The sequence below is a fragment of the Aegilops tauschii genome, chromosome 4 (assembly GCF_002575655.3).
Source record: "Aegilops tauschii subsp. strangulata cultivar AL8/78 chromosome 4, Aet v6.0, whole genome shotgun sequence".
In the NCBI taxonomy this organism is placed as follows: Eukaryota; Viridiplantae; Streptophyta; class Magnoliopsida; order Poales; family Poaceae; genus Aegilops; species Aegilops tauschii.
The window spans coordinates 495,120,711-495,192,799 of record NC_053038.3 but is presented as its reverse complement, the minus strand read 5'-3'; the positions used below and the strand labels follow the sequence as shown (position 1 = coordinate 495,192,799).

The 72,089-nt window shown below is 43.7% G+C and overlaps 2 protein-coding genes across 2 annotated transcripts; both read right to left on the bottom strand.

Moving 5' to 3' along the window:
• Positions 1–17,814: 17,814 nt before the first annotated feature.
• On the bottom strand, positions 17,815–27,637 carry LOC109776014 (protein ZINC INDUCED FACILITATOR-LIKE 1). The gene is made up of 17 exons (XM_020334708.4): positions 27,399–27,637; positions 27,151–27,191; positions 22,696–22,756; positions 22,416–22,518; positions 22,232–22,334; positions 22,070–22,123; positions 21,797–21,859; positions 21,655–21,704; positions 21,499–21,574; positions 20,700–20,879; positions 20,540–20,627; positions 19,619–19,704; positions 19,428–19,535; positions 18,929–18,973; positions 18,759–18,847; positions 18,348–18,391; positions 17,815–18,199 (listed from the first exon to the last, which is right to left on the bottom strand). The coding sequence occupies exons 1-17, from the start codon at positions 27,580–27,582 to the stop codon at positions 18,096–18,098; spliced, it is 1,479 nt and encodes a 492-aa protein (XP_020190297.1). The 5' UTR covers positions 27,583–27,637; the 3' UTR covers positions 17,815–18,095.
• Positions 27,638–33,795: 6,158 nt separating this feature from the next.
• On the bottom strand, positions 33,796–36,320 carry LOC109776010 (uncharacterized). Its single transcript, XM_020334704.1, has 3 exons — positions 36,070–36,320; positions 34,605–35,208; positions 33,796–34,470 (listed from the first exon to the last, which is right to left on the bottom strand). Exons 1-3 carry the CDS (start codon positions 36,318–36,320, stop codon positions 33,796–33,798), a joined length of 1,530 nt encoding a protein of 509 aa, XP_020190293.1.
• Between the last annotated feature and the right edge of the window lie 35,769 nt (positions 36,321–72,089).

Here is a 72,089-nt window from a genome sequence, read left to right as displayed (position 1 = left end):
TCATCAACATGACTCGCATATCACATCATCATATCTCAAAATTATTACAAAGAATCAAGTTTATTTTATCAAATGACCTTCATGAAAGTTTTTATTATATCCTCCTTGGATATCTATCACTTTGGGACTAATTTTCATATGTCGCTTTTGATAAGCTCAAACAAATATGAGTGAAGATCATGAGCATAATATTTCTTTCTGTCAAATTAATTTAAGTGAAGCAAGAGAGAATTTCTTAAAAAATTAATAACTGTCAAATAAATCTAAGCGAAGCAAGTGAGCACTTCTTCAGAAATACCAAAGCACACCGTGCTCAAAAAGATATAAGTGAAGCACTAGAGCAATTCCATGGCTCATAAAGATTTAAGTCAGGCGTAGAGAGCAATTCTAACAAGTCATGGCATAATTTTGGCTCTCTCAAATAAGTGTATCCAGCAAGGATTCAAGACTTAAAACAAAAAGCAAAACAAGCAAAGACGTATATCATACAAGACGCTCCAAGCAAAACTCATAGTATGTGACGAATAAAAATATAGCTTCGAGTAAAATACCGATGGTCGTTGGAAGAAAGAGGGGATGCCACTCAGGCATCTGATCCGTCCATTTTGCATCATGTTTTCTTACTGTTATTTATAATGTTTTTATCCATAATAATGCTTTTTGGAGTAATTCTAATGCCTTTTCTCTCATAATTTGCAAGGTATACGCCAAGAGGGAGAATTCCGGCAGCTGGAAATCTGGACCTGCAAAAGCTACGTCAGGCCACCTATTCTGCACAACTCCAAACAAGCTGAAACTTCACAGAGATTTTTATGGAATATTTAAGAATTATTGGAGCAAATAACTACCAGAGGGGGCCCACCAGGTGGGCACAACCCACCTGGGCGCGCCCTGGTGGGTTGTGCTCACCCAGACCCACCTCCGGTACCCATCTTCTGGTATATAAGTCATTTTGACCTAAAAAAAATAAGGGGATGACTTTCGGGACGGAGCGCCTCCGTCTCGAGGCGGAACTTGGGCAGAAGCACTTTTGCCCTCCGGCAAAGCGATTCCGCCAGGGGACCTTCCCTCCCGGAGGGGGAAATCATCGTCATCACCATCACCAACAACTCTCCCATCTTGGGGAGGGCAATCTCCATCAACATCTTCAACAACACCATATCATCTCAAACCCTAGTTCATCTCTTGTGTTCAATCTTGTTACCGGAACTATAGATTGGTGCTTGTGGGTGACTAGTAGTGTTGATTACATCTTGTAGTTGATTACTATATGGTTTATTTGGTGGAAGATTATATGTTCAGATCCATTATGCTATTTAATACCCCTCTGATCTTGAGCATGATTATCATTTGTGAGTAGTTCCTTTTGTTCTTGAGGTCACGGGAGAAATCATGTTGCAAGTAATCATGTGAACTTGATGTGTGTTCGATATTTTGATAGTATGTACGTTATGATTCCCTTAGTGGTGTCATGTGAACGTGGACTACATGACACTTCACAATATTTGGGCCTAAGGGAATGCATTGTGGAGTAACAATTAGATGATGGGTTGCGAGAGTGACAGAAGCTTAAACCCCAGTTTATGCTCTATTCCGTAAGGGACCGATTGGATCCAAAGGTTTAATGCTATGGTTAGAATTTATTCTTAATACTTTTATCGTAGTTGTGGATGCTTGTGGGAGGGTTAATCATAAGTAGGAGGTTTTTTCAAGTAAGAACAGCACCTAAGAACCGGTCCACCCACATATCAAGTTATCAAAGTAGCGAACACAAATTGAACCAACATGATGAAAGTGACTAGATGAAATTCCCGTGTACCCTCAAGAACGCTTTGCTTATCATAAGAGATCGTTTTTACCTGTCCTTTGCCTCAAAAGGATTGGGCTACCTTACTGCACTTTTGTTACTACTATTGTTACTTGCTCGTTACAAATCTTGCTATCAAACTACTCCGCTACTTACAATTTCAGCACTTGCAGACATTACCTTACTGAAAACTACTTGTCATTTCCTTCTGCTCCTCGTTGGGTTCGACACTCTTACTTACTGAAAAGAACTACAATTGACCCCCTATACTTGTGGGTCATCAAGGCTATTTTCTGGCGCCGTTGCCAGGGAGTGAAGCGCTTTTGGTAAGTGGAATTTGGTAAGGAAACATTTATATAGTGTGCTGAAATTTATTGTCACTTGTTACTATGGAAAACAATCCTTTGAGGGGTTTGTTCGGGGTATCTTCACCTTGTCCGGAACCACAATTAGCTACCCCTCAGCCGAATGCACCTACTAAAAATATTGAATATGAAATTCCTTCAGGTATGATAGAACAACTGCTAGCTAATCCTTATGCAGGAGATGGAACCGAACATCCTGATATGCACTTGAAATATGTAGAACAAATTTGTGGATTGTTTAAGCTTGCAGGTTTACCCTGGGATGAAGTTATGAAAAAGGTTTTCCCTTTATCTTTGAAGGGAAAAGCATTGGCATGGTATAGGCTATGTGATGATATTGGATCATGGAATTGGAATCGTTTGAAATTGGAGTTTCATCAAAAAAAGTCTATGCATCTAGTTCATCATGATCGGAATTATATATATAATTTTTTGCCTCGTGAAGGAGAAAGTATCGCTCTAGCTTGGTGGAGGCTTAAGTCAATGTTATATTCATGCCCCAATCATGAGCTCTCAAGAGAAATTATTATCCAAAAAATTTATGCTCGGCTTTCTCGTAATGATCAAACCATGCTTGATACTTCTTGTGCTGGTTCTTTTATGAAGAAGACTATTGAATTCCGGTGGGATCTTTTGGAAAGAATTAAATGCAACTCTGAAGATTGGGAACTCGGTGAAGGTAAAGAGTCAGGTATTAAACTTAAGTATGATTGTGTTAAATCTTTTATGCATACTGATGCTTTTCAAAAGTTTAGAACTAAATATGGACTTGACTCTGAAATAGTAGCCTCCTTTTGTGAATCATTTGCTACTCATGTTGAACTCCCTAAAGAGAAGTGGTTTAAATATCACCCACCTATTAAAGAAGAAATTAAAGAACTGGTACCAGTTAAAGAAGAAACTATACTTTATAATGTTGATCCAGTTGTCCCTTGTGCTTATATTGAGAAACCGTTTCCTGTTAGGATAAAGGAACATGCTTAAGTTTCAACTGTGGTTAACAAAAGCTATATTAGAACACCTAAACCTGATGAACCAATCAAAGTAGAACCTAGCATTGCTATGGTTAAAGATCTCTTGGAAGAAGATATGGATGGGCATGTTATTTACTTCTGTGAAGAAGCTGCTAGAATTGCTAAACCTGATAAAAGGGATAAACATAGACCTTTTGTGGGCATGCCTGTCATCTCAGTTAAAATAGGAGATCACTGTTATCATGGCTTATGTGACATGGGTGCTAGTGTGAGTGCTATTCCTTACACCTTATATCAAGAAATTATGAAAGACATAGCACCTGCAGATTTAGAAGACATGGATGTTACTATTAAACTTGATAATAGAGACACCATATCACCATTTGGGATTATTAGAGATGTTGAAGTCTTGTGTGGGAAAATAAAATACCCTACTGATTTTCTTGTTCTTGGCTCCCCACAAGATGAATTCTGTCCCATTATCTTTGGTAGACCTTTCTTGAACACAGTTAATGCTAAGATAGATTGTAAGAAACAAACTGTCGGTGTTAGCTTTGGTGATGAGTCTCATGAGTTTTATTTTTCCAAGTTTAGTAGAAATCTTCATGAAAAAGAATTGCCTAGTAAGGATGAATTAATTGGTCTTGCTTCTATTTTTGTGCCACCTACTGATCCTTTAGAACAACATTTGCTAGACCATGAAAATGATTTACGTATGCATGAAAGAAATGAAATAGCTAAGATTTTCTTTGAACAACGTCCTCTACTTAAACACAATTTGCCTATTGAAACTCTGGGAGGTCCTCCTCCACCTAAAGGTGATCCTGTGTTTGAATTAAAACAATTGCCAGACACTTTGAAATATGCTTATCTTGATGAAAAGAAAATATATCCTATTATTATTAGTGCTAACCTTTCAGAACATGAAGAAGAAAGATTGTTGAATGTTCTAAGGAAGCACCGAGCTGCTATTGGATATACTCTTGATGATTTAAAGGGCATTAGTCCCACTCTATGTCAGCACAAAATTAATATGGAACCTGATGCTAAACCCGTTGTTGATCACCAACGTCGGTTAAATCCGAAGATGAAAGAGGTAGTAAGAACGGAAATATTAAAACTTCTGGAAGCAGGTATAATCTATCCTATAGCTGATAGTAGATGGGTAAGTCCTGTTCATTGTGTCCCTAAGAAAGGAGGTATAACTGTTGTTCCTAATGATAAGAATGAACTAATTCCACAAAGAATTGTTACAGGCTATAGAATGGTAATTGATTTTAGAAAATTAAATAAAGCAACTAGAAAAGATCATTACCCTTTGCCTTTTATTGATCAAATGCTTGAAACATTATCTAAGCACACACACTTTTGCTTCCTTGATGGATATTCTGGCTTTTCACAAATACCTGTTTCTCAACCTGGTCAAGAAAAGACCATTTTTACTTGTCCTTTTGGAACCTATGCTTATAGACGTATGCCTTTTGGTTTATGTAATGCACCTACTACCTTTCAAAGATGTTTGACTGCTATATTCTCTGACTTTTGTGAGAAGATTGTTGAGGTTTTCATGGATGACTTTTCTCTTTATGGGAAGTCTTTTGATGATTTTTTAAGCGATCTTGAGCGAGTTTTGCAGAGATGTGAACAAACAAATCTTGTCTTGAATTGGGAGAAATGCCACTTTATGGTAAATGAAGCCATTGTCTTGGGTCATAAAATTTCTGAAAGAGGTATTGAAGTGGACAAAGCTAAGGTTGATGCAATTGAGAAAATGCCATGTCCTAAAGATATAAAAGGTATTCGTAGTTTCCTAGGTCATGCTCGTTTCTATAGGAGATTTCTCAAGGATTTTTCTAAAATTTCTAGGCCTCTCACTAATCTTTTGCAGAAGGATATTCCTTTTGTTTTTTATGATGATTTTTTAGAAGCCTTTGAAACACTCAAGAAAGCCTTAATTTCTGCACCTATTGTTCAACCACCTGATTGGAACTTGCCTTTTGAAATTATGTGTGATGCTAGTGATTATGCTGTTGGTGCTGTTCTAGGACAAAGAATTGATAAAGAATTGAATGTTATTCATTATGCTAGTAAAACTCTAGACAGTGCTCAAGGAAATTATGCTACTACTGAAAAAGAATTCTTAGCAGTGGTGTTTGCTTGTGATAAATTTAGACCTTATATTGTTGATTCCAAAGTAACTGTTCACACAGACCATGCTGCTATTAAATATCTGATGGAAAAGAAAGATGCTAAACCTAGACTTATTCATTGGGTTCTTTTGCTACAAGAATTTGATTTACATATCATTGATAGAAAAGAAGCTGAGAACCCCGTAGCTGATAATTTGTCTAGGCTTGAAAATGTGCTTGATGACCCACTTCCTATTGATGATAGTTTTCCTGATGAGCAGTTAGCTGCAATAAATGTTTCTCATGTACTCCTTGGTATGCTAACTATGCTAATTACATTGTCGCTAAATATTTACCACCTAGCTTTACATACCAACAAAAGGAAAAATTCTTCTATGATTTAAGACGTTACTTTTGGGATGACGCACATCTTTATAAGGAAGGAGTAGATGGTATTATTAGACGTTGTGTACCTGAGCATGAACAGGGACAAATCCTATGGAAATGTCACTCCGAAGCTTATGGAGGGCATCATGCTGGAGATAGAACTGCTCATAAGGTATTGCAGTCTGGATTTTATTGGCCTACTCTCTTCAAGGATGCCCGTAAGTTTGTCTCATCTTGTGATGAATGCCAAAGAATAGGTAATATCGGTAAGCATCAAGAAATGCCTATGAATTATTCACTTTCTGTTGAACCATTTGATGTTTGGGGATTTGATTACATGGGACCTTTTCCTTCCTTTAATGGGTATACACATATTTTGGTTGCTTTTGAGTGTGGTACTAAATGGGTAGAAGCTATTCCAACTAGTAGTGCTGATCACAATACCTCTATTAAAATGATTAAGGAAGTTATTTTCCCAAGGTTTGGAGTCCCTAGATATTTAATGACTGATGGTGTTTCACACTTTATTCATGGTGCTTTCCGTAAGATGCTTGCCAAGTACAATGTTAACCATAGAATTGCATCACCCTATCATCCTTAGTCTAGTGGTCAAGTTGAGCTTAGCAATAGAGAAATAAAATTAATTTTGCAAAATACTGTCAATAGGTCCAGGAAGAATTGGTCTAAGAAATTAGATGATGCACTTTGGGCTTATAGAACAGCATATAAAAATCCTATGGGTATGTCTCCTTATCAAATGGTTTATGGAAAAGCTTGTCATTTGCCTTTTGAGTTAGAACATAAAGCATATTGGGCAGTTAAAGAACTCAATTACTATTTCAAACTTGCTGGTGAAAAGAGGTTATTTGATATAAGCTCATTAGATGAATGGAGAACCCAAGCTTATGAAAATGCAAAATTATTCAAGAAAATTTAAAAGATGGCATGACAAAAGAATCCAAAAGCGTGAGTTTAAAGTCGCAGAATATGTTCTTTTGTACAACTCTCGTTTTAGATTCTTTGCAGGGAAACTCATCTCAAAATGGGAATGCCCCTATGTTATCGAGGAGGTTTACAGGTCTGGAGCCATCAAAATAAATAATTCTGAAGGTACTAACCCGAAGGTTGTCAATGGATAACGAATAGAGAATTATATCTCAGGTACGCCCATTAATGTTGAAAGTAATATTATCCAAACTTTGACATAGGAAGAACACATAAAAGAGTCCTTCCGAAACACTCAAGAATCGTGAAAATAAGGAGGTACGTGATATGGTAAGTAAACGGACTCCAAAAAATCCGCAAAAATATTTTTTATCAGTTTTGGAATATTTAAGAATTTTGGAAATAAAGAAACTTCCAGGAAGCGTCCCCTGGTGGGCACAAGACACCAGGGCGCGCCAGTTGTGCCCACCTGGGACACCTTCCGTACTCCGTTTTTCTTCTGTATGCTTGTCCCCCAAGATAAAAAAAATCTATATATACTTCCCGAACCTGTTGACCATCGTCTGGCGAAGAAATCCTCTGTTCTCCTTTCTTGCTATTTCCAGTTAGATTTATCAAGCCAGGCATCATGTCTTCCTGCTCCTCCAACAACATGGAAGAAGATGCTTGGCTGATGAAGATCAAGACGAAGAGGGAGGAGCCTACGGACGTTGTCAAGGGAGACAAGGGCTAGGAAGCTACCGTGGATCCGTCCCCGGTGGCTGCACAAGCACTGTTGGCCGAGGAGGAGGAGGAAGATATCCTTAAGCCCTACCTTACTCAGCTTGCTCCTGCTGAGATTGAAAGCTTTTCACGTCATTGAAATAGTTCACATACAAAATAAGTATCTCACTCACGAAAATATTTTGCATCAAGAGCATATCATCTATCTTCGGAGCATCATCCGTCGGTTGGAGAATCTCTTGATCCTTAAGGATAGGATCGCTTCATCACCACCACCATCTTCTTCACCACTAAAAGAGAATTGAGTAACGGGCATGGGCACTCCCCTTGGCTTCGCCAAGCTTGGGGGAGGTGCCCCGGTATCGTATCATCCCACTATCCTTTTGCTTTTACTTATCTTAGTTCGATCTTTTTGCTTTAGATGAATAAAAGTTTAGTTCGATCCCTTAATCGTGTGGAAGTTATATAATAAAGTTTAGTTTGAGTTTTCTGTACTTTCATGTTGCAAATAAAGAAAAGAAATAAGAAAGAAAGGAAATAAATAAAAGAAAGGAAATAAATCAATAAGATCATATACTAATCCTATGGTAGGTGATGGCACCACATAAGGAAAAGTATAAGTAGGAAATTTTATTAGAGATTGACAAACATAGCATTAGTCAAGGATGCAACTCATGAAAGAATTAATAAGGGAAGAGAAGATTCACATATAAATATACTATCCTAGAAATCTTTTGTGATTGTGAGCCCTCATCAAAATATTATATGCCAAAATTGTTGACGTTGGACAAGGAAGACAACTTAATGGTTTATGTTTGTTTATATTCACATAGAAGTCATATTGTCATAGATCCTTCAACATGTGGTGCTTGCCCCTATCTTTGCTAGCTAAAAATTCCGCGCTAAGTAGAGATACTACTTGTGCATCCAAAAACCCTTGAACCCAAATCTTATTTTCAAGTGTCCACCATACCTACCTAGGGATTGAGCAAGATCCCTCAAGTAAGTTGTCATCGGTGCAAAAAGGCAATAAAAATTGCTTCTAAAAATATGAGATCATTTAGTGTAAGAGAAAATTCAGCGTTGAAAGAACTTCGATGACAAAGTTCTTAAAAGCGACAGACTGCATAATAAAGATTGTCATCTTAAGGGGCAATACAACGTGATGTTCTTTTGCACTAAGGGATTGAGCATAAAAACAAATAAGCGCATGGCGACCGCTGCTTCCGTCTGCGAAGGGCCTATCTTTTACTTTTTATGTATTTACTTCTATGCAAAGATTCAAAGTTTTTCTTCTATTCCCTTTTATTTTTCTCCTTTGGCAAGCATCATGTGGTGAGGAAAGATCTAGGCACATATGTCCAGTTGAATATAGATAGCATAAGTTATTATTGTTGACATCACCCATGAGGTGAGTACGTTGGGAGGCGAAACTATAAGCCCATGTCTTTCTATGTGTCTGGTTGAAACGTTTTGCTCATGTGTACACGGTGAGTGTTAGCAATCATAGAAGACTATATGATGGTTGAGTATGTGGACTTGCCTAAAGGCTCCGACACATGACCCTTCCTGAAAAGATGATGAATTGTAGTTGCAAAGTTGACTGAGAACATAGTTTGTTGGTTTCTAATAGAGTTTTTGCTTTGTACTTCGATTGTGTGATGAACTTTTACTTATTCATAAGAAGTATATCATAAAAGTTCTATTATAAAATTCCTATGTTTAAATTTGTTGCTGTTATAATAATCAACATGATGCTTCTATGTCCGTTTTTTTTTATCGACACCTCTCTCTCAAAGCATGTGGACATGTTATTCGATTTCGGTCACAAGCGAGGTCTAAGATTGCGGGAGTTGATACGTCCATTTTGCATCATGTTTTCTTACTGTTATTTATAATGTTTTTATCCATAATAATGCTTTTTGGAGTAATTCTAATACCTTTTCTCTCATAATTTGCAAGGTATACACCAAGAGGGAGAATTCCGGTAGCTGGAAATCTGGACCTGGAAAAGCTATGTCAGACCACCTATTCTGCACAACTCCAAACAAGCTGAAAATTCATGGAGATTTTTATGGAATATTTAAGAATTATTGGAGTAAATAACTACAAAAGGGGGCCCACCAGGTGGGCACACGCCCTGGTGGGTTGTGCTCACCCAGGCCCACCTCAAGTACCCATCTTCTGGTATATAAGTCATTTTGACCTAGAAAAAATAAGGGGAGGAATTTCGGGACGGAGCGCCGCCGTCTCGAGTCAGAACTTGGGCAGGAGCACTTTTTCCCTCCGGCAGAGCAATTCCGCCGGGGGAACTTCCCTCCCGGAGGGGGAAATCATCGTCATCATCATCACCAACAACTCTCCCATCTTGGGGAGGGCAATCTCCATCAACATCTTCAACAGTACCATCTCATCTCAAACCCTAGTTCATCTCTTGTGTTCAATCTTGTTACCGGAACTATAGATTAGTGCTTGTGGGTGACTAGTAGTGTTGATTACATCTTGTAGTTGATTACTTGGTTTATTTGGTGGAAGATTATATGTTCAGATCCATTATGCTATTTAATACCCCTCTGATCTTGAGCATGATTATCATTTGTGAGTATTTACTTTTTTTCTTGAGGTCACGGGAGAAATCATGTTGCAAGTAATCATGTGAACTTGATATGTGCTCGATATTTTGATAGTATGTATGTTGTGATTCCCTTAGTGGTGTCATGTGAACGGGGACTACATGACACTTCACCATATTTGGGCCTAAGGGAATGAATTGTGGAGTAGCAATTAGATGATGGGTTGCGAGAGTGACAGAAGCTTAAACCCCGGTTTATGCGCTATTCCGTAAGGGACCGATTGGATCCAAAAGTTTAATGCTATGGTTAGAATTTATTCTTAATACTATTCCCGTAGTTGCGGATGCTTGCGGGAGGGTTAATCATAAGTAGGAGGTTTGTTCAAGTAAGAACAGAACCTAAGCACCGGTCCACCCACATATCAGATTATCAAAATAGCGAACACAAATCAAACCAACATGATGAAAGTGACTAGATGAAATTCCCATGTACCCTCAAGAATGCTTTGCTTATCATAAGAGACCGTTTTGGCCTGTCCTTTGGCTCAAAAGGATTGGGCTACCTTGCTGCACTTTTTTACTACTATCGTTACTTGCTCGTTACAAATTATCTTGCTATCAAGCTACTCCGCTACTTACAATTTCAGAACTTGCAGACATTACCTTACTGAAAACTACATGTCATTTCCTTCTGCTCCTCGTTGGGTTCAACACTCTTACTTATCGAAAAGAGCTACAACGGATCCCCTATACCTGTGGGTCATCAGCATCCCCAAGCTTAGTTGCTTGCTTCTTTTTGGATAATAGCTTGGGATGCCATGGGCATCCCCAAGCTTAGTTGCTTGCTTCTTTTTGGATAATAGCTTGGGATGCCATGGGCATCCCCAAGCTTAGGCTCTTCTTACTCCGTATTCCTTCATCCATTGTAATATCACCCAAAACTTGAAAACTTCAATCACACAAAACACAACAAAACCTTCATGAGATCCGTTAGTATAAGAAAACAAATCACTACTATAAGTACTGTTGCAAACCCATTCATATTTTATTTTTGCATTATATCTACTGTATTCCAACTTTTATATGGCAAAAACTCTTCAAAGAAAACCATAGAATCATCAAACCAAGCACACAACACAAGGAAAACAGAATCTGTCAAAAACAGAACAGTCTGTAGCAATCTGGATATTTCGAATACTTCTGTAACTCCAAAAATTCTGAAAAATTAGGACCACGTGAGAAATTTGTATATTAATCTTCTGCAAAAAGAATTTGTATTTTATCACGCTTTTGTTAAAAACGAGAATTATTTTCGTGAGAGCGAAATTTTCTGTTTTTCAGCAAGATCAAATTAACTATCACCCAACATGATCCTAAAGGCTTTGGTTAGCACAAACACTAATTAAAACACAAAAAACACAATCATAAAAGTAGCATAATTTTGCAAACACTCAAGGACAGAAAGCAAAAGACAAAAATAAATTTTATTCATTGGGTTGCCTCCCAACAAGCACTATCGTTTTATGCCCCTAGCTAGGCATAAAGCAAGGATCTAAGTATTGTCATCTTTAGTTTCCAACTCTTCAATCAAACACTTGGAATTCTTCAAGGATTTAGCATACAAATTTTCAATGACAATACTCCTAGGAACAAGTTTAAGGAATTCATTCTTGCAAAAAGGATCTCTTATAACTTCAACAAAATCCGGGTGAATACTAATCATCTTAAGATCTTCTTTACTGTTATTGCTAGAAGTTGCACCCTTGTTCTTAGTAACTTGAGTAGTCTTGCCGATCTTTATGGGAGTTTTTTCAATAGTTTTAGCGGAGGAAAAATCCGTGCTTAGATTACTAAAGATTTCTTCCAGTTTATCAATCTGAGACGGGCTTTCTTCAATTCTTTCATGAATTACGGTCCCCTTTCTTTTAACAACTTAAAAACTTCTCCCGCTTTTGACCCAATTTTAGTAGCAAAATTATGCATCTTTTTATCCATGTTTTCAATATGTTCTTCGGTGAGCATTTTCTTTTCAATAGCATCTAGTCTTTCCATAACATGCTCAAGAATCAAGGTTGTTTCATTCACCATAAGCGGCGGTGAACCCACTAAATTTCCCATAGCATTAAAAGCATCAAGAGAGGGACACATCAAGAAATTTCCACCGGTAATCATATCAAGGACGAATCTATACCAAGTGATGATGCCCACCTAAAAACAGCAAAGAAGAACAACTGTAGATTACTTGCGGGTAGATCTATTATGAGCATTGCAAATCCTATACCAAGCATCTTAATTCTCCCCTCCCCTTTGTTTAAAGTTAAGAACCTCGTTCTCAGGGGTGTACGCAATAGCGTAAGAACTATCCATATTGAAAAAAGTGGCAAACAAGATTGCACACAAAAACAGATCTGACAAGAAAACAACGAATGAAAAAGAGGGCGAATAAAACGGCAAATTTTTGTGAAGTGGGGAGAGGAAAACGAGAGGCAAATGGAAAATAATGTAAATGGCAAGGCGATGAGATTTGTGATTAGGAACCTGTTAGATGTTGATGATGTCTGCCGGCAACGGCACCAGAAATTCCTTTTGATGTTTGCTTGAACTACGTCGGTATTTCCCCAAAGAGGAAGGGATGATGCAGCACATCAATGGTAGGTATTTCCCTCAATGATGAGACCAATGTTATCGAACCAGTAGGAGAACCACGCAACACTATATGAACGGCACCTGCACACAAATAACAAATACTTACAACCCGACGTATTGAAGGGGTTGTCAATCCCTTTTGGGCAACGGCACCAGAAATTGGCAAGTAGACGGGGTAAAAATAGGATAGATTGGATAAATAGATCTCGAACAAAAGCAAATTAAAATAAAGTGTAGCAAGGTATTTTTGTATTTTTGGTTTAATAGATCTGAACATAAAAGCAAATAAAAAAGATCGCAAAGGCAAATATAATAAAGAAGATACCCGGGGGCCGTAGATTTCACTAGTGGCTTCTCTCGAGAAAAACAGCAAATGGTGGGTAGACGAAATGTTGGGCAATTGATAGAACTTCAAATAATCATGACGATATCCAGGCAATGATCATTATATAGGCATCACCTCCAAGATTGGTAGACCGGCTCCTGCGTGCATCTACTACTATTACTCCACACATCGACCGCTATCCAGCATGCATCTAGTGTATTAAGTTCATGGAGAAACGGAGTAATGCAATAAGAACGATGACATGATGTAGACAATATCTATTTATGTAGAAATAGACCCCATCTTGTTATCCTTAATAGCAACGATACATACGTGTCGGTTCCCCTTTTGTCAGTGGGATCAAGCACCGTAAGATCAAATCCATCACAAAGCACCTCTTCCCATTGCAAGATAAATAGATCAAGTTGGCCAAACAAAACTCAAATATCAGAGAAGAAATATGAGGCTATAAGCAATTATGCATATAAGAGATCAAAGAGGACTCAAATAACTTTCATGGATAAAAAGATAGATCTGGTCATAAACTCAAAGTTCATCAAATCCCAACAAACACACCGCAAAAAGAATTACATCATATGGATCTCCAAGCGAACATTGTATTGAGAATCAGAAGAGAGAGAGGAAGCCATCTAGCTACTAACTACGGACCCGTAGGTCTACAAAGACTACTCACGCATCATCGAAGAGGCACCAATGGACATGATGAACCCCTCCGTGATGGTGTCTAGATTGGATCTGGTGGTTCAGGAACTTGCGGCGGCTGGAATTGATTTTCGTCGACTCTCCTAGGGTTTCTGGAATATTGGGGTATTTATAGAGCAAAGAGGCAGTGCGGGAGGCCACCGAGGTGGGCACAACCAACCAGGGCGCGCCTGGGCCTCCAGGCGCGCCCTAGTGTCTTGTGCTCACCTCGGGCTCCCTCTTCGATACTTCTTTGGCCCACTGGATGTCTTCTGGTCCAAAAAAATTCAAAAAAAGTTTCGCTACGTTTGGACTCCGTTTGGTATTGATTACTTGTGATGTAAAAAATATGCAGAAAACAGCAACTGGCACTTGGCACTATGTCAATAGGTTAGTACTAAAAAATGATATAAAATGACTATAAAAAGATTGTAAAACATCCAAGAATGATAATATAATAGCATGGAACAATCAAAAAATATAGATACGTTGGAGACGTATCATCATCCATCGTTTTTGACCGTTTGATCTGCATCCGATGGATAGAGGCAACCCCACTTCACATTTACAAAGAAACCCTCATTCTCTTTATTCATGTCCATCCAGTCCCACCTTATCCACTTAGCCAAGCAATGGATCCCTTTGGAAAAAAATAGAACCGAACTAGCAGCGGCCGTTGCAGCTCTCCACGGCGTCGTCCGCTCCGAACTCCTCTCTGTTGCAGCAAACTCACCGCCCACTGCCACACCCACGCCGACACCCACCCCCTCCCCCCCTCCCCCCCTCCTCCCAACCCCGTCTCCTAGGACGCCGAATTGGCAAGTATGCCGCTAGCACCGTCCGTACGCCGAGTCTGCAATGCCTCTCCTGCCTACTCCTCCGATGCTGCAGCAGACCCGCTGCCTAGCATCTCTCCCTCCTCACCTCCACACCCATCAAGAGCTTTTGACAATAATTCGGGGTCCAAATCTGGGCTTGCAATGCTTCAACTCTTGGGGTTCTCATTGTTTTAGATTTTTCTTCTTGAGCACTTGGCGAAGCTTAACCTTCCAGAACACCATCGATGCGTCCACGAACTTCTCCTTCAGGATGTGCTTCAAGGATGTCCGGGGGTGCTCCATGCAGCCCCTGAACCCCAAATGAATTGGATGTTCATGAAATCAGTGTGGTCTAATCGCCAAAACATTGCTACTAGGTATTTCATCTGGTGTGCTTTTGGTGATTTTTGGAGCGGACAACGAGGTGCAAGTCTAATTCAGAATCACATTCTCAGTTTCTTCCACACTTCTCTACATATGTAGTACTGCACAGTCATTCTCTCATTGCATAGAGTGCAGGTAGCCAAGTAGTGATTGTAAAACATCATTGTTACATATCTATGTAGTTTGTTTATTTTGGCCAAGGCAATCATAAGTTTTTGAGCATATTCTTCATAGAGCCATGCCCATGGTTTTAATGGCGGATGTTACAAGCTACAGATTTAAGTTCACTTCCAATAGAAAATGTGCAATCATGTTTATCTGCTCAACTTATGTCCGATCATGCATGAATCTATGTTGATAATTAACCTATGATGTCTGCTTTCAATTACCAGTTGAACATATTGGGTTACATTTGCTCCTTTTAAGCAAGCAGGAAATATAAAAGAGATCATACTAAAAATTCCTGCTTCATCTTGCTATTATATATCTTTGAAAATACTATTATGCTTGTTGTTCTTCCATGAACAGCTATATTTTTTTATTGATCCTTTGGTAACACAATAGCTTGCCTTAATTCATTGCTTGGCACCCTCACACTAGATTACATGCAGGGAACTGTTGGGCACCATGGGACTTCCAGCATAGATGGAATGAGACATTCATGTCCATGTCTTTCCAAATGGCGACATAAATACGCCAGAATGTGCTTACCTTAAATAGCTGTGCAACACGTTGTTATTTTAAGAGTCTCCTCTTTCATACTATGTTGCGCTTTTGTTCACCTATTCTATTGATCCCTTCTACTAGACTTGGGGAATCTGCATCCTTTAGCTACACATCACCACTATGAAACTACCCATCTACACCCTATGTTGGAGATATGCCCTAGAGGCAACCATGTATGATGATATTTCTCATGCGTTTATGAATAAAGATAGTCCTTGGACATTATCAATGATGTATATCAGCAAGTACGTGACTTGTTTGTGGGACTATGCATTGTATGATGACTGTCCTAATAGGTCCCTAGTCGAAAGGGTTGTGTGGACGCACAGCCGACTAGACTAGCATATGACACGGGTGGATGGATTGGTCTCACTGGCCATGGAGCATTGGATGCTAGCCGGATAATATGGAATCAGAAGGATCTAGTCGGATTCAACGTAGTCGGATCCGAGTCGAGATAAGGTCCAAGTCGGACAGACCCAACTATGAGAAGTAGTGATAGGTCATGTGTGAGTCTCTAGTACAACATACGTTCTATGTCCTAAGACTTGAGTTGGTGCATGTACCCGGGATGGTGACAGACCTGCTTTGGGCCGACCAAACGCTATTCCGTGACTTGGTAGTTACAAAGGTAGGTTTCGGGCTTGTCCAGACCCATGCTGCGAGACATGGTCGAGCAAGATGGGATTTGCCCCTCCGACCAGGAGAGATATACTCTGGACCCCTCGTGTGATCCAACCAAGATAAGCATGGCCATGCACAAGTATGAGATAATCCGGATTATGGTCGACATCACTGGAATGAGAAAGAGGTCCTGCTAGCACAAGGATGACAAACTCGCCTTGAGCCCCACAACATATATGGTGTGACAAATGAAACATAAGTGTGACATGTTGTACAGGTTCGCCAACCGGCTTCATTGTCCACCTGGTGGTTGGCACACCTTGCTAGAGGCCGCTACCAGCTGAGCTTGTCAGAGGTGATCCGACCTACGATCAAAACGACTTGAACCTAAGGGGTCGCGCGCTTAAGGGAAGGAACCTACGAGGTCGGATTCAAGGACACTAGTCGGATGTGATCCGAGCTAGACTTCGGTCGTAACTGAGTAGACTTGTGGGCTTTAGGGTCTGTGCGGGGCCCAAGTGTTGAGCCCGCGATGGATGCCTATATATAGTGGAGGTGCGGCACACTCATTTGGTTGATCGCTTCAGCGCCGTCACTAGGGCTTTGTCTGTGTTGCAACTAGCCACCTCCACTCGCCACCTATTGTGTGATCAAACCTAGCAGTCCGCCGCACGGCGTTTCTCCTGCACGCGTGGATACCATTACAGGCGTGCACTTGTGCCTCTCCGGCGAACGTGTTCGCGGAATCCGATCGGCTACGTGGGAGATAAACGAGGAAGAGACGACTCCGGAGATGCGCTGCTCCAACTCTTCTTCCACTGCACGACACTGGGTGTCTAGTGGTAACGATCAGTGATCCATCTTTGTTAGCATGTTCCTGGATGTTTTGCGGATAGGAAATTTTAATTTGCAATCGACGCACCCTACCATAGATCCCAACACCGTATTATTTTCAACCAAAGTTGTAAGTTAATTATTGGTTTTACTATGAACTAAAGAGGAGGTGGTTTCGATAATTATTCCAGAGAAAGTATTATCAGTCTAGACAGCTAGATATTAGCATATGCCACAGATTTAGACATGTAAATAGTTAATTAACTAATCACGCACCAAATGTCATATGCATATGGGTATCGTACGTTTATCCAATATATACGGAACAATATATTTTAGCAAGTGAGAACAAGACACAAAAAGTAACTTACATCGCTACAAATGCATATGGTACACAAAATCGATGACTGTGGCGAACATATTGAAAAGGTATTTAGATGTTTATTGGTGAAATTGAGATTGTATATCACATGTATATTATGTTGCATTTGTTCTATTTATTTCTTGAAGACAGAAGAACAAAACTACTAAAAACATTCTATTAATAAAAATCTGAAAAAGGAGACACATTTTTTAATTAAGCATCCAATAAAAATGTGGATCTCCTTTTGATGTTATACAGACAAAGCAATATATATATATATATATATATATATATATATATATATATTGGAATAATAAAATCAATTTTCCAATTCACAATAGGAGGACACAAGAAGAGTCAAGTAATGCCAATTATTTCAATGAAAAATACAAGGTGTGATGAGTCAAGTAATGAAATTCTAGCCCGCACATCGGGCGGGCCACTGTGTTAGTAAAAGAAGATAAGTATGTAGCATTTCAGTTTCACGTATTTACTTAGGACGGACAGTGTGAGTAATTTATGTTTAGTGGGAGAAAATAAAATAATGGTTGCATGAGGACAAATAAAATAGTCCTCTCCATCGGAAAAATTTACACACTATCTCATAGTTCAAGTATTACATTAAGGATCGATAGTGATGTATTCCTTATATTTAATATTGTACATGGATTAAGGATTGTATAGGACTTGTGCACACTTTTTTGCAAACTAAAACATTGTTCTAACTTTTCACATCATCCATTCTTCCACTCTTTTGGGGGTACCAGCAGCTACTTGAAATCATACTGTTTTGGAATTGCCAGGAATGGCTTGAAGGTTAGCACAAGCCCAATTACTTCGACTATATTCAAAATCAGAAATATCATTTGATCCCCTGCATAATTAAAATAAATCATACTTAGTTTTGCTATTGCGCATAGCCATACTGATTAATTGCACGTGTACTGCATCGGGCAAGTTTTTTTTTAACAAATAGCGGATGTTGCTGAAATAAAAATCTAACTAATAAATTAATAACATACCTGGAAAGAAAGCAGCATGTTGGCGCTTTTGGGCCCATGAGAACCTACATTTGAAATTTCCAAAATGTTATGTTATAGATGATATATATGCATACATTACGTGCATATGAACCTAATACCAAGTAATGGTATAAAAGAAGGTGCTGGTAGGCGTATTAGTGACCATATTTTTATAATTTAGCTTTGGGCTTTGTTTATTTTTACCAGAAATAGCTCTAGACTTTATCATTCTTAGTATTAATTGCGCACGTGTTAATATATTTTAGAGTGGACTACTGTGTTCGGTCTTATCAAGGAACTAGTTCTTTGATAAGCTTCTGACTAAGTGGGTTTCACATGCTATATGTTTTTTACATGTTACCACATTGATTATGTTCAAAAGATATTTGGACGGTTCACAACGATACTCACAGAACACCTGCTCCTGCTGGAGCAATGGCCTTGAAGAGGGACATTGCAGTCGTAGATATTCCATTTGCGGCACCTCTTTGATTTTGTGGCTGCCGTTGCAGTATACTGAGTTAGCTATCTTCGGAGCCAATTGAGAATACAAATGTCACACAAGTTGACTTGATACTTACCACAGCACTGTTTTGCAAAATACAAGTGCCCGTTAAGATAGTCGTCTGATCAAAAATTTCAAAGTTGTAATGTTAGAAACAATGTTATTGTTGTATAAAAATGCGAGAAAATAACTTCTATGTTGGTATTTGTTTTATTAGGCCAATTATATATATATATCCTGGACCATAATCTAAACCTTATGGAATTTCTCAATCTGTATAATCCCACTGCTCAAAATCAATACTCCCTCCATTCCATAATGTAGTGCGTAAAATTTTTTTGTTAAGTCAAACTTTGACCAAGTTTATAGAGAAAACTATTTATATCTACAATAACGAATATATAAAATATGAAACTACATCTTATCCACAAATTTGGTAAAAGTTTGTGAGGCCTGACTTTTCAAAAAAATCTATATGCATTACATTATGGAACGGAGGGAGTACAACATGTATGGTGTTATGTTTGAAAGAAATAAAGTCATGTTTGAGATGAGATGGAATTGTTGGCACTTACAGCAAAAGCACCCTTCATAACGGCAGCACAATAAATAGCTAGTCCGAGTTTGGTCCCTGATAGGTGTGTCATGAATGGGTAAGTAGCAAGAAGTGGTATTGATAGAACCTGTAATGTGCATGTGGAATTGTTAGAATAAAAGGATACGTATAATAAATGTGAGATCCATAGGAAATAGCTGAACTACTCACAGCTGCAATACGGGATGAAATGATAGACCCAAGATATTTGTGGACATGTCTATACACAAATATTTGATACAAAAGAAGTCCAGCACCTGACATCAAATGTGATATTAATATTCAATGTTTGTATAATCATAATACACCACAAGAATTTAACCAGTACAACAATAAGACAGGATGGTCCAAAATGTGTAGCGTGTAGTAGTAGAACTAGTTTACATTAGAAGGAAGTCTGCATTTTGGACCCTTAACTTTGCCCCAAGTGCATTTTGGTCCTGCAACTTTTAAACAGTCGAAAACAAATCCTGAAGTTACAAAATACTAGTTCACTTATGAAACCTTGTCTGGTTTCCGAGTGGTTCTAGTTACCAAAACGGATCTTATGCACATTTTTTTCCTACATGCCATATATGGCTCTGTCGCATTCAAGTTCTAAAATAAGAAAATTAAATTAAAAAGAAAATGGGCTTGGGCCTATATTTCCTACCAACAATTTTTCTTCTCTCTTCTCCCCTCTATGTCATCCTTTCACCCTCACCTCATACTATTATCGAACTTGCTTGTCGTCTCTATGTGGCAGCCACTTCAGTATAACCGGCTTACATGGACACCGCATCAGCGAAAACCACATTGAAGTCAATGTAGGTCCAAAAGTGAATTGTTCTATGAACTTAGGTCTCCCTTTGGATTGTTTGAAAGTTTTAGGGTCAAAAGTAATCTTTTTTTCTTTTCCATTGATTATAATATCTAGTTTCAAAGTGATACATGGCAGAATGTTCCATAATTATGAACATCCTCGAGGCAATCGTAATATTTTGGTGCACATTTAACAGTAGTTGTAGTTGAACTCAACTGCATAAATTAAATAGTTAATATGTAAGAGATGTTGAATAAGATAAAGTACACTGGTAGAGTTATAACTTATACCTGAAGCCGCAAGAACTTGGCCGACATCTTTAGATGAAAAGCTTAGTCCGCCATACTTCTTGTCACTAACCGCCCACAAGGAAAATATCTGATACAAAACATGTGTTACTTATTTATTCATTAGTTTTTATGTTTTAAGGGGAATGTGAATACTAGTTACCTCACTGTATGCCGTATCATGAAGGGTGAAAACACAATATGCAATTATAGAAGACATCAATGGCCAGTTCTTGTATAGACTCTTCTTCTCTGAATGCGGAACTTCTCTATGGGGAGCAACTTCTGAATCACAATACATTTCTACTTCCCTTTCTAAGTTTTTATGCATATGAAGTGTCTCCTGGTAGCAAATATTGGGAACATGATATATTTTCAGTCACATATAAATGCTATACCCTCATTAAGTAAATAGATCTGGATAACCATGCAATAATTTATCAGAGACCAGTTGCAAATGGACTAGAGGAATTCAACATTGACACATAGTTTGCCCTTTGACTTGTCTTCATTTTATTTTATCCTCTTTCTCTACAAAAATAAAACGAAATGCATGCCTAGTGGGAAAACCTGTGTGTGTGTGTGAATTGTTTTTGTGCCCCTCATGATGTCAGACCCCGATTAGACCATCTAACACTTCAGCAGTTCTCAGTTTTTCAGTATGATCAGAAGTACAAATGCTGCCTTTTCAATTACAGGCGACTGCATGGGATTAAGAAATACATGTGGCCTATCTGTTGTTGGCTCAGATCTGGATAGTAATGTAAGTAGTGATATATTTTCAGGCTTAAAATGTGTCAAACCTTATAACTAAGACATGAATGGACCTTCTAAGAGTTGGAAACTATACACGGATGTCTCCAAATTGAAAAATAAGAGAAATTATTGTAGATTACACTGGCAAAGTTATTATTAGAACAAGGAAAATCATAGGGCGTAGTATTAGTGGGGATGTGACATACCGGTAGCCATATGCAGCTGATTAGAACAGCAAAGGCGATCAATGAAATAAAAAGGCATGGCAGCAAATACGGAAACCTGAAAAAATACCTGTAGTGTTAGTTCCGTGAAGTTGACACATTATCACTAAATAAATCTTATTTACACAACATGTATACCTTCCAAAAACTGACTTCTCGGAAAATAGGTTTGGATATTGCTTTGCAGGCTGACAGGCAAATGAGAATATAAACGTGTTAGAATAGCATATAAATATATTTAGTACTTTTTGGTAATGGGCAATTCTAAACAATTAGGTACCTGCGCTAAGTAGCCTCCAATGGCTGGACCGACAACAAGACCTATGCCCCAACCTGTGCTTACCTATAGCCAATGAATAAAGTCAACTAGAGCAACTGTAACTAAAGTATTGGTAAATAGCCCTGTCAAAAATACTACTCCCTCATATTCAAAATAAGTGTCGCAGTTTTGACATGAGGTTAGTTCAAAACTGCGGTACTTATTATGAATCGGAGGTAGTAGTAAATAGCAATGATGATGCATGTAAAACAGTAGGGTTCTATGTTCATTTACAACTGATAATCCTAGAGCATGATGTTCTGGTCGACAAACTTCAACTGAATAAGCCTGCAAAAGTCAACAATTAGTCATCATGCATGCACACATAAATATTTTCTATGGGTGATTTTGGTTCTTCTATGACATAATTGATGCTGATTGGGCAAACTCGGATACCTTTATTGGGGCAAGCATGCCATTTAGAGAGCCAAGGAGCATTCTTGTGGCAATCGCCATCCAATACTTTTCACTCAGTCCAAATAGAGTGTTAAAGATGACCCTGAAGGAGAATTACCAAGCTTATAAAGCAGCCATGTAGAAGCTACTGAGCATATTTATTACAGCAGAAAAGTTTGCTTACACTGAGAACATGGAGAATGCAATGATAGGTTTTCTCCCAATACGATCTGCCACCACACCCCAAAACAGCGAGGCAAAACATCTGCCGATCATGTATGATGCACCTATACGACATGGACATCGATCAGCATACCATTTTTTCAGAAAGGAGGTTAGAACGTACTCTGCATCATTGTGATGCACATAGACATCAACATATATGTGTATATTTGAAAGAAGAGCCATAGGAAAATGTTGGAACTTTTTACATGTCGTCAATTCAATGAGTTTTACTTTCTTACCAAGAAGACCGGCATACACACCAATGTCTTCTTCGTTCTTTGCCACATGCATATCTTGTATCTATTGTCAAGAAAGGTCAAACTTAGTTTGCATACACATAAACAAAAATGAGTGACGATTTATTGGTGTTTGCCCAGACTTTTTTCACTGAGAGCTAAAGAAAACCCATCCTTTGTGTTTTTTTAATGTTTATGATGTTCCCATGGAGTTTTTATGTTCGACAATAGTATTACCGATAAGCCATGCATCGAATAGATAATGAGAATTAGTGTTAATGAGTAGGTTCCATGTTTCAGAGTGAGACCTATGAGAGTGAATTGGTCATTGCCGCGGTGACTAATAATGGTTACAACTATGGTGGCAAGAGTGCGAAATGTTGATGCCAAGATATATCTGCATATGTGAGATATATCGATTGCCATCTGCTAAATTCTGTATGAAGAAATATATTAGAAGCAGTCAAGTTCAGCAAACTGAGATCGCAATTTAGTTAGGAGTCCCGCTTCGGTACAACCCCCCTCGCAATATGTATAAAGGATAGTATGGACTTTTCACAATCTATATCTACTTTTGTAGAAACGTATACCCAAAGCAGCTTACTTGGGCCGGCCCATTTGGGATGGCATACGATCAAAAATAGCGACGAGCTGGGAATCGAACCCACGATCGAGCAACTCCAATGGGGCGACCCATTTCGTCCGCGGGCGTCCGTTTCGGTCGGCGCGAAAAAGCCGGCCCAACGCGCCGACCCAAACGGACGCGCGTCCGCTTTCATCCGCCTGCCGACCCATTCCTGGCCCATTTTTTAGCCTGATTTGCGTCAGCGCGGACACAAGACGGACGCGCGCGCTCGCCATCTTTCCTCACCAGGCCCGCTGGTCGGTGGCACAGTGGATTCACACCCTCGCCCGCCTGCTACGTCGCCGGCCATTTTTTCAGATTAAAATGGATACATAGATAGTTCTAGCGTACACAGATAAAAGAAAAAGACCACTAGTCGCCGCTTTCAGACTCCGACTCGGTAATGTCCTCCTCCGACGTCTGAAGGTAGGCGTCAGCAAGCTGCTCGTCTTCAAAGTCCCAACCCGACGTTTCTCGTAGCTTCAGTTTTAATTGAGCTGCCTGCTTCCGCGAACGCTTGTCCTCCCGATAGGCAGCTCGCTCCCTCCTCCTCGCGTCCCTCTCCGATCTCAATTGCTTGTAGAACTGGCGCTCGTCGACGATGTCCTGTGGGAAGCCTCCGCGCCACACCACCAAGGCTTCCACGTCCTTCTCTGCGATGGCGACGCGACGCTGCCGCCTCCGGTGGACACGACGATCCTCGTCGGTGAAAAGCCGCGGGAGAGGCGCCAGTTCCTGCGCCCGCTGGCTCGACACGTCGGGAAAATTCATATCCCGATGAGGCCTCAGGAGGCGCCACGCCGTCGCGTCGTGCGCGCGGGCCGCCTCCTCTGCGGTGTCGAAGGTGCCGAGGACGAGACGTTTCTCGCGAAACCAGATCTCGGCGGAGAAGGAGCCGGAGCGGCGCTCGCGGACTCTGCGAAAATCCGAAGCGCCCAGACGGCGGATCGACATGGTGGCGCAGATGCGGCGAGAGTGGGCGGCAGACAGAGTATGGAGGGAGCGCCTTCTTTATAGCGAGCGCCGGCCGCGGCGCGCGCGCGAACCTTTCCCGCGCGCTGGAGCGCCAAAACCAGCGCGCGCTAGGCCGCTTTCCCCCGCGCGCGCGAACCTTTTCAAAGAGGGCGGACGGCGGACGGATGGCCGACCCAAACGGACAAAAGCGGACAAAAACGCCGTCCGTTTGAGTCGGCCCATTGGAGTTGCTCTTAAAACATTACGTGCGTCCAGAACCGCTGCGACAGGATATCTTTCGTGACCAATATAAAGCTAGACACATTAAGTAATGGATGGGCTGGAAATTTTAAAAAGATTTTAGAAACACTTTGTGAACTGGTCTTTTTTCCATAATTTATTTTTATTTATTTATTTTCCTTTTCCTGTTATGTTTCTTATTTATTTTTCAAAATGCTCACGCTTTCAAAATGTTGTTCAAACTTTGAAAAGGTTTGTTCGAAATTTTGTTCATAAATTAATAAATATTTGCATTTTCGAAAATTGTAAGCTAATTTCAAAAATGTTTGTGTCTTTAAAAAATTGTTCAGAATGTCAAAAATGCGAAAAACTTTCTAAGAGCATGGACAAAAAATTAGATTCCAAAACATTTTTCAGAAATGAGACTAAATAAATGATATAAAAAAAGTGTTCTAAATTTGCCCGAACATTTTTCCAATTTGTGATTTTTTTTTAAATGAGAACATTTTTTAAATTCCGAACAAATTCCAATAGTCGCCCAACAGGACAAATGCCGTCGCTTAGTTGGGAAAGGCCTAAGATTTTCTTTTTTACTTTTCTATTTTTTTTCGTCTTTCTATCTTTTTTTTATTTTCATTTCTCCTTTTTAAACATTATTATTTTTCGAAACCTATTCAAAATATTGAAATGCCAAAATAACAGTTTTAAGTAACTATTTTAAATTATGATTTTAATAATTTTTATTTAAATATTTATTAAATGCTTTAAAAAAGCATTTGTTGTTTTCAATTCTATCATTTTGTATTTGTTAGTTATGTTAGAAACTTAAAATGACAGTTTTAAGTATCTATATAAATTATGATTTAAATACATTTTTCCTTCAAACCTGGCCTGGATGACTACTCGGACACGCTACGTTGAATATGGTGTTTTCTAGACATTCTTGAAATGACCCCAACATTTGCCAGCAGGTGGCATGCCCATAGTAGGCATCCATGCCCCTAATATTTCTTTTCAATGGGCTTGTATGACAAATTAAAGACACCAATCCAAGTTGCTTGGGTTTTCGACAAGATTTGCATTTCTAAAGTTTTCTCTGTCAAAAAGGTCGATAAATGGCTAGATGAGTCGCAACTTGCATATGGTGTCGGAAATAGTTCAAACCCGCCATGGATGCCTACCATGGGCATCTCCACCTAGTGGCAAAAGTTGTGGTAATTTCAAGGATGTCCACGAAAACACCATGTTCAACGGAAGGTGTTCAGGTTGGCCAGAAGGGTATGTCAGAGAGCACGTTGTTTTTCGACATCCTTGAAATGGACCTAATTTTTTTCATTGCCTCGTATGACAAATTCAAGACACCATGACAAGTTGTTTTGGTTTCCGACAATTTTTGTATTTTTTTCTAGAGTTTTCTTGATAAGAAAATGCAGAAAAAAGGCTCGATGTGTTGCAACTTGCATACGGTGTCGGAAATTGTTCAAACCTGGCATGGATGCCTATGAGGGCATGCCCACCTAGTGGAAAAAGTTGGGATCATTTCAAGTCATTCAGACCAGGCATGGATGCCTAACATGGGCATGCCCACTTGCTTCCAAAATTTGGGGGCAGGTTTGATATTTCCAAAGAATACCATGTTCAATGGAGAGTGTTCGAATAAAGTTCAAAATTAGCAAAATGGATTAACAAAAAGAGAAGAAAAACGAAAATAATTGCAACAAAAAAATGCTTAAGCCCTAGAAAATAAGAAATGTTTTCTGAAAATGTTAGTATATTTGAAAAATATTTGTAAATTTGAAAAATTGATTGTGTTTTAGAATAATGCTCACCAATTTATAAAACTGTTTACATTTTTTAAATTTTCAGAAATTTAAAAATTGCTCATGTTTTCAACAAAATGTACACAAATTTTATAAATTATTCATCTTTTCGAAAAAAATGTTTTCTGTTTCAAAAAATGTTGACAAATCTGAAAAACTGTTCATAAAATTTGAAAAATATTCACAAAATCAAAGTATTTTTCATAAAATAGGATCGGAAATTTGAAGAAAATGCGCGTTTCCAAAAGAAGTTCAATATTTGAAGTTTTTTTGTATCTTTAAAAATATTCATGTTTTCAAAAAATATTCCAACAGATGAAAAATACATTATTTTTTTAGCTATAAAATACGCTTTAGATAGAATCTCCGGCCCAGTTGTACAATACCAATTTTGATCTGCTACTGTATTTCTAATTTAAAAAAACACCTACAGTACATCCATTCTGGTGATAAACATGTGCGCTCCTTAAGTATCATGTAATTATTGTGGTTCTGGTGGTTATCAGCTGTTTCACAATCCCTGGAGGTCCTGTGTTCAATGCCTAGCAGGCTCACTATTTTTTTGGATTTTCGATCAGTGCTACCGTACATACTCATAATGGGCTGGCCCAAGATGGACTCAAAACGTGACAGATCTCCGCGTGGTATTTTCTAGAAAGACCATCCTACGCTTTATTATGAAGGGGTATGGACAGATCTTGTCCGTTGATGTGTTCAGGGGGGTTGTACCGAAGAAGAAGTGTTTAGTTAGTCGGGTATGCGAAGAAGATATGGCGGTACCAATTAAACTGATCAAAGTAAGATGTTTAACATACGTACCATGAAGTACAAGAAGGGGAACAGTGCTGATATTGGCAGAGCTGCAATTTTAAAATGAGATATTGTCAATTGCCAGAAACATGACTATGGCTAAAATATATACTATGTACATATCCTGGTGTCTGCATCGTGAGATATATACAACAAACATAAATTAATAGTACTCATTAAACATAAAAGAAGTCGTTCTAAGAGTACTTGGGTAGAGCGACGACACTATCTAGTCTAGATGTAGAGAAGTGACGCACCGGAGGCGAGGGTGGTGACCCCGACGTAGAAGAACTCCTTATAGGGCGTGCCCGTGCTGTTCTCCTTCTTGCGCTCCATGGCGCAGCCGGGGCACCCCTCGTAGTACACCGTCTCCGGCGACGAGGATGGCGCCTTCGCGTCGTCATTGTCGTTCCCGTGCCGGTTCCTGGTCGTGTCGCCCATTGCTAGATGGTGCTAAATAACTAGTTAACTAACTGCACTGACAGACAGTAGCTTCAGAGTACATGACACTATGTTGTGGTGTTTATATAGGTAGGTAAGCTAAGCCAAGCCGTGCAATGCCTGTGCAGTGCACTGCGTCTCTGTCGCCATGGGCAGCAAAAAGTTTGCCGCTTTTTGGTGAGGTGAGATTTGTTCTCAGCGCGCTGCCTGTCGGTCTCAGGCTGACACACGAGGGAAACGATCGATAGATCGATCGAGGCAGGGGTCAAAAAGTGACATTACGAAAATGGAATTCTTGTAATATATATAGCATGCAGTCAGTAGTGCAAGAGAGGCGCAGAGAGAGTAAATTTTCAGTTGAGCGATATATGCGTTGCTTGTCACTGTGTTGTCACATATACGTATTTTCGTTTTGACAGTCTTACTGGGTGTGAAGTTTTTTTAACGGATTGCTAATCTCAGTCGACTGTTCATAATATTGTACGTGAAGGTCCGTGCAAAAATTTCTTTTTAACTATTTTCTTCTTCTTTATATGTTATTTCACTTGACTGAGACTTGGTTAAGACCTAGCCACACCTTTTTTTAACTAATAATCATCAGCTTTCAACCAGGTTAGTCTAAATAATCCTTCCTTGAAAGTAACTCCCTGTATACCAATGTAGGACCGACGAAAAGGGTGACACTTACGTGGAGTTGATATATGCACTCATTTAGGTTGCCGATTTTGTTGGCTAATCACGTGGACCAGATTTAAGCTAGTTTGGCTGGGCAGGGCTCGTGTGACTACGTACGTCAGTGCTGATGCATATAGGGTCAGAAACAGAGGTCAAATCAAATCAGTTTCTTGTTCTAAAAAAATACAAACCAGTTTCACGTTTGTTTCTTCGGAGGCAGCATGAACATTGCCACACCAACCACTTATCTCGATCAATACACATATACAGATATACTACAACCACTAGTAGAGTGTCCGTGCGTTGCCACGGGCTCTTGAAATAGTTTACCAGAGTTACATGTTAAATTCCACACATACAAACAATATAACACAAACACAATTATTTAATAACTGAAGTCCATTGTTGCAATGTAATTTGATAACATAAAGAAAAATTAACGACATGTCCATATAACAAACTGAGCGATGTTCCAACTGAACATCTATTACAAAACTATTAATATCTAGATGATGCCCTTAAGAAATTCTTTCACAATATCAGGAAAGTTTCCTCTAGCTTCATTCCCACGATGTTTTAGCAAGTATAATAAAAAATGCTTCCTCAATTCATACCCATCCTGCACAAATAATACATGTAGTTAGTATGAAAATTTCACGCCGGGTAACGCACAATACTCACCGCGCAAACCGGCTTGACCAATTCTTTACCGTTCCTCCAGAGCACAAAATGTAAAACAAAATAGCCAGACACATTCCTGCAAAACTTTAAATTAATAATATAAAGAATATAGTGATAACAAAAGTAAATGTTTTTTTATGAATTCATTACCTGTCTATACTCGTAGGAACACCGAACGGAAATAAACGTTGCCATTTAGATATATCAGAATTCCAACCAGGCAGCTTTATTTCGAGTGCTTCTTTGAAATCCCTTGCAAAACTTTTTAATTTCAGTGCATGCCTCAATTTTTTATCCTCCGACGATTGTGATGTTTGAATAGGATCCATAATATACAGACGACGTGCCTCTTTGTCGATGACGTACAAGATGTATCGGCCGATGGATGCATAGTGAAGATGAATGTTCTCTTGTCGAGCCATTCCACAAGTTGGCTGCTCCTATCAGGGGCCTCCTGTTGCAAGACAAAGCTGAATTCTTGCTTCACTAAAAGGGCTTCCCTCTGAAGTTCAGTGTCATGGAAGTCCTCAAACTGAAATAAAGCCTGGTTCGAATATTCAATAAGACCGTAGGACGAATCCACGAGTGCCAGTGGGAGAAGATACTGCATTTGGTAGACAAAGGTAAATGGCAAACAAAGTAACCAAACTAATTTATAAAAATGAGAACACTTACAATTGTAGGGGTGTGAAACACGTGGTATCTTGGAAAAGGCTCACGCACGACATTGTTAATCAGCGCATTGGTGCGCTGTTCTTCGCTTAACCAGGTCTGCCTTAGCGCCCGTGCTTGCTCATGGAATCCCAAATTGAAAAAATGTGTCTTTCCAACAGAGTTGGTGCCTGCGCTCCTCTCGGCTGCGTCGGTAGTAATCTTACGCACAGCAAGATTGAAGCATAACGGATGGACAACCCCATCTCCTCAGATGGTGTCTCGGATGATCCGTAGGCTAATCTCGATAGGGAATGGGCAGGAGCTCTTAACCCAGATTGTGCTGTAAAAAGGAAGAAAAAGGTTCATAACAATCATGGGTTTAAGTAAACGTAAATTCAAACGATCCGACTGTGTTGGTGTCTATAACATATGAATAATTTAACAATAGTATATCTCACATCAAATGACCTAAAAAAGATTGTAATCTCTACAAAGTTAAGTATTTTTAAATTATGCACGGACAAAAACTTAACAGATTGCAGTGTCTGCATATTAGTACATGGACCTGCATTAAAAATGTTGCTGGTTTTGGATGGATTTGGCAGCATAGTAGTTTATCACTTGTTCAACATTGTTGTAGAAGGTGTTAGACACCATAGTTTTCGACCACGGTTTCTTACGTATTTGGTTTTAATAGACAGGAAAGTTTGCTAAATAAGCATATTCACAATATCAAAGTAACCCATGTTTTATGAAAAACAAGTCCTGGATTGTTTTTATGTTAGACGCTGCAAAACACCCATTGTATATGAATTGATATACTGGTTTCAGAAAAATAACTACAGAAACAGCTTTTGTAACAGACGTCCGAACTTACACAAGGCCACGCGATCCTCACCAGTGCTTAATGCTACGAAAACATCTTTCCTAAGGGCCTAACTCATTGGCATGGAAGTTTTTTTACGGGGGTATATATTCTATATCTAAATAGCTAGCCCCCACTAACTATTTCTTTCAAAATGCAAGCAGGCCACATCACCCCACAACATGCATGAGAAAATGGCCACCCCATATTTCTCTACATACAAGCATGGCACTTCATCATTAAACATGCATGAAAAAAAAAGACTCATATCAACAACCATACATACATAAGAAATTTCATTCTATTATGCTATTTTGAATTAGTAAAAGAATTACAACTATATAGTAATCAAACATAATAAATTATATGTATTTTCTGTTTGAGCTTTTTCTATTATTACTTCAAATATTCATGTATCATGCAACGAATCACACTGAAATATTGCAAAATATCCCCGCAACAATGTGCGGGGTATCATCTAGGAAGTGACTGGGGTGGAATTATACGATCACTTGTAAAAAAAAGTATACATGTACAGGGTAGTGGACTTAGACGATGAAGTGCAAACAAGATTAGATTTATAGGGCTGTGAGAACTTTAGTTGTTCTTCGTCTGATGAAAGTGTGATGAAATCGTACAAGTAGTCGACTGCGTGTCGCACTCCCCCAAAATTCGCCATTGCTTCCATTACTGGGGCAAAACGTTTGTCGTAGCACTGGTAAATCGAGGGAGGGATCAGTGGACGACGGTTTAGTCAGGAGCCCGTAGGATTTTATTGAGTAGATATGAGGGCCGTAGGGAATTGTGCGACAACAGTTAGGAAGGTGCCCCCTATCATTCCTTATTTGCATGTTTCCATAAAAAAAACTATCAAGAATTAAGGCAAGATCTATATTTTGATTGCACCATGGAAATAAATCAGTGACAGATTAAATGTTTCCTAATATATGTCTCCCTTTCCCCATATCTTTCCAAAACGAAAAATAGAAAGAAACCGGATTTACTCTTTCGCGAGCGATCGCTGCAACGCTCGATGCCCACACGGAAAGCGTTGATGGTTGGGTGTGTTCTGGGGCCCAATGTTTTACTTCTAATATTTCTGTCCCCCTCTAAATAAATCTGCACCCCCCTCATTTAACAGGTGGGGCCCTGATTTCTTTCCCTAATAAATCTGCCCCCCCCCCCCTATTTCAACGGTGGGGCCCGGTGCCTTTCCTCTAATAAATCTTTCCCCCTACTTGATTCAAGCGTTGGGCTCCGTGGGCATTATAAACCTTTTTTTTAACTTGAAAACTTTGATTCCATTACTCAACTTGCCGAGCAAGATCGCTGGCAACAAAACCCTGCGCAAAGGTAGGGACAGCACCCGACCATACGGCTGGGTGCACATCTCCATCAGAGACCCGTACCACATACCCCCAGCCTCCAACTGAGTTCTCTTTGTTAAAACTGCCGTCAACATTTATTTTCAGGTGGTCTAGTGGTGGCTTTTGCCAACGTACAATAGCCTGTACTGTCGGTTTCTTGACTGCTCCAAAAAACTGAAGGAATTCTCCTGCTGTGTTACGAACTCTCCAGACCAACGAAGCAAGATCAATCTTTCTTCCCTCATCCCTTAGCTTGTTTCGGGCACCCCACCAGGACCAGATCAAAGCAACACACATAGCTTTCCTTTCTTCATTACCTTCGAGCAGAGTTTCAAGCACTTCCTTTGGATCATGAAGCTGTACGCAACGAGCAACGACTTTATTGTTAAAGAAGGGTTGGTACGTTCTAAAAAATATACTGAAACTTAGGGCTGTTTGAACGTCCTTGTGTCTGCTGTTCGATGACTCTGACCATTCTTTCGATTATAATTATTTGAATTTTATAAGGACGGTACCGTGGAAAATCATATCATCTTGCATCGCGAGCCGTAACCAAAATGCGCGTGCGTACTAAATGCCTCCTGCCACTTATCAACTGGGGCTGAATGATCATTCATGTTAGACAAACAAATAACAATATACTTACTGACTATGTTGCAACAAAATCAATCCATAATCCAACAATATGGTAGCGCACAAAACCTTAATAATACAAAAACACAATAAAGTTTTCAAATGTACGTACATAGAAGATAAAATATTATCTAATTAGTATAAAAACATAGATAATTATTGTTTCCAGCCCTAAATAGCTGATGTATGGGCATTTTGTATTGTCGTTTCTGGGTGCATCGATCCATCTTCAGTTGCTTACAACCCTCGAGGCTGCCCTGATTTCTTGTGGGATGTTTCCAGCTACTTTATTATCTTTCACCATCAGCATCTGGACCGTCAGTTGGCTCCTGAGCAGTACTGGATCCTAGAAAATATGCAACACATCAACCATTATATGATGAAGTGTTTTTAAAATAAACTTCACACAGAAACTCGTCGTATATGCACTTACGGTAGTGTTCATCCAGGTCATGCTACGCAAACAACCTAGCTAGTGGGCCATCTCCTGTAGTACAAAGAAACCAAAGTCTTTGCTGTGACACAAAAAAAATTTAAAATATTATGAGACATGCTAAATTTAGTACATTACCGGCGAGCATTATAACGGTATGTACCTTCTGTAAAAGATCAATTTAGCACATTACCAGCGAGCATTAGAAGACATGCTATCTTGTCGCCAATCCATAAGTGTGGTATTCCAACCCGGGATCCTAGCCTGCAACACATCGTTGAACTCTTGCTTCAACAATGTGATTTCATTCATCATCTGTTTGTTATGAGTGCTCTCTCCAACTTGGCCGACGTCTCGTGATGGATCCAGTACGACAACCCTCCTTCTCATACGGTTTACTACAAGTAGCCCGTATGAGGAATCCGGGATAGGAAATTGCTTCCTCTTAAACTTGAATGGAAACATGTCGTTTTCGGATGGGCACAGAGGTATTCGAGGAAGGAAGACCCTCCTACCAGCGTGTTGTCCAATCACGATTTCCGCATCAATGGTGTTCCTCTCAAAACCTCTAACAACAAGCCTAGTCCCGTTACACAGTCCATTAGCTGGATCAATGTTCCTTAGAAGTATGACAGGGCAGTTCAGCTTTAGTTTGAGTGCATGAGGAGGAAGACCGTTGGGAGTCAATCCATTCAGAAACTCAGGAGCGTAGTAGCCATATGGGTCGTCCTCCGCTCTGTCAAAGCTGTGGTAGATTACTTCATCTCCGTGAAAACGCTCTATCATGCGGATGTTTATCTTGTCGACGTTGTCGTTTGTCGTTGAAAGGATTGCCCGAGATGTCATGTAATTCGAATCAGACATGTTCTCATCTAGACTCGGAAATACGTGGTCAATCAGCTTCTCTAGGTCATCAACATCACCTGTAGACGGCAGACAAATGTCTTCGGGGAGTAGTATGTTGCCTTGATCGTCTGCTTCTTCAGTGCCATTGCCGACCTTAGCAAGTAATCTGCAAACCACGTGTCATTATGGGCCCTCATGTTGGTGATGAGCCGAAGCTGCCGCATACCCTTCCATAGATGAGAACTTCGGAGGGTTGCATCAATTATCTGGCCTCGTGACCCCCTTCTGACGACCGGAAGCACCTGCCTAAAGTCCCCGCCAAAAACAACAGTCTTTCCTCCAAAGGGTCGGTCGCGTATTCCCATTATGTCGCGCATGCTATTGTCCAATGCCTCGACCGCTTGTCGCTTCGTCATGCTGGCATCGTCCCATAGTATCAATGAAGCCATCCTTAGCAGCTTGGCGGTCCCACTCTGCTTGGTGAAACTGCACGAGGCTCCATCATCGCAACTCAATGGGATCTTGAATCTCGAGTGGGCAGTCCTGCCGCCAGGCATGATAGAAGCGGCAACGCCCGACGTAGCGGTAGCGATAGCAATCTTGCCCTCGCTCCTCACCTTGGCGAGCATCACCCTGTAGAGGAAGGTCTTCCCTGTACCTCCAGGGCCATCAACAAAGAATACACCCCCATCACCGCGTTCATCAGCCGCTAGTATCTCGTCGTATGTGGCCGTCTGCTCCAAGTTCAGGGAAGATGCCAATTTAGTGTCATCTACGTCAAACTCAATGGTTGATTCCTCGATGACCTCTCTCGCCTCCCCTCGGTTGGGTCAAACGCATCATCGATACTTGGAAGGGCGAAATCAACAATGTCTTTACCCATGGACTGCAACATACCCCTACTGTCAAGCAACACCATCTGCTCCACCTCGTTCGGGGACGTGCGTGTTCGACGATAGTCATCAGACATAGGCTCGATGTGCCTATCCCATAATCCGCGCACGTCGCCTGGCTCGCAGTGCACCAAGATGGTTGCGAAGAGCCTCCTAAGAGAACATGGCATAGCCCACTGCTCCGCCTCATTAAGACAATCGTCGAGCGTGTTGTCTGCCTCGATGAGTCCCAACCTTTCAGCAGCCTCTCTGAAGCTCCCACATACCACGCCGTCCACTGTGAGCAAGTCCTCGGAGGATGTTTTGCCCGTAACATGGTTTAGCAACACACGCATGTAGTATCGCTCCCCCTCGGCAGGATTGGCAGACACGATACGACCTATTTGAAAACGCTCCACCCGCGGCTTCCAAAACTTCTTTCTCTTCTCCCACGTGAAGCTTCCGGGAAAATCCTTGTACAATATATGCCTGGCCCAAGGGTGTTTTTGGTTAGCCTTGAAATACTCCGTTAACATGGATTTTGAAGCATTTTCGGAGGCGACAACATTCTTCAAGTCAGCCTGCGCATTAAATGCAACCCTGTGCATATTTGGGAGATGAAGATGCATCAATGTGTGTGCAAACGGGCATTTTAATTTGTTCCGATTGCACCTATGAATACAATGCATATATGTCTCTCGTTCCCCACTCTGTCTACCACCCTCCATCTCTATCCCTACCTTTCTCGTTCCCACCCTTGCTCCCTCTTTCTTTCTAGACCCCTCTATTTCTCTAGGACACAATCCCCTAATGACGAAAGGTCCCCTCCCCCCACCCCCGCTTTATATTATAAAGCAACAACAATCACCGCATGCATCCGATAAGCCCGATACAAACACACGCCATCACCGCACTCAACACACACCCAAAGCAAGATACAAAGGTGCCGACAAACCACCCAAACGACTACCAAGCATACCACGAATGAGCAAAGAAGAACCGCTTCTAGCCGACAGACCACCACATGAGTGATCCACCGAGGAGAGGTGAGACAGCCAACGCCGGAGCGGGGACTCCAAAACGGTGCCTCCAAGAAGGGCAGGACCACGGATAGCCGCCATCATCTAATCCCGTGGATCAAGTTTTCACCCGAGCGGCCTTGTCTGCTCTCCCGCACCCGAGCCGCGCAAATCCTCCCAAGATCAATGCGCCTCCCACCGCCAGGGCCGCCGCCCTATCCCCAGACAGCCCTGAGAACATCAAAGGGGGTGGCTTTGAATAGCTCCTCCAAATCCAACCACCGCCGGAACCAACAACGACCGTCCAACCTCAAGCATCGCTAGAAAGCACCAGGCTGGGGAAAAGGGGAGGGGGGAGAAGCGGCACACGACCATGACCAACACCCCCTATGCCGGCGACGAGCGACTCAACGACGGCAGAGCCCCCATTCCTCCTACCGACCTCCCCCTTCCCTCGAAGCACCCCTGCTTCGCCCTACCACGCCTAGTGGCGCGGACTGGCGAGAGGCCACCAACAGCCGCATATCCGCCGAAGAGGGGGGTAGATCCACCGCCACCACCACCAAGGATGGGCACATGAGAATCCCGCCCGCGCCGTATGCCGTCGTCCAGAAGCCGGGGAGGAAGACCCGACCGGACTCCAGGACACGCACGCACCTCCACCACCTCAGCCACGCCACCAGCATTGCCCATCGATCCACGGCAGCGCCAGCCACCCACGGCCCCTGCTGGGCTCAGCCCTCGCCGCCGGGTGGGCCGCCAGCGCCAGATCTGGCCGAACCGGATCAGGACCATGTTGCATGATCTGCCCAAAGGACGAAGCACCGCCTCCACCGCACAGCCACCACGGCACCGATATAGCATCGACTGAGAGTCTCAGTCGTGAGACTGTGCAAGACTGTATCACAATCCCCTAATTACTGCCATGAAAGAGAAAGAAGAAATCAGCACGCAATCCCCTAATGTCATCGATTTGATTTGGTTGAAGCATGGAACCCAAAGAGAATCGCGCTGGAGAGAGGAAAGAAATAGAGCACATTACAGTAGAAGAAAACAGAGATATCAGCGACGAGCAGTACAGAAATGCTTGTGCAACTTATACACACAGGCACACAGCACATACGTACCTAGAAGAATATTGTGATCCGCTGCGGCACGCCACGCCGAGACACACATGCTGACATGCATTGCTCTCTTTTTTGACAGGAACACATATGAATTTGGTTACAGTTACGAATTTTAATGCTGGTTACTCAATTCTAGCAGAATAAAAGAATAGGTTTCATGCTATCCTAAGAATAACTGAACCAATATCGATATATGAGCAGGCTCACACAACTTGTAAATTAAGCCAAGGGGTAGGTTCTGAATATAATGCTTTTTATTTTTTGCTTTAGCACATGTGTCTTTCCATCCTCTTCACCTCTTGAGGAATATGGTACGCATGGTTTGCTTAAGCACATGACAAAATCAGCATCGACCGAGAGAATTTGGCTGCCGCATATTCCCTTCTGATAATTATTGTACGCAAACCAGCATAGGATGTACAACAAATATATACATGCAGAAATGTGGGCTCTTGGAAAGACGATAGTACCGAACTCCCCAGTGGCTTTATATTTTCAAGATACTCTTAACAACAAACTGACAATACATGTTGGTTCAAACCAGCAAGCATAATACCATCAGGAACTCATCATTTTCTTGCCACCCCATGTCTATCTCCAGCGCATCCTCGTATTTCCAACAAAGGAAAACATCCTTGTAAGTGTCAGCGGAGCCTTCTCCAAATTGTCGTCATTGAAGTAACTCAGACAACCATTAATGGTTTCAACCAAATAAAACCAACACATCATAATTCCTGAAACTCCTCGGGGTGCATGCTATGTAACCAGATCATCCATTCAAGTGTATATACCCAACCAATGTTTATTGTTGCGAAATTGTGCACATTGTAAGAAAATAATTGTGAGGAAATCCATAAGATAAGAGAAATAAAGATGGCACCTTCCAACATGTGCCATCAAGAAAATACTAAACCCCCTTCTCTTGAAGTCTGACATAAACTTGGAAACTTGGTTGTTGCTTCACCTGCAAAAATAGTACTGTCACTGCAGGAGCCCTCCTAGAAAGATATGTTAAAATATCCATTATTAGGTGTGATCATCATTACCAAAATTCGTTTGAATTGTACAAAGAAGATAGAAAATCACATACTTATGCTTTTCAGTGCCTCTGTTCCAATTCTCGTGTAGTCCCTGCTTTACTTCCCATGAAATTGTTCAAGTTTTCCTTTAATCGACAAATTTCAAGGAAATTTGAGAAGTCATCACATAGAAATTTAATTGATAAGAAATAAACAAATCAAGGCAGCCATTTTTTTTACCCAAAGTCTGTCGGTTAATGTTCTCTTCATCCACCATGACCTGCTCTGTTTTCCTGTGAAATCCACAACAACAAAACTAATCTTTGTTTCTTTTAAAAAGATTTAACAGGTAGCATATGTTTTTAGATGCCCTAGTTGTATATGTAACATAATGCTTGTCAAATTTTACATGTATAGAAAAGATGGGCAATGATAGACAAAAAATAATTTAAATCCACTTTAACTGCAATGATTTTGATAAAGCAGATTGCAATTAGACATGTATACATAGAAAAACATATTAGATCCGATGCACAAAAAAAAGTGGTACAAAAACATAAAACTCTTTATTGTGCACTACGTAACAAATGATAGATAGAAGTTGGACGGCTTTTTATGCTTAACGCCGATCGTCTCACGAAGCGCCTCCATTGTTATTATTAGTTAATAAAAACAACACATGGAGGATTTTGTTCCCTTTAAACAAATGTTCCAATCAAACAATCAATCAAATAAAAAATGCGGACATGGTTTTTTCAATCAAACAAAGATGTAATTTATCAATATGAATATACAAATAATTCTTACCCGTTGTTGGATGTTCTCCCTATTTTTCAAACCGTCTTCTATCTTTCCATTCGCTTCAACTTCTGAAATCTTCATGTTGCACAAGTAAAATGCAGATACACCTTCAATCCGATCTGATTGCCATAAGAAAAAAACTAAGTAAATAAGAAATGATAATCACATTCCAAACTTATTAACCACATGTGTCACATATGAAGAAATCATATAGGAAATGCATGGTGCATAAAGTGCATGTGTGCTACCACAGAATAGCTTGTTTCATGAATAACTACCCAAAAGAACTATTCAATTTTGTGGAATATTAGCATATTTTTCAAATAGTGTTTGAATAAATCTAAAAGAAGGAATATAACATAGAAGATGCAACTCAATATTTTCTGTGGTTAGAATTTAGAGCAAAAAAATATACCATTCAGTTGTTATGATGCAAAGGAAATATGAAATTATTAAAAAAGAGGAGCACTAAGGAGATAGTACAAGACGGTCTTCTTCACTAAAACAAACGGCTATAATTTCTTGTTTATTGTCATCTGAGGTTAAAACATATGTCATCTAAGAAAGAAAAACATCTAAGAAAAAACGCAAAAAATCTAAGAAAGAAAAAAGGATACTAATTGCACATGAATCAACAGCCTTAGCTTCCACGATCTTGCTCAACAGCCCAAAATTACTAAATCCCATCAAAAACTACATGTTGAACTGTTCCAAAGCACCATTAATCAGAACATGTACAAAGAAACAAAGGAGTGATCAACAGCCAAAAATAGGCTAAATTACGAACCTGAGAATCAGGTCATGGGGTTCAAGGGGAAACTCCTTCGCGCCCTCCTGGCGGGAGTTGAGCACGACCGTGGACTCACCAGGGTCGTGAAGCTGCAGAACCTGCTGCTGATGCTGCTGCTTGACATCGCGCTGCTGTCCCTTGCAAAGTATTATTCTGAACACTCTGCGAAACGCCCGTCTGAATTTCCATGATGGCACAAAACTAAATGTAAGTAATATTGCTCTAGGAAATACAGGAGTACTCCAAGAGTGCTATGTTCATCTGATGGAAGCAGAGGAGAGGGAGCCATGCAACCTTGATGGAGGATGAGGTCGGCCTCTCTACATGGCCTTGCGCAGCTAGAGCAGGTGATGGCCTTGTTGGGGAACGTAGTAATTTCAAAAAATTTCCTACGCACACGCAAGATCATGGTGATGCATAGCAACGAGAGGGGAGAGTGTTGTCCACGTACCCTCGTAGACCGACAGCGGAAGCGTTATCACAACGCGGTTGATGTAGTCGTACGTCTTCACGATCTGACCGATCAAGTACCGAACGCACGGCACCTCCGAGTTCTACACACGTTCAGCTCGATGACGTCCCTCGAACTCCGATCCAGCCGAGTGTTGAGGAAGAGTTTCGTCAGCACGACGGCGTGGTGACGATGATGATATTCTACGGACGCAGGGCTTCGCCTAAGCTCCGCTATGATATTATCGAGGTGTAATTTGGTGGAGGGGGGCACCGCACACGGCTAAAAGATCTCAAGGATCAATTGTTGTCTCTCTGGGGTGCCCCCCTGCCCCCGTATATAAAGGAGCAAGGGAGGAGGAGGCCGGCCCTAGGAGGGGGCGCACCAAGTGTGGAGTCCTACTAGGACTCCCTAGTCCTAGTAGGATTCCACCTCCCATATGGAATAGGAAAAGAGGAAGGGAAAAAGAGAAGGAAGGAAGGGGGCGCCCCCCTTCCCTAGTCCAATTGGGACCAGACCAAGGGGAGGGGTGCGGCCACCCTTGAGGCCCTTTTTCTTCTTTCCCGTATGGCCCAATAAGGCACAATACGTATTCCCGTAACTCTCGAGTACTCCGAAAAATACCCGAATCACTCGGAACCTTTCCGAAGTCCGAATATAGTCGTCCAATATATCGATCTTTACGTCTCGACCATTTCGAGACTCCTCGTCATGTCCCCGATCTCATCCGGGACTCCGAACTCCTTCGGTACATCAACATACATAAACTCATAATAAAACTGTCATCGTAACTTTAAGCGTGCGGACCCTACGGGTTCGAGAACTATGTAGACATGACCGAGACACGTCTCCGGTCAATAACCAATAGCGGGACCTGGATGCCCATATTGGCTCCCACATATTCTACGAAGATCTTTATCGGTCAGACCGCATAACAACATACGTTGTTCCCTTTGTCATCAGTATGTTACTTGCCCGAGATTCGATCGTCGGTATCTCGATACCTAGTTCAATCTCGTTACCGGCAAGTCTCTTTACTCGTTCCGTAACACATCATCCCGCAACTAACTTATTAGTCACAATGCTTGCAAGGCTTATAGTGATGTGCATTATCGAGTGGGCCCAGAGATACCTCTCCGACAATCATAGTGACAAATCCTAATCTCGAAATACGCCAACCCAACAAGTACCTTTGGAGACACCTGTAGAGCACCTTTATAATCACCCATTTACGTTGTGAAATTTGGTAGCACACAAAGTGTTCCTCCGGTAAACGGGAGTTGCATAATCTCATAGTCAGAGGAACATGTATAAGTCATGAAGAAAGCAATAGCAACATACTAAACGATCGGGTGCTAAGCTAACGGAATGGGTCAAGTCAATCACGTCATTCTCCTAATGAGGTGATCTCATTAATCAAATGACAACTTATGTCTATGGCTAGGAAACATAACCATCTTTGATTAACGAGCTAGTCAAGTAGAGGCATACTAGTGACACTCTGTTTGTCTATGTATTCACACATGTATTATGTTTCCGGTTAATACAATTCTAGCATGAATAATAAACATTTATCATGATATAAGGAAATAAATAATAACTTTATTATTGCCTCTAGGGCATATTTCCTTCAGGCCTCCTCATCCTCGCACAGCTCTAGCAAGGCCATCGGGGGAACTCGGTCCTGTCCGGACCAGATCTAATGAAAGAGGGAGGGTGCAGCCTTGGGGATCAGCCGGGAGTGGGTAAGGGGTAAGGAGGTCACTGGTGGGGGGGAGAGACAGGAGCCATGACAGGGGGCCGAAGAGGTCGCCGCACCTTGTGCCATTGGCCATGGAGGGGGAGGGCGGGGGAGAAGGATCACCCTGATCCAAGCCCGCAACCGCCGCCTTGGGAGAGCCAAGGCTCGATCCGGCGGAACCAGCCCGCACCGAGCCCCGCCGCCTCAACAGGAGCTCGTCTCCCTACCCGCTGGCCGGTCATCGGAGCCGCCACCGCCCGCGACTGCCTTCCTCGCCTTGTGCCCCTTCTCCTTCTCCTTTCTTCCTCTCTTTCCTCTCTCCCTTACGCCCTGTCTCTCCCTTTCTCTGGATCAGCAGGATGTCGTTGCGATTGGAGCAAGACGCTGCACCCGCCGCCAGATCGGGAGGCCAGGGAGAGAGAGGCGTTGGATGGTGGAGGGTGGATTGAATGGAGGAGGTTGCGGTCGGCGGAGGCGCGGGGTCGAGTGGATCCACGGTGCTTCCCTCGCCTTACCGCCACCGACGTCCGTGCCTTCGACTTGGACGACCGCGGTGATGGAGAGGATGACGAGGCCGGCGGAGTTGAGTCCTGCGAGGCGAGATCGATGTCCGGTGAGGCGTCGTGCGGAGGGGGCAGCGGGGAGGCCGAGGAGGTGACGGGGGGCGGGAGCAGAGGCGGCGGCGCGGATCTGTGCGGGTTTTTTTTTCTCTGGTTATTTTTCGTCGTTTTTTTATCGCTGGTTAATCGTCGTAGATTTTTTCGAGCGAGGGGGCTGGTGGAGGACTCGGTACGTGATTTTTCCGGTTAGTGGCGGGTCAGCGTGAGGTCGGAGGAGGTACCAAAATAGGTACCAAAAAAACCGGGCGAGGTGGGACGAAAATAAACCTGGAACGGAGACTACCAACTGAGACATTAGAAGTAGAGATAAGTACGTACGTAGCCTCTTTCCCGTCGGCCCTCAAACTGTGAAAGACACGTGTATATCTGTGTATGGCCGGCCGGCCGGCCGGCCGGCAAGAGTAGCTAGCCAGCCAGCATGCATGCTAATTAATCAGTTTAGGCTGTGTTTGATAACAAAGGATGAAATAAATCGAAGTATCCAAATCTGCAGTAATTTTGGCTGTACGTATTAGATACCATGATTTTACCAAAACACAGTATTTTGAGGTATTCGTAATTCACAGAACCTGTTTGGCTGTTGCCGCAAAACATAGTATTGTTACCTAGCCGTTGCGTTCAAACACTGGTAGCTACCCTGCCTAGCCGTTAGCAGTGCAAACACATGCAGATGGCTGGCCGTTTGAATACTAGTATTTCAGTTGAGCTTTTGTAGCTAGCTAGCTGGATATCTCTTACCATCAGCGTGCATAACAACCGAACAACTAGCTTGTGTATACAAAAAAATCATCCATGGCACCGCGTCTCCTGTGACTCACCTGGTGGTGAGCCTACACATAGACGGAGCGGCTTGCCCTTCTTCGCGTCACCATCAAGGCACAGCGGAGAGAAATTCAATCAACCATTGATCAACTGCGGCCGAGAGAAAAATAATAATAGTGCCATCACCAAACAATTCCCAATCTATCGCCCAAAAGCCTGAAACCCGAAAGCACGCTAGCCAGCCACGCAGGTAGAATAGACTCCAGGACCTGACCAGAATCAGGGCACAGAATATGCAAGCGAGAGAGTTATTAACTCAAACAAACACCAGCACAGGGAACTAGACAGTCTGAGCAATGTGCAAGAAACTTCGACATGAAACTGATGCATCCGGACGCAGCCATCTTCAGAGCAGTGGTTGATGTGCAGGCAATGTTACAAATTGTGCGGGTGTGGCGGCCGACGACAACGGAGCAGCTGGTCAGCCAGAGTTCAAGCAATCAACAGCAGTCCTTTCTCTTCGCCTGCCCTGTTTTTTAAAAACAGATCTAGGGCTCTTTTTATTATACAGAGAAAAAACTACAGTTTGTCGAATACTACAATATTAAAAAACAGCAGTTGTTAGGGGTAACCAAACAGCTCATTGTAAATAAAACTGTGGTAATCTTAAAAACTGCAGTATTCTTAAAATGCTTAGAAAATACTTTGCTATGAAACGGGGCCTTAGAGTTTATTCGAGCTAAACAGCGCTACTTACTACCTGATGCTTATGCATGCAATTTCAGGGCGACGGCTGACGTGCTGTTTTATTCACCAACAGGTAGCTAGATAGCGGCCAGAGCAGACAGTCTGTAGGAAAGCTTCATCTGTAAACTAAAGTATCCCCTCCCTGAATTAATAATAGTGATCTAACACGTCTTATATTAGTTTACAGAGGTGAGACGTACATATCTATCGCAGTGGTGAGACGTAGCTCCGACTCGCCTCTTGCACCGAGCTAGTAGGCCGACCCAGTATTGCAGCTCCCTCCGCGCGAGTTTGTGTTCTTTTTTCTGACCTGTGTTTTTCTTTCGGTTAACACTATTTTACAACGGTTTTCAGTTTCTATTTCTATTTGTTTCCCCTTTTCTGTGTTTCTTTGATTTTCTTTGTTTCTTTCCTTGGCCTTTTGTTTTCACTTTTTAACACATGTCTACTTTTTAACATTGTACATTTTTCGTATATATTAGGAACATCTTTTATACACATTCAATATTTTTTTAAATATCTGACTAATATTTTTCCAAATAGTATATGTTTTGATATCTACTTTTTTTCATACACAATGTATGTTTTATTAAACATCCAAAACAAATTTTATACATGTTTCATACTTTATAAATATATGATTAATAATTTTTCAAATATATAATTTTTTTTACTTTTTTGATACATGTTAAAAAATTCAAATACATGTTATTTTTTAATGATACAGAACATTTTTAATACTATTTTAAACATTTTTACATTGTATAAATATATTTTAGAATATAACAGACATATTTCCAAAACATGTGAACTTTTTTCAAGAGGTAACGTACTTCTTTATGGTACATATACATTTTCTAACATTGTATATTTTTTCAAAAATGTCATTTACATTTTTCTGAAATACGTGAGCCTTTTTTAAATGCCACAAATATTTTTCAAATCACACTATTAAAATTAAGACTGCATTAGAAAAAATTTCTTTCAAAAATTAATTATTAAGTTTTTTTAAATATATGTATTATATTTTTTGAAATATGAAAAAAAACACTGACATACGTGTACCTGCATTATTATGGCCCGACCAATTTAGTTCGTCCTGGAGGCGACCAACCCTGTGGGCATAACAAAGGTGGGCTTCATTTTTAGGTTTGCTATCAAGTGTATATTTTTGGTACCCCCCCCCCCCCCTTTATGCATAGGGCATTTAACGAGTTGCACCAAGACCAAGACACATTGTGATACGCCAACGTTATGTTTGAGGTTGAAACGAGCCTATCATAGTGCCCTCAAAAAAGGATTGAAATGTGAATGCAAGAAAAATGAGCCAAGAAGTGAAAGGGGGTTGTATCAGAGAATTAAACGACAGGATGTGTAGATTACGAGGGATATTAATTACAATTGTGACTAATACTTTTGAAGTTCTTGTATTCTCTTTGGTGCCCAACACACTTGGACGAAGGGACTACAACTTTTACTCCTAGCCCCCATGGTGTTAGTATATATGTTGCTTCATCCAACTATGCTAATATAAATGGACACGCGCCAAATTATAACAAGCACCCATGTCTAGGGTGCGCAAGATGGACATCTTTTAATTTGTTTACTTATCATCATTTCATAAGCCATTTATTTTTCAAAGTTTGGGTTGCTTACCACGAATTTCACATCATTCGTAGGCCACTATTTATGTGAGCTAGTTAGTATGTAGGAGAGTATTTATAGCACACAGCAACCCGCGCACACACTTTGTGGGCCGCATGATTGCATCACGATTTGAAAAGTGGGCTGGTCCATTGCATGTCTTAAGCTCTTGATTACTTGGGGCCATGCTTTGTCAGTGATTGTATGGTCCACCAACCGCATTATACTTCCACTCGGTGGCAGATCCAGGATTTGAAGTTAGCCAGGTCGGGTATTTATGACCAAAAATATCATGCCATTCAACTACCAAAAACATAAAAAAATATACATAAAAAGAAGTGACGGGTGGCGGCAGCAGTATAGGCATACAACAAGGAGCGATGGAGCAAGCGAGCAGAGTGTGGCGGCGGCATGGAGTTGCGGGCGTGCAACACGTGTCTGCTCACAAATATAACAAACTTGTGCCCCCCCCCCTTCGATGATATATTTTTGCTTTCGTCATAGACTCGTGCTTCGTCGTGCAGTACACCTTACACACCCCCGGGGCGGCCACCCCAACTCGTCCTAGTGGTTTCGTTTGCATATTTATGTTTCTTGCGACAAGAACTTTCGAACAAGACCACTCTTGAATACATTTTGAAACGATAACTTTTCTTACAAGTTTTAAATATTAAAACCTGATCATCGTACTATTAAGTTTTTGTCAAGTTTTACCAAGATTAAAATACTCCCTCCGGTCCATAGAGACAATTAATATGGATTGAAGGGAGTGTTAAAATTTAATTCTAAACACCTAAACACTAAGCCCCAATCCCTAAAATATTTAAAACTCAATCCTAAAATATTAAACACGGATTTAAAAGATATTCATGAATTAAAAAGTATTTATGGTTTTAAAGATTTGTGTATCGACAAGCATAGAAGCGTCATGTTCACACGTGTGAGTAGGCCCAACCATAATGCACAACCGATTCACTCCATGACATGTGGGTTCATAAATGCAAAAGATACTGGGATGCACCATGATGATCCATTCCTAGGGAGCTTAGCAGTTTAGAAGATATTGTATTTCATACTTTTAAAGTTTCTGGTTGAGTGAAATACATGATTACTACAGAAAGTAGTCGCAGTTGTTCAGTTTTATACGTCAATTTAAAAATCTCATTTTCTGGTACATGATCTTGTATACAGAAATCGAGCAAGACTTTCGTCCATAGCCCAAGCCAGGGACGAGATCCCAAGCACACCACCATCACCAATCTAGAGCCAACACCAGCTATGTGCATCTCCTCTTCTCAAACACCCAATGGCTACAAAGAGAGCAGGCTTTATAAAGGGGTCTCATCTCTTCTTAACTTGTGAGGTGGGTAAACTTTTCACCACTTGTCATACACCTACATAGGCCTTTATAGATTAAACATGAATTATTTTCTTATATGGGCCAAACACCATCTATAATTCAACATTTTCTTTCAGTACCAATGAGGGCGTGCCAGCATGGAGCGGAGACAGATACATGAGGTGGCTAACGGCACCTTTCGCAATCTGTTATGGCTATACGACCCTAGAAAGACATCATGCTAGATAGAGAGAGGGGCGGGAAGCCGAGTGATTCAATGGTAGGAAAATAGACAATGCCGCTTCATGTATATATGGGTCCTAAAGCTAAGGTTTTACACATGATTGATGTTGAACCATTTGGTTCGGCCCGTAAAAATTATAGGAGCGGCCCACAAAACTGGCCCCGATCGCTATATCTACCGCATGGGACACGATTTAGGGTTCCCGTTCTTCATTTCCTCCACCGTCTTCCTTCTCCCCCGTAGCCTCCCTTTTCTAACTCCGGCGAGCATTCCACCCCGATGTAGACTTTCTTTTTCCAACAAGCGATGGCAGGATCCGCACGCGGGCGTGGTGACCGTGGTGGCCAGCAGCTCCTCCTCCTCCGCCTCCCCCCCCCCCCCCGGTCCCTCGTACCCCGTCAAAGCTTGGCGGTTGGAGCAAGTGCGGCAGCGCGGTTGCCTCACTTGGTATTATTCATGAGAGGATGCCTCCCTATTCACCCCAGTCAAATGGGGTTGCCGAATGGACAAACCGTACTCTATCAGATTTGGTTAACACCATGTTAGATACATCGTGTTTATCCAAGGCATGATGGGGGGAAGCTGTATTGACATCATGTCATGTCCTGAATAAAGTTCCCGCAAAGGATAATGAGACTACTCCCTGTGAGCAATGGGAAAAGAAAAGAACTACACTCTCTTACTTGCGCACTTGGGGGTGTTTGGCGAAAGTCAATGTGCCGATTCCCAAAAAAGCATAAGCTTGGTCCAAAGACTGTGGACTGCATTAATTTGGGCTACGCTAAGAATAGCGTTGGCTATAGATTTCTAGTAGTGATATCTAAGGTACCTGACCAGAAGGTCGGTAAAATTATAGAGTCTAAGGATGCTGCATTCTTTGAGGATATTTTCCCCATGAGAGATATGCAAAGCACTTCTAGACAGGAATCTGATGAGACTCCTAAACCTGCCATTCCGATGTATACTATGAACACAAAAGTGATGAAAGTTCCACGAAGGATAATGAGGAAGCTCCTATTAGGAGCAAGCGACAAAGGACTGCAATCTCTTTTGGTGATGATTTCCTCGTGTACCTCGTAGATGACGACACTCCTAGTTCCATTTCAGAATCTTATGCATCTTCGGATGCTGACTACTGGAAGGATGCGGTCCGTAGCGAGATGGATTCCGTCATGGTTAATGGGACATGGGAGATCACTCATCGTCCCTATGGTTGCCAACCATTGGGATGTAAGTGGGTGTTCAAAAGGAAGCTTAGGCCCGATGGTATTGTTGAGAAGTACAAGGCTAGGCTTGTGGCCAAGGCACTACTGGAATCAGGATATTTGTCGTCAGCCAGCTCGTTGCCGTCAGCCAGCTGACGGCAAAGAAGGTCCTTGCCATCAGCTTACAGGAAACTGACGGCAAAGATATGTTTGCCGTCAGCCAGATCTTTGTCGTCCGCTAGCGAACGGCATAAAAGCTTTGCCGTCTGCTAGCAGACGGCAAAGAGTGAGGGTGGCCCACTAACGACTACCACCTAACGGCCACTTTCTTTGTCGTCCGCTAGCTGACGGCAAAGATTCTTTGCCATCCGCTAGCAGACGACAAAGAAAGTGCCCAACTAACGTCCGTTAGCTAGGCTCTTTGCCCGTCTGCTAGCAGACAGCAAAGAGCTGTGAACTAAACTAAAAAGCGGCCAGCCCCACCCCTCTCTCTCCCTTCCCTCATCACACCCGCACCGCCGCCCCCGCCGCTCTGTCGCCTCGCCTGGCCGCCCCGGCGCCCCTCTCCTCCACCCCCGCGTCCACCCCGCCCCGGTGCCCCACTCCTCCACCCCCGCGGCCGCCCCGTCGCTCCAGCGCCCCCTCCTCCATCCCAGGCACCCCCTGCCGCGCCTGAAGGTGAAACATCCCTCTTCTTCTTCTTTTTTTCTGTTTTTTAGATTTAGTTTAATTAGGTTTAGTTTAATTTAGGATTGGTTTAGTTTAGGTTTAGATTTAGTTTAGATTAGGTTAAGTTTAGGTTTAGTTTAGGTTAAGAAGAAAGAAGAAAGATGAAAAAGGAAGAGGAGGAGGAGGAAGAAGAAGAAGAAGAAGAAGAAGAAGAAGAGGAGGAGGAAGAAGAAGAAGAAGAAGAAGAAGAAGAAGAAGAAGAAGAAGAAGAAGAAGAGGAAGAAGAAGAGGAGGAGGAGGAGGAGGAGGAGGAGGAAGAATAGTAGGAGGAAGAAGAAGATTAGGGGTGCATCACCGACGAAACCGGGTCGAGGATCGGGGTCGATCGTGTGTCACCATACCTGAGGGCGCCCAGGGACGAGCGGGTTAGGGGGTTCCTCGGCGTCGATGGAACCCTAAATAGCAAGTATCATCAGTGCGAGATACATGTGGCCGTCGGTGTCGAACACTACATCCACGTCCCACAAGTGATGCCGGTGTCCCCCAGCAACAGTTCTCAGCGTCGATGGCGGTCGAACACCATTGCGAATTTGTCTTGCAGCCTCTACGATGGCGATTAAAAGCCAAGTGTTGAAACTTGAAACAACCAAACTGACTCAAGTCGGTTTGGTTGTTTGAACTTTCAAAACTTGGCTTTAATCCTCATCGCAAAGGCTGCCACACAAATTCACCAAGGTGTTCGACTGTCATCGGCCACCAGAACTATTGTTACGGGACGCCGGGCGCCGGCGTCCCGTGTGGGATGTGGATCTAGTGTTCAACGCCGAGCGCCACATATATCTCGCACCGATGATACTTGCTATTTATGGTTCCATCGACGTCGAGGAACCCCCTAACCCGCTCGTCCTGTTGTCAATATTTAGTTAGGTTGACGGAAAAAACAAAATTGCCATGTTACTCTATAGCGACCAGACCTCAAACAGTCTGGTCTACCCTGCACCAGTGTCATCCCTGGATCAGTAATGCTGACATGCACAGTACTTGGAGGATTTATAACAGAGTAGCAATCACACACTTATTACATCGAGTATCTCAAAAGAGAAATAAGTATGACAAATATGGCTTAAGGCCATCTAAAACGATAACAGCGGAAGGCTTGGAAGATAAGTGAGTCCATCAACTCCAACGGCATCACTGAGTATAAGACCACGACCTAAGGCACCTTACTCATCGTCTGAAAAGTCTGCAACATGAAATGTTGCAGCCCGAAAACAGGTCAGCACATGGAATATGCTGGCAAAATAACACATAGAGAGTAATGAACAGAATAAAGCTATACTACATGCATATTTGGCTGGTGTTAAGCTCTATGGTTACAGTTTTGCGAAAAAGCCAATTTTTCCCTACTGCAAAGGAATAAATTTTATTTAACTATCATGGTGGTTGTTAAACATTGAGAATGGTTGGCAGCATCTCAATCCCAATTAAGTATCATCCTTAACCCAACAAAATTAATTTGAGTAACATGATGAGATTCACATGATAATCCAAGTACTAGATACTCAAGATGTCCATAACCGGGGACACGGCTAATCATGATTAGTTTATACACTCTACAGAGGTTTGTGCACTTTTCCCCACAAGACTCGATCTCCTCCATTGGATTACTCGCACTACATGGTGTTTGAGTGACGGATGACCGAGACATAGTCTTTCAGAAGTGTTTGCACCTTACGATCGGGTAGACCGTTACACCTACTTTCCCCTACATCTGCTAGTTGTAACACCCTGGGAATCATGCTACAGTAACTCCCTGTGATTGAGCTAATCATGTTGCTAAACAGGGCTTGATCACATTTGAATCACCTTCCTTTTCTAACTCCTAGTTCAAACTCCAAATATAATTAAAGTGAAAAATAAAAGTTTTCAAAAACTCAAACAAAAATGTTCAGCGGGTGCCAAATATTACACTGGTAATTATGGTGGAGAAAACACATTTTTATAAAATACCTAAATACTTTTAAATGAAATAAAACAGAAAAGAAAATAAACAAATAAAAAGAAAACAGAAAACAGAACAGGCAAGAAAAGTAAAAAAGGAAAAGGCCTTCCCCCCCCCCCACCGGACCCGTGGCCCATCTGCACCGAAACCCCCCCCCCCCCCGGCCCAAACTGGGCCGCACCCCCGCACCCCCGACCCCGGCCCAGCCCACCTCTCCTCCCTCGCCCCTTCCCTGTTCCCCCGACCGGGCCGGAACAGGGGCGCGCTCCCGCCCGACCCCCTCGCCGGCACCGACGCCGGAGAGGATAAGGGCGCCAGCGGCCCCCGCCTCCTCGGGCCTCTCTCCCACTCACCCCGCTCACTCCCTCGGCCTCTGCGCCTCTCCCCCGCCAGATCCATCTCTCTCTCCCCTTCGATCCCCTCTGCCCGCGCGTGCTCGCCGCCGTTCACCGTCGAACTCGCGGCCACCGTGCCCCGATCGCCCCGACGACGTGCCCGAAAGACTCCCCGCCGTCGACTACGTCGACTACGCCCTCGGGAACGAGCCGAGCGCCTCTGCACCGGCCTCCCCGAGCTCGTCTTCAACCTACGGCCGCCGTCGTTCGTCGCCGATTCCGGCTACCCCGCGCCCTCCCCGAGCACGCTGCCACTCCCTACAGCTCCGCTGTGAGCTCCCGCATCTCCTCCCCCTCTCCGTTAGCTCGCTCGCGCTCCGTAGCTGCTCCCCCACGCGCGCCCGATCGCCACGCCGCGGAGCTCGCCGCCGGCGTGTCTCCGGTGACCAAATGGTCACGGCCGTAGGCCCGCTAGCCCGACCGCACCGTGCCGCGTCCGCCTAGGTAGTTAGTTCGGCCGTTCGCGCGCTCTAACGCAGCTCCCGTCGGGCACCCGTAGCACTTCGCCGCCGGCGAGCTCGTAGCGGTCGTCCCCGGCCGTTTCAGCCCCTCCGACCACCGCCGTTGGACGCGCGACGTCGAGCCGCGTCGAACGCGCCCAGCCCCGCCCCCGCAAACCCACTGTGGGTGAAACCCGCGCCCCTCCCGCGCGCGCCGCCGTGCGTTTTGGTCGTCGGCGTTGCTCCGGCGCCGGCCGCCGACGTGGCACACCTGGGGCCACCCCTGGGTCACTGCCAGCGGGCCCCGTTGACTGGGTCCACCCAGTCAACGTGCTGACTGGGCAGGCCCAGTCACTGACATGCGGGCCCCGCCGCAAAAATATAAAAAAAGAAAAGAAAAAGAAAATGTTTTATAAATAAAAAATAATTAGTTTAACTAAACACTCACTGACATATGGGGCCCACCCCTCTAATTATACTGTTAGATTAGTTTAATTAAGTATTAGGCTAACAGAGACTGACATGTGGGTCCCACTGGACCCACCTGTCTGGTTTGACTGGTCAGCCGACCTGTTGACTTGCTGACGTCAGCATTGCCTCATGCTGACGTCATAATTCATTTTTCTGAATAAAAATAATTCCAGAAATTCAAATAAACTTTGAAAATTCATATCTTTTAAACCGTAAATCGGATGAAAATGTTTTCTATATGAAAGTTGCTCAGAACGACGAGACGAATCCGAATACGCAGTCCGTTCGTCCACCCCACCTCCCTAACCTATCGAACTAGCAACTTTCCCCCTCCGGTCCGTCTGTCCGAAAACGCGAAACATCGGGAATACCTCCCGGATGTTCCCCCCTTCACCGGTAACACCTACTGTCGCGTTAGGACACCCCTAGCACCACTCACTGTCATGTCACGCATCGTCATGCTTATGTTTGCATTGTATTTACTGTTTCTTCCCCCTCTTGTCTCCGGTAGACTACGAGACCGACACTGCTGCTGCCCAGTTCGACTACGGAGTCGACGACCCCTCCTACTTGCCAGAGCAACCAGGCAAGCCCCCCCCCTTGATCACCAGATATCGCCTACCCTTCTCTATACTGCTTGCATTAGAGTAGTGTAGCATGTTACTGCTTTTCGATATCCTATTATGATGCATAGCCTATCCTTGCTACTACTGTTGATACCTTTACCTGCAATCCTACATTCTTAGTATAGGATGCTAGATTTCCATCAGTGGCCCTACATTCTTGTCCGTCTGCTGTGCTATACTATCGGGCCGTGATCACCTGGGCGGTGATCACGGGTATATACTATATACATTATATACATGACACATGTGGTGACTAAAGTCGGGTCGGCTCGTTGAGTACCCGCAAGTGATTCTGATGAGGGGGCTGAAAGGACAGGTGGCTCCACCCCGGTAGAGGTGGGCCTGGGTTCCTGACAGCCCCCGACTGTTACTTTATGGCGGAGCGACAGGGCAGGTTGAGACCGCCTAGGTGAGAGGTGGGCCTGGCCCTGGTCGGCGTTCGCAGATAAACAACACGCTTAACGAGTTCTGGGTATTTGATCTGAGTCTGGCCATTTGGTCTATACGCACTAACCATCTACGTGGGAGTAGTTATGGGTATCCCGACGTCGTGGTATCAGCCGAAGCTCTTTTGACGTCAGCGACTGAGTGGCGCGCGCCGCATTGGACCGTAAGCTCGCGCTTGTATTAAGGGGGCTAGGTCTGCTTCCGGCCGCGTACGCAACGTGCAGGTGTGCATAGGGCGATGGGCCCAGACCCCTGCGCGCATAGGTTTAGACCGGCGTGCTGACCTCTCTGTTGAGCCTAGGTGGGGCTGCGACGTGTTGATCTTACGAGGCCGGGCATGACCCAGAAAAGTGTGTCCGGCAAAATGGGATCGAGCGTGTTGGGTTATGTGGTGCACCCCTGCAGGGAAGTTTATCTATTCGAATAGTCGTGTCCCTCGGTAAAAGGACGAACCGGAGTTGTACCTTGAGCTTATGACAACTAGAACTGGATACTGAATAAAATACACCCTTCCAAGTGCCAGATACAACCCGGTGATCGCTCTCTAACAGGGCGACGAGGAGGGGATCGCCGGGTAGGATTATGCTATGCGATTCTACCTGGAGGACTTCAATCTACTCTCTTCTACATGCTGCAAGATGGAGTTGGCCAGAAGCGTAGTCTTCGACAGGACTAGCTATCCCCCTTTTATTCTGGCATTCTGCAGTTCAGTCCACCGATATGCCCCTTTACACATATACCCATGCATATGTAGTGTAGCTCCTTGCTTGCGAGTACTTTGGATGAGTACTCACGGTTGCTTCTCTCCCTCTTTTCCCCCTTCCTATCTATCTGATTGTCGCAACCAGATATTGGAGTCCAGGAGCCAGACGCCACCGTCGACGACGACTCCCACGACACTGGAGGTGCCTACTACTACGTGCAGGCCGCTGACGACGACCAGGAGTAGTTAGGAGATCCCAGGCAGGAGGCCTACGCCTCGTTCGATCTGTATCCCTGTTTGTGCTAGCCTTCTTAAGGCAAACTTGTTTAACTTATGTCTGTACTCAGATATTGTTGCTTCCGCTGACTCGTCTATGATCGAGCACTTGTATTCGAGCCCTCGAGGCCCCTGGCTTGTATTATAATGCTTGTATGACTTATTTATGTTTTAGAGTTGTGTTGTGATATCTTCCCGTGAGTCCCTGATCTTGATCGTACACATTTGCGTGCATGATTAGTGTACGGTCAAATCGGGGGCGTCACAAGTTGGTATCAGAGCCGACTGCCTGTAGGAATCCCCCCTTCCACACTCCTTGGCCGAAGTCGAGTCTAGACATTACAAAAACTTTTACTAACATGGTTGTGTGTCTTACGGGCCCACGTCGCCATTGGGTGGTACTAGTATCTTTTACTCCTCGACCTTTACTCCGGGACTCTGAACTCTCTTCTACTCGGGTTAAACGAATTTACTAACTTTAACACTAGGATCCCGTGACCGCGTTCACCCCAAAGTTGGATAAGCCATAGTTGTTTCTTAGAGTAGTATTTTGAAACAATTCACACACTGTCATTTGACTCCTTTGAAACGTCTTTGCTTTCAGATGGAACCCACGAGGCAGGTCGTTCGCCACACGATGGCCATTGGTGCCTCGGGATCACCTGCGGTGCTAGCTGAGATGATGACCTATCTGGGTTATCGTTGGCACCCTGAGTACACCGTCTACGAGGAGTACCAGGACTTTAACCAGGAGCAGTACCGTGCCATCGTCCACCTCTACTCTCGGGAGTACGACTCCACTACTGTGCTGCACACCGCACATGGTGTTGGTGTGACCATCGATATGGCTGTCCACGATGCTGCCTATGCTGCTCTGACACGTCTTCGTGGAGAGTATCAGGAGTTGGACACCTCCCCTTTCAGGCACATTGCTATCGCATCTGATGTTGGTGCAGAGGGATACTATACTGCTGCCTACTCCACTATCACCCGAGAGCCCTTCTACCATCAGCACCTGGTTCTGCATGCTGATGGGCTGGATCGAGCTAACCGAGCTCTTCGCCACGAGATGTACACCACCCGTCAGCACCTTTACTGTGCTCTGACGCTGCTGCACCCCTTTGTCCGATCTGGACAGGTACCGCGTACTGCGATCTACCCAGCCAGGACCGTGATGCCCCACGGTGTCGGTTGGCCAGAGGTGGGAGGCTACTCTCCCGCACTTGGTCCTCTTCTGCCACCTGAGCGTCGGGCTCTACACCTGAGTATCCGCGGCCCCCAGTCTGCTGACGTGGAGGGCTATCCGTTGCCTCACTACCAGCTGTCGGGCTACGATTACCTCCACAGTACCTCTTGGGACTGATGTAGGCTTGCTTGTAGTATTAGTTGCAGTCGCCGCGAGCCTGTGTGCCGCCTATGATGTTTTAGTCTATGTACTGAACTCTGTGTACTGAACTCCATGCATGACCGCTTTTGTAAGTATGCCGACTACTATGTAGTAGCTATCGTGCTCCTTTCATTATGCATGTTTCATCATGAATGATTCTTGTCATTTGCAAATTTCTCAATGCTGAACTACCCCTGTTATATATTAGCAGGATGGTTAGACCAGGTGGTCGTGGTCGTGGTGGCGATGCCCCACCACCACCTGAGTACATGGCTGGTATGATCCAACAGTTTGAACTGAACCGCCAATTCATGGAAAATATGATGGCTCAGTTTCCTCGCCCCAATTTGAACCAACAGCCAGCTCAAGTGACTCTTCAAGATTTCATACGCCTCAACCCAACCATCTACCACAGCTCAAGTCAGCCTCTGGATGCTGATGACTGGCTCCGTGACATCACCTATGAGATGGAGTCTGCTGATGTAGCCCCTGCCAGCTATGTCACCTTTGCTTCCTTCTTCTTGAAGGGACCCGCCGCTCAATGGTGGGACAGCCACAGGCGTACTCTGCCAGCTGGAACAATCATCACCTGGCCAGACTTCCAAGCTGCTTTCCGTGCCCGCTTCATTCCTCAAGGAGTCATGGACCGGAAGAAGCGTGAGTTTCGCAACCTCACCCAAGGCAACAAAACTGTCGAAGCTTATCAGCGGGAGTTTCTGGACTTGTCCCGCTATGCTGAAGAAGACATTGCAATTGATGCATGCAGACAGGAGAAGTTCCGTGATGGCCTTCAAGCTGACATCAAGCTCGCACTTCTAGTGCATGACTTTGCTGATTTCGCCACCTTGGTGAACAAGGCCATCAATGTCGAAACTGGTCTGCAGGAATACCAGAGCTCTCACAGGCGCAACCGTGACACGGGCTCATCTTCGGGTTCGCCCGCACAGAAGCATAAGATATGGATCCCGAACTGCACGTACCGTCCAAATGCATCTGCCCCAAGGCAGACCTATGCTGCACCTCGTCTGCCTCCACCACCATCTAGGCAGACAAGACTTCCAGCTCCACCATCCCAAGCTCCGGTTCCCACTCCCAATAATGGTCTGTGCTACAAGTGTGGACAACCCGGTCACCGTGCCAGGGATTGCCATCAGAATCAGAATCAACTTGCCCTTCCAGCAACGGGCCGTGGTAACAATCAGCCCCGCAACGACAATGCTAAGTCTTATGGTCGTGCTCATGCCAACCACGTTGATCTCAACGAAGCTCAAGACCAGCCTGCTACTGTGATGGGTACACTCCTCGTAAATTCAGTACCAGCATCCGTTTTATTTGATACAGGTGCATCGCATTCATTCATGTCAGAAGATTTTGCATACAAGCACGACGTTAAATGTGAGGAGATGAACACCTCTGTATTGGTCAAAACCCCCGTGGGACAGTGTCAAACCTCCTTGGTTGGCATCGATGTCCCCGTGGAAATCGAAGGGCTGGAATTCTATGCCTCTCCCATTATCCTGAAGTCGTCTAACATCGACCTCATTTTGGGTATGGATTGGTTGAAAGCGCATACTGTTTCTATAGTTTGCGCCACTAAGACCGTCCATCTGCTACACCCTTCTGATGAAATAGTTGCTTACCAAGCTCATCTGGTGCAAAATGCCGAGGCAAGGCTTTACGCATTGAATGCCTTGAACGCTGCACCACTCGAGGGCATTGAAAACATTCCCGTCGTGCGTGAATTCCTCGACGTCTTCCCTGAAGAACTGCCGGGGATTCCCCCTGCTAGAGCTGTCGAATTCATCATCGACTTGAAACCAGGCACCACTCCTATAGCCAAGCGACCCTACAAAATGCTGCCGCATGAACTCCTTGAGCTTAAAGAGGAAATCGACAAGTCTCTTCGCAAGGGATTCATTCGCCCAAGTTGCTCTCCTTGGGGAGCACCTTCTCTCTTTGTCAAGAAGAAGGATGGGACAAACCGGTTAGTTCAAGACTACCGTCCTATAAACCAAGCTACCATTCAGAATAAATACCCTCTTCCTCGGATCAATGATCTGTATGATCAACTGGCGGGTTCGTCAGTGTTCTCTAAGCTCGACTTGAGGTTGGGCTACCACCAGATCCGTGTTCGTGAAGAGGATATCCCAAAGACCGCCTTCGTGACTCGCTATGGTTCATACGAGTACACCGTCATGTCTTTCGGTTTAACCAATGCTCCAGCCACCTTCTCTCGTCTGATGAACTATATATTCATGGATTACCTCGACAAGTTCGTCGTGGTTTATCTGGATGATATCCTGATATTTTCCAAGAACGAAGAAGAACATGCTGAACATCTTCGACTCGTGCTGGAAAAGCTACGAGAACATCAACTATATGCCAAGTTCTCCAAATGTGAATTCTGGCTACCGGAAGTAACCTATCTTGGGCATGTCATCTCCAAGGATGGTATTGCCGTCAACCCCGAGCGAGTTCAGGCTATTCTTGATTGGACTCCTCCCAAGAACGTTAAGCAAGTCAGAAGTTTTATCGGTCTCGCCAGCTATTGCCGTCGATTCGTCGAGAACTTCTCTAAGATCGCCAGGCCTCTGACTAACCTGTTGCATAAGGGCGTCAAGTTCCAATGGACAGACAAATGTCAGGAAAGTTTCCAGGCACTCAAAGACAAGTTGACTTCTGCTCCAGTTCTAGCTCCACCTGATACTAAGAAGGACTTCGTCATTTACTGCGACGCTTCCCGTCAAGGGTTAGGCTGTGTCCTAATGCAAGACCGCAAAGTGATTGCTTATGCCTCTCGACAATTGCGCCCTCACGAAGAGAACTACCCAGTTCACGACCTCGAACTTGCTGCAGTCATTCATGCGCTGAAGCAGTGGCGACATTACCTTCTCGGTAATCGTTGCGAGATCTTCACTGACCACCAAAGTCTGAAGTATCTGTTTACTCAGCCAGATCTGAACCTCCGCCAGCAGAGATGGATGGAGCTTGTTGCAGACTTTGACTTGGGTATTTCCTATACGCCAGGCAAGGCTAATGTAATGGCTGATGCCTTGAGCCGCAAGTCTTACTGCAACCACCTCCAGGTTCACAAAGTTCAACCCTCGCTTGTTGAAGAATTTAGGAAGCTGAACCTCCATATTGTTCCTCCGGGTGCACTCGCTCCCCCTCCTAAGGAGTTTCGCAAGGTGAACCTCCACGTTGTTGACAGGGTTCCCTCAATACCCTAGTTGCTAAACCAGATCTCGAGGACAGCATCAAAAGGCTACAGAAGTATGACTCTGAAGCCTACAAGATTAAGCGCTACCTCGCAGAAGGAAAGCCCTCATTCTTCACCATTTCTGAAGATGGCACCCTATACTTCAAGGGCCGCCTAGTGGTGCCATGTGCAGAGAAAAACCTGGATATGACACAGGAAGTTATGAAAGAAGCTCATGATACGCCTCTATGTATCCATCCTGGTAGTACAAAGATGTACCAAGATATCCGTCAGGGATTCTGGTGGACTAATATGAAGCAAGACATTGCTCGTTATGTTGCTGAGTGTGACGTTTGCCGTCGTATCAAAGCAGAACATCAAAGGCCTGCTGGAACTCTGCAACCTATCTCTATTCCTGAATGGAAATGGGACCATGTTGAGATGGACTTCGTCACTGGATTTCCCAAATCACAGAAAGGTAATGATGCTATTCTTGTCGTCATTGACCGGCTTTCCAAAGTTGCACATTTCCTGGCAGTCAAAGAAACGATCACTGCTAGCCAGTTGGCGACGCTCTATATGTCCAGGATTGTTTCACTCCACGGTATTCCACTGGTTATCAGTTCAGACCGGGGTAGCTTATTCACTTCCAGATTCTGGGCAAGTTTCCAAGAAGCAATGGGAACTCATCTGTCATTCAGTATTGCGTTTCATCCTCAATCGCAAGGACAAGTTGAACGCGTCAATCAAGTTCTCGAAGACATGCTTCGAGCTTGCGTTATTTCCTTCGGCAAGAAATGGGAGGAATCTCTCCCGTATGCTGAGTTCTCTTATAATAATAGCTATCAAGCTAGTCTGAAGATGGCCCCCTTCGAAGTGTTATATGGACGAAAGTGCCGAACCCCTCTGAACTGGTCAGAAACTGGGGAACGTCCACTCATCGGACCGGATATTATCCAAGATGCCAAAGAACAAGTCTGCATTATTCGCGAGAATCTCAAGACTGCTCAGTCACGTCAGAAGAGTCAGTATGACCGTCATCATAAAGACATGGTCTATCAACCTGGCGAAAAGGCTTATCTTCGAGTCACACCTATGAAGGGTGCTCACCGCTTCGGGATCAAGGGCAAACTAGCTCCTCGCTATATTGGCCCATTCACTATTCTCGAAAGGCGTGGAAAAGTGGCATACCAACTGGAGCTACCGCCGAACCTTTCTCAGGTTCACGATGTGTTCCATGTGTCACAGCTCCGCCGTTGCTTCAAGGATCCAATCCGAGCTGTGGATCATGAAGTGCTCGAATTGCAGCAAGACCTCTCCTATAAGGAGCATCCGGTCCGCATTCTCGACCAAGCTGAACGCCGCACACGTCAGAAGGCGATCAAGTTTCTCAAAGTCCAGTGGTTGCACCATTCTGAAGATGAGGCCACTTGGGAACGAGAGGATCGTCTGCGCGAAGAATACCCCGCACTGTTTCCTTCTACCTCCTAAATCTCGGGACGAGATTTCTTGTAGTGGAGGAGATTTGTAACACCCTGGGAATCATGCTACAGTAACTCCCTGTGATTGAGCTAATCATGTTGCTAAACAGGGCTTGATCACATTTGAATCACCTTCCTTTTCTAACTCCTAGTTCAAACTCCAAATATAATTAAAGTGAAAAATAAAAGTTTTCAAAAACTCAAACAAAAATGTTCAGTGGGTGCCAAATATTACACTGGTAATTATGGTGGAGAAAACACATTTTTATAAAATACCTAAATACTTTTAAATGAAATAAAACAGAAAATAAAATAAACAAATAAAAAGAAAACAGAAAACAGAACAGGCAAGAAAAGAAAAAAAGGAAAAGGCCTTCCCCCCCCACCGGACCCGTGGCCCATCTGCACCGAACCCCCCCCCCCCCCGGCCCAAACTGGGCCGCACCCCCGACCCCGGCCCAGCCCACCTCTCCTCCCTCGCCCCCTTCCCTGTTCCCCCGACCGGGTCGGAACAGGGGCGCGCTCCCGCCTGACCCAGGCGTGTCTCCGGTGACCAAATGGTCACGGCCGTAGGCCCGCTAGCCCGACCGCACCGTGCCGCGTCCGCCTAGGTAGTTAGTTCGGCCGTTCGCGCGCTCTAACGCAGCTCCCGTCGGGCACCCGTAGCACTTCGCCGCCGGCGAGCTCGTAGCGGTCGTCCCCGGCCGTTTCAGCCCCTCCGACCACCGCCGTTGGACGCGCGACGTCGAGCCGCGTCGAACGCGCCCAGCCCCGCCCCCGCAAACCCACTGTGGGTGAAACCCGCGCCCCTCCCGCGCGCGCAGCCGTGCGTTTTGGTCGCCGGCGTTGCTCCGGCGCCGGCCGCCGACGTGGCACACCTGGGGCCACCCCTGGGTCACTGCCAGCGGGCCCCGTTGACTGGGTCCACCCAGTCAACGTGCTGACTGGGCCGGCCCAGTCACTGACATGCGGGCCCCGCCGCAAAAATATAAAAAAAGAAAAGAAAAAGAAAATGTTTTATAAATAAAAATAATTAGTTTAACTAAACACTCACTGACATATGGGGCCCACCCCTCTAATTATACTGTTAGATTAGTTTAATTAAGTATTAGGCTAACAGAGACTGACATGTGGGTCCCACTGGACCCACCTGTCTGGTTTGACTGGTCAGCCGACCTGTTGACTTGCTGACGTCAGCATTGCCTCATGCTGACGTCATAATTCATTTTTCTGAATAAAAATAATTCCAGAAATTCAAATAAACTTTGAAAATTCATATCTTTTAAACCGTAACTCGGATGAAAATGTTTTCTATATGAAAGTTGCTCAGAACGACGAGACGAATCCGAATACGCAGTCCGTTCGTCCACCCCACCTCCCTAACCTATCGAACTAGCAACTTTCCCCCTCCGGTCCGTCTGTCCGAAAACGCAAAACATCGGGAATACCTCCCGGATGTTCCCCCCTTCACCGGTAACACCTACTGTCGCGTTAGGACACCCCTAGCACCACTCACTGTCATGTCACGCATCGTCATGCTTATGTTTGCATTGTATTTACTGTTTCTTCCCCCTCTTCTCTCCGGTAGACTACGAGACCGACACTTCTGCTGCCCAGTTCGACTACGGAGTCGACGACCCCTCCTACTTGCCAGAGCAACCAGGCAAGCCCCCCCCCCTTGATCACCAGATATCGCCTACCCTTCTCTATACTGCTTGCATTAGAGTAGTGTAGCATGTTACTGCTTTTCGATATCCTATTCTGATGCATAGCCTATCCTTGCTACTACTGTTGATACCTTTACCTGCAATCCTACATTGTTAGTATAGGATGCTAGATTTCCATCAGTGGCCCTACATTCTTGTCCGTCTGCTGTGCTATACTATCGGGCCGTGATCACCTGGGCGGTGATCACGGGTATATACTATATACATTATATACATGACACATGTGGTGACTAAAGTCGGGTCGGCTCGTTGAGTACCCGCAAGTGATTCTGATGAGGGGGCTGAAAGGACAGGTGGCTCCACCCCGGTAGAGGTGGGCCTGGGTTCCTGACAGCCCCCGACTGTTACTTTATGGCGGAGCGACAGGGCAGGTTGAGACCGCCTAGGTGAGAGGTGGGCCTGGCCCTGGTCGGCGTTCGCAGATAAACAACACGCTTAACGAGTTCTGGGTATTTGATCTGAGTCTGGCCATTTGGTCTATACGCACTAACCATCTACGTGGGAGTAGTTATGGGTATCCCGACATCGTGGTATCAGCCGAAGCTCTTTTGACGTCAGCGACTGAGTGGCGCGCGCCGCATTGGACTGTAAGCTCGCGCTTGTATTAAGGGGGCTAGGTCTGCTTCCGGTCGCGTACGCAACGTGCAGGTGTGCATAGGGCGATGGGCCCAGACCCCTGCGCGCATAGGTTTAGACCGGCGTGCTGACCTCTCTGTTGAGCCTAGGTGGGGCTGCGACGTGTTGATCTTACGAGGCCGGGCATGACCCAGAAAAGTGTGTCCGGCCAAATGGGATCGAGCGTGTTGGGTTATGTGGTGCACCCCTGCAGGGAAGTTTATCTATTCGAATAGCCGTGTCCCTCGGTAAAAGGACGACCCGGAGTTGTACCTTGAGCTTATGACAACTAGAACTGGATACTGAATAAAATACACCCTTCCAAGTGCCAGGTACAACCCGGTGATCGCTCTCTAACAGGGCGACGGGGAGGGGATCGCCGGGTAGGATTATGCTATGCGATGCTACCTGGAGGACTTCAATCTACTCTCTTCTACATGCTGCAAGATGGAGTTGGCCAGAAGCGTAGTCTTCGACAGGACTAGCTATCCCCCTTTTATTCTGGCATTCTGCAGTTCAGTCCACCGATATGCCCCTTTACACATATACCCATGCATATGTAGTGTAGCTCCTTGCTTGCGAGTACTTTGGATGAGTACTCACGGTTGCTTCTCTCCCTCTTTTCCCCCTTCCTATCTATCTGATTGTCGCAACCAGATATTGGAGTCCAGGAGCCAGATGCCACCGTCGACGATGACTCCCACGACACTGGAGGTGCCTACTACTACGTGCAGGCCGCTGACGACGACCAGGAGTAGTTAGGAGATCCCAGGCAGGAGGCCTACGCCTCGTTCAATCTGTATCCCTGTTTGTGCTAGCCTTCTTAAGGCAAACTTGTTTAACTTATGTCTGTACTCAGATATTGTTGCTTCCGCTGACTCGTCTATGATCGAGCACTTGTATTCGAGCCCTCGAGGCCCCTGGCTTGTATTATAATGCTTGTATGACTTATTTATGTTTTAGAGTTGTGTTGTGATATCTTCCCGTGAGTCCCTGATCTTGATCGTACACATTTGCGTGCATGATTAGTGTACGGTCAAATCGGGGGCGTCACACTAGTCTACCACTGTAAGAGTTCACACAACTTATTCAACTATGCTAGAGCCCATAATAGCTTGCGGCTGCACATGGAAGTTTCTAGCATGAATAATCTCATGATCCCTTTGAGCCTGGGTGGCGGTCCAAAAGAAAACAGGCAATCACTAGAATACCCAGGTGCCTCAATCCACCCAGATGTGTGTTTAAGTTGCCACCTTAAGTAAACCATTAAATTAACAATCTCACATCTGTCATGGATACACTCACCCAATCCACGTCTACTAGCATAGCATAGCAATATGAGCAAACGCAGAAGTAACTCCCCAAAGGTTTGATAACAAAACAGGTAATAGGTACTACCTCATCTACTTCCCAATACCCACAATTTAATTAGATCCTAATCATGCAATGTTTGAGGATTGGTCTAATGCAATAAAACTGGGTAGTAAAGAGGTATGATCAAAGTGTTACTTGCCTTGCTGATGATCCGTGAAACCTAGAGATTCGAAGTAGCAAGCGGCGCACTCCAGGTACTCTATTGCAAACAAACAAGCATACAGTAAGCCTTCAACTAATGCACAGGTAAAACTCAAATAAAAGATCTAACCAGAAAGTTCAACTTAAGAACTCCGGTTTGCAAAAAGAATCAAATCAAACGAAGCAACGAAAGTCAAACGGCGAAAGAAACAAGCTTCGTTTACTAATCTGGATCTAAGTCAAATTTTACAGTAGCAAAAACTTGTTTGAGTTGGTTAAACGGAAATAGAATTTCGAGACGAAACTCTAGGCGCTTGAATCGCCTGATTCCGATAAACGAGCGAAAAGATATACTAGAACGAAAATCGGATCAGAAATCGCGAACTGGAATAATCGCGGAAAATCCGAGAAAAAGAAAAACTGACGAACAGTTTATCGAACGAACGTTCGTTAACTGTAACTAAACGATGAACATGTTCATTAAAATGAACGAACGAGCGAACGCTCGCTAATTAACTAAACCGAGAAAAAAGAAAAAAAATAAACCGATCTAAAAAAATAATAACAACCGCAGTTTTTAAAAAAACGGGCGGTTTTCTAGAGAAAACCGCCAGCGGCGGCGACAACTCCGGCGGCTACCTTGGCGAGGGGCGGCAGCTCCGGCGGGCTCGGCGGGCGGCGGCGGGACGACGGGCGGCGGGATCGGGCGTTGGGACGGGCGGCGGGGTGACGGCGGGCGATGGGGCGGCGACGTCGGCGGCGGCGGATCCGGCGGGCGGCAGGGTCGGGTTAGGGTTAGGGTTCGAGGGCCACGGCGGCTTGGGCCAACGGCGGTGTCGGGCCGCGACTTATAAAGGACCCGGCCAGGCGGAGTCCTGGCCGAACACGGCCCATAGTCCGTTTCGTTTTTTAATAAATACGCGCAGAAAAACAAAAGAAATACTAAACAAACTCCAAAAATCCAGAAATAAATTTTCCCCGACTTCTAACATCAAGCCGGACAAGATGAACATTTATTTGGGGCCTAAATGCAATTTTGAAAAACGCGCATTTTTTCCTATCCAAATAAAATAGCGAAAAACTCCAAAATAAAATCTTATTTGATTTTTTTTAAATCCTCATTATTCCTGTATTCTGGGAAAGTCATTTTATTCCCTCTCTCATATTTTTATAATTGGAATAATTGAAGATAAAATAAATAACATCAAATGATCCTATTTTCAAAATTTGAGAAAACCCAAATTTGAAAATAACGAAATCCCCAACTCTCTCCTGTGGGTCCTTGAGTTGCGTAGACTTTCTAGGATCTAGCCAAAATGCAATAAAATATGATATGCAATGATAATCTAATGTATAACATTCCAAATTGAACCTACCCCCTTAAGAGGAATCTCGCCCTCGAAATTCGGGTTGGCTAGAAAATAGGTGAGAGTGGTCCTTCCGTAGATCTTCCTCTCGCTCCCAGGTGGCTTCATCTTCAGTGTGGTGGCTCCACTGAACTTTGCAAAACTCGATAACCTTGCTGCGGGTGACTCGACTGGCATACTCAAGAATCTTGACTGGTTTCTCCTCATAAGTCAAATCACTATCCAACTGAATCGCCTCCAGTGGCACTGTATCTCTCAGCGGTATATCAGCCATCTCTGCGTGGCACTTCTTCAGCTGAGAAACATGGAACACATCGTGAACTCCCGACAATCCTTCGGGCAATTCCAACTTGTAAGCAACTTCTCCCATACGCTCCAAAACTTTGTATGGTCCTACAAAACGTGGCGCTAACTTTCCCTTAACTCCAAAGCTCTTTACTCCTCAAAGTGGTGATACTCGAAGATAAACTGTGTCTCCGACTTCGTAAACTGTCTCCTTGCGTTTTGAATCCGCATAGCTCTTCTGCCTGGATTGGGCTACCTTGAGTCTATCGCGAATCAACTTCACCTTCCGTTCCGATTCTTTAATCAGGTCTGGTCCAAACAATTGGCGGTCTCCAACTTCGTCCCATAACAATGGTGTTCTACACCTCCTTCCGTACAAAGCTTCGAAAGGGGCCATCTTCAAACTGGATTGGTAACTATTGTTGTAAGAAAACTCTGCATACGGCAAATTGTCGTCCCAACTAGATCCATAATCTAGCGCACAAGCTCTCAGCATGTCCTCCAAAATCTGATTGACTCTCTCGGTCTGTCCGTCTGTCTGTGGGTGAAAGGCTGTACTGAACTCTAGCCCGGTACCCAAAGTTTCATGTAACTGATTCCAAAACTTTGAAGTAAACTAGGTTCCTCTATCTGATACAATGGTCCTCGGAACTCCATGCAGACATACGATCCTAGTCATGTATATCTTTGCCAACTTAGCACTGGTGTAAGTGGTCTTCACTGGGATGAAATGAGCTACCTTCGTCAAACGATCGACTACAACCCATATCGAGTCATAGCCTGAACGAGTCCTGGGCAATCCCGTGATAAGATCCATGCCTAGTTTATCCCACTTCCATTCGGGTATCGGCAATGGCTGTAGCAATCCTGCTGGCTTCTGATGCTCTGCCTTCACTCTCTGACATACATCACAAACTGCTACATACTCCGCAATATCCTTCTTCATTCCGGTCCACCAGAAAGTATCATTCAAATCCAAATACATCTTGGTATTTCCTGGGTGAATCGAATACGGCGAATCATGGGCCTCTTGCAAGATCAACTTCCTGATCTCCAGATCATTGGGCACATAAACGCGGTCCTCAAACCATAAGGTATCGTGCTCATCCTCACGAAATCCCTTGGCTTTTCCTTTACTCATCCTTTTCTTTATCTCCTCAATCCCCTTGTCTGTCTTCTGAGCTTCCCTGATCTTTTCCATCAAGGTAGACTGAATCTCCAATGTTGCTACATAGCCTCTCAGAACTATTTCCAAACGTAGTTCACGAAGATCCTCGGCTAACTTCTTGGGTAATTCTCCGATCATGAGTGTGTTGACATGACTTTTGCGGCTCAACGCATCGGCTACTACGTTAGCCTTTCTGGGGTGATAATGCAATCTCATATCATAATCTTTTATGAGTTCCAACCATCTCCTCTGCCTGAGATTCAACTCCCTTTGCGTGAAAATGTACTTCAAACTCTTGTGATCCGTGTACACCTCGCAGTGATTTCCGATGAGAAAATGTCTCCATGTCTTCAACGCATGCACTACGGCTGCTAACTCCAAATCATGCGTGGCATAATTCTTCTCATGGGGTTTAAGTTGTCGTGAAGCATATGAAACAACTCTTCCCTCCTACATTAGCACTGCTCCAAGTCCTCGACGTGAAGCGTCGCAATATACTTCATAATCCTTGCGTTGATCTGGCAGAATCAACACTGGTGATGTAACCAAACGTTTCTTCAACTCTTGGAAACTAGCTTCACATTCCTCAGTCCAATTCAACTTGGTGTCCTTCTTCAACAACTCTGTCATGGGCTTAGCAATCCTCGAGAAATTCTCAATGAACCTCCGGTAGTATCCTGCAAGTCCAAGAAAACTCCGGATCTCTCCAACTGATGTGGGTGCTTCCCAATTTGTCACAGTGACAACCTTGGTGGGGTCTACTGCTATTCCTTCTCCGGATATAACGTGTCCGAGGAATCCAACTTCCTTCAACCAAAACTCACATTTGCTGAACTTGGCGTATAACCGATGTTCTCTGAGCTTCTCAAGTACCAAACGCAAATGCTCCTTATGTTCCTCTTCATTCTTTGAGTAAACCAAAATATCATCAATGAATACTACGACGAACTTATCCAGAAACTTCATAAACACTTTGTTCATCAGGTTCATGAAATAGGCAGGTGCGTTAGTCAGACCAAATGACATAACGGTATACTCGTACAGCCCATACCCGGTGGTAAAAGCCGTCTTAGGTATATCCTGCTCTCGAATCTTCAACTGATGGTATCCTGATCGTAGATCGATCTTGGAAAATACCTTAGCTCCTTGTAATCGGTCAAACAGATCATTGATCATCGGCAGTGGGTACTTATTTTTTATGGTCACTTCATTCAATCCTCGATAATCAACAACCATCCTTAACGATCCATCCTTCTTCTCCACTAGAAGCACTGGCGAACCCCAAGGTGAAGAACTTGGGCGAATATAGCCTTTATCCAGTAACTCCTTAATCTGCTTCTTAATTTCCTCTAAATCCTTTGCGGGCATCATGTACGGTCTCTTTGATATTGGCCCTGTGCCTGGCAAAAGCTCAATCAAAAACTCAATGTCTCTATCCAGTGGCATGCCTGGCAACTCCTCTGGAAATACATCCGGGTAATCCTTCACCACTGGTACTTCCTCCTGTACAACTCCTGATAAGGAATTTACTTGAGTCCTCTTCGGCAGATGCCGGGATACATACTTAATCCTTCTTCCTTCTGGGGTGGTAAGCGAAATCGTTTTACTGGCGCAATCGATGTTTCCTCCGTACATCGATAGCCAATCCATACCCAAAATTACGTCCAAACCTTGCGATTCCAAGATTATCAAGTCTGAGGGGAAAACATGCCTACCTATGGACAATGGCATCTAAAAACATCCTTGGCTTGCCATATACTCGGCTCCTGGTGAACTTACTAACATAGGTGTTCTAAGAACTTTGGTGGGCAGTTTATACTTATCCACAAATCCCCTTGATATGTATGAATGCGATGCACCAGTATCAAAAAGAACGAGTGCAGTAAATGACTTAACCAAAAACTACCTATTACTGCATCAGGCTGTGCTTCAACCTCCTCCACGTAGACGTGGTTCACATGTCCTTTATTGAAAGGGTTAGGCTTCTTCCCAGAGCTTCCATTGCCATTTCCATTTTTAGCTTCGGGACATTCATTAGCATAATGTCCAATCTTCTGGCACTTGTAGCAAGTGACTTGGCTCAGATCTCTCTTAACTGGGGTAGATGGGTTATTACGGTTCTGTCCGTTGCTTCCTCCATTCCCAATACCATTCTTGGGTCCACTATGGTTGTGCGAACCTCCTGCTCCATGGGTATGCTGAAAAGGTCCTCCCGAATTTGGGGTAAAACATGGCTTCTGATGAGCTCCAGAATTGTACTTTCCTTGTCCATATTTCCTCTTGCGGCTTTCAATCTGCTGCTGCTTCCCTTCAATCATGAGAGCTCTATCTACCAACTCCTGGTAGTTGTTGAAGGTTGCTACCATCAACTGCATACTCAGCTCATCATTTAGTCCTTCCAGAAACTTCTCCTGCTTAGCTGCATCTGTACCAACGTCATCTGGAGCATAACGTGCTAACTTACTAAAGTCCCCCACATACTGGCCTACGGTGCGTCCTCCTTGGCGTAGGTTGCGAAACTCACGCTTCTTCGTAGCCATAGCTCCTGCTGAAACATGGGCAGTACGGAAAGCTTGCTGAAACTGGTCCCATGTGACAGTGTCAATAGGGTGTGTGGCTGTGTAATTCTCCCACCATGATGTTGCGGGTCCATCAAGCTGATGTGCGGAAAAACGCACGCTCTCCGCATCTGTGCATCCTGCAGTGGTCCACTCCCTTCCAACTTTGCGGAGCCAATCATCTGCAACAATCGGCTCGGTGCTGCTGGAAAACACCGGCGGATTCGGTCTCAAGAAACGGGTTAAGTGATCAACAGGTGGTGGCGGTGGGTTGTTGTTGTTGTTGTTGTTGCCTTGGTTCTGTACTAACACTTGCATCAGGGCATTCTGCTGTTGAATCAACTGAGTGATCTCCGGTGGGAAAACAAATCCGGTGTCGCATCTCAGAGGCATCTGATAGATTTAGAAAAGATGAGAATTTAGAATAGAATGAGGTCTAGAGAGAAAACACTACCCATATGCTCATGAGACAAACACATCAATATCACTCAATAAATTCAAACAAGGCATACAATCAATCTAACTATCGTTACAAAGTGCTCGGACTATACTATATACATGGGGGAATACTACTACTGATTATGGTGGTCTAGTAGAAATTTTGATCGGTCGAAGACTCCATGATCTCTGCTCCAGCTTCATCAACAAAATCATCTTCACTGGGGTCCGAGTTGGTGTCATCGATGATGATGTAGTTATCCGGGCAAGCGTAATCATCGTCTTCTCCTCCTGGTGCTGGGTCTCCCATGAATACTCCGATCTTCTTTTCCAGTTCGTCATTCTTCTCCACCAGTGCGACGATTTCCTCCATATAATCCTCGCGCGTAGCCTTGAGTTCTTCCTCCAACTCCGTGATCTTGGTCAATGCCTTCTTCAGATCTATCATGCCTGTGCACATTTGGTTCTCCTAGCGACGAATGTGTTGGTTTTGCTCGTGGATGAAAGCTGCAATTGATCTATCCTTCTTGGTGCTGACCATCTCCCATTGCTCATCTCGGCGCCCACAAATCTGATAAATAGTATCCTTAAGCTCCCTGTGGTAGACTTCTCCAATGCGTCCCATAGTGATGTGGGCTGCCCTGCTCTTCCCTAAACTCCAGGTTGGTGCATCAAAGGAAAACTCTATAGGCTCAGTGACTGGCATGAACGTCCTTCCTGGAACTTGAACTTGAATCATCCTGCGCTCTTCTTCTGGTAGTGTGGCATTGTAAGTTCAAGTGAAGCTTGGAATTCCGATGTTCAGGTATCTAGTGACTTCCTTCAAGTGTCGTCCAAAAGGTGTATCTTAATCCGGTTGCATGAACTTGTTCCTTGCATCCGCCATTCCTAAAAGAGTAGAAAATGGAGAGGAGTCAGAAATGAGAAGAGAGTAGTGTTCTAGGGTTTAAGCTTAGTGGTCGTGTCCTACAGTCAGCGTGTGCTCTGATACCACCTTGTAGCGACCAGACCTCAAACAGTCTGATCTACCGTGCACCAGTGTCATCCCTGGATCAGCAATGCAGACACGCACAGTACTTGGAGGATTTATAACAGAGTAGCAATCACACACTTATTACATCGAGTATCTCAAAAGAGAAATAAGTATGACAAATATGGCTTAAGGCCATCTAAAACGATAACAGCGGAAGGCTTGGAAGATAAGTGAGTCCATCAACTCCAACGGCATCACTGAGTATAAGACCACGACCTAAGGCACCTTACTCATCGTCTGAAAAGTTTGCTACATGAAACGTTGCAGCCCGAAAACGGGTCAGCACATGGAATATGCTGGCAAAATAACACATAGAGAGTAATGAACAGAATAAAGCTATACTACATGCATATTTGGCTGGTGTTAAGCTCTATGGTTACAGTTTTGCGAAAAAGCCAATTTTCCCTACTACAAAGGAATAAATTTTATTTAACTATCATGGTGGTTGTTAAACATTGAGAATGGTTGACAGCATCTCAATCCCAATTAAGTATCATCCTTAACCCAACAAAATTAATTTGAGTAACATGATGAGATTCACATGATAATCCAAGTACTAGATACTCAAGATGTCCATAACCGGGGACACGGCTAATCATGATTAGTTTATACACTCTGCATAGGTTTGTGCACTTTTCCCCACAAAACTCGATCTCCTCCGTTGGATTACTCGCACTACATGGTGTTTGAGTGACGGATGACCGAGACATAGTCTTTCAGAAGTGTTTGCACCTTACGATCGGGTAGACCGTTACACCTACTTTCCCCTACATCTGCTAGTCTACCACTGTAAGAGTTCACACAACTTATTCAACTATGCTAGAGCCCATAATAGCTTGTAGCTCCACACGGAAGTTTCTAGCATGAATAATCTCATGATCCCTTTGAGCCTGGGTGGCGGTCCAAAAGAAAACAGGCAATCACTGGAATACCCAGGTGCCTCAATCCACCCAGATGTGTGTTTAAGTTGCCACCTTAAGTAAACCATTAAATTAACAATCTCACATCTGTCATGGATACACTCACCCAATCCACGTCTACTAGCATAGCATAGCAATATGAGCAAACGCAGAAGTAACTCCCCAAAGGTTTGATAACAAAACAGGTAATAGGTACTACCTCATCTACTTCCCAATACCCACAATTTAATTAGATCCTAATCATGCAATG

Coding starts and splice junctions, on each gene's coding strand:
- LOC109776010 (XM_020334704.1), bottom strand. CDS start 36,320: ATGGGCAATGCTGGTGGCGTGGCTGAGGTGGTGGAGGTGCGTGCGTGT. Junction 35,209..36,069: donor TGCTTCGAGGGAAGGGGGAG/GTCGGTAGGAGG, acceptor AAATATGCACAG/GGTTGCATTTAATGCGCAGG. Junction 34,471..34,604: donor AGTCCATGGGTAAAGACATT/GTTGATTTCGCC, acceptor AACTTGGAGCAG/ACGGCCACATACGACGAGAT.
- LOC109776014 (XM_020334708.4), bottom strand. CDS start 27,582: ATGGGCGACACGACCAGGAACCGGCACGGGAACGACAATGACGACGCG. Junction 21,575..21,654: donor GAGAAGTCAGTTTTTGGAAG/GTATACATGTTG, acceptor GTATTTTTTCAG/GTTTCCGTATTTGCTGCCAT. Junction 20,628..20,699: donor ATGATACGGCATACAGTGAG/GTAACTAGTATT, acceptor GTTTTGTATCAG/ATATTTTCCTTGTGGGCGGT.